The 71,756-nt window shown below is 43.4% G+C and overlaps 5 protein-coding genes across 9 annotated transcripts; all 5 read right to left on the reverse strand.

Annotated features, from left to right (window-relative positions):
• Positions 1-263: 263 nt before the first annotated feature.
• LOC311105916 (vasodilator-stimulated phosphoprotein-like) lies at positions 264-33,840 on the reverse strand. 5 transcript variants are annotated; one of them, XM_084148150.1, is made up of 15 exons: positions 33,351-33,633; positions 33,174-33,229; positions 16,187-16,358; positions 10,375-10,555; positions 10,120-10,186; positions 4,031-4,101; positions 3,666-3,889; positions 3,311-3,468; positions 3,105-3,156; positions 2,959-2,986; positions 2,798-2,843; positions 2,585-2,641; positions 1,981-2,050; positions 1,815-1,872; positions 264-1,644 (listed from the first exon to the last, which is right to left on the reverse strand). In XM_084148150.1, exons 2-15 carry the CDS (start codon positions 33,176-33,178, stop codon positions 1,607-1,609), a joined length of 1,227 nt encoding a protein of 408 aa, XP_084004276.1. In that variant the 5' UTR covers positions 33,179-33,229; positions 33,351-33,633; the 3' UTR covers positions 264-1,606. The 5 variants fall into 5 exon arrangements, with proteins under 5 accessions (XP_084004276.1, XP_084004275.1, XP_084004274.1 ...); XM_084148149.1 differs by having other exon boundaries at positions 2,950-2,986; positions 33,351-33,622; XM_084148148.1 differs by having other exon boundaries at positions 2,950-2,986; positions 33,174-33,840.
• A 4,628-nt stretch (positions 33,841-38,468) lies between these two features.
• LOC311105626 (small nuclear ribonucleoprotein Sm D2-like) lies at positions 38,469-40,164 on the reverse strand. The gene is made up of 3 exons (XM_084147828.1): positions 40,030-40,164; positions 39,070-39,249; positions 38,469-38,888 (listed from the first exon to the last, which is right to left on the reverse strand). Coding segments are annotated over exons 1-3 (357 nt in total). The 5' UTR covers positions 40,032-40,164; the 3' UTR covers positions 38,469-38,713.
• A 10,265-nt stretch (positions 40,165-50,429) lies between these two features.
• Positions 50,430-52,870, reverse strand: LOC311106187 (forkhead box protein G1-like; the record flags this gene model as incomplete). Its single annotated transcript, XM_084148500.1, has 2 exons — positions 50,430-51,728; positions 52,856-52,870. The coding sequence occupies 2 exons, from the start codon at positions 52,868-52,870 to the stop codon at positions 50,430-50,432; spliced, it is 1,314 nt and encodes a 437-aa protein (XP_084004626.1).
• LOC311105672 (peptidoglycan-recognition protein SC2-like) lies at positions 52,390-54,184 on the reverse strand. Its single transcript, XM_084147889.1, has 4 exons — positions 54,076-54,184; positions 53,492-53,687; positions 53,282-53,400; positions 52,390-53,194 (listed from the first exon to the last, which is right to left on the reverse strand). The coding sequence occupies exons 1-4, from the start codon at positions 54,092-54,094 to the stop codon at positions 53,022-53,024; spliced, it is 507 nt and encodes a 168-aa protein (XP_084004015.1). The 5' UTR covers positions 54,095-54,184; the 3' UTR covers positions 52,390-53,021.
• Positions 54,185-54,694: 510 nt separating this feature from the next.
• LOC311105808 (DNA-directed RNA polymerase II subunit RPB9) lies at positions 54,695-58,890 on the reverse strand. Its single transcript, XM_084148008.1, has 6 exons — positions 58,721-58,890; positions 58,450-58,504; positions 58,197-58,270; positions 58,015-58,089; positions 57,785-57,836; positions 54,695-55,181 (listed from the first exon to the last, which is right to left on the reverse strand). Exons 1-6 carry the CDS (start codon positions 58,780-58,782, stop codon positions 55,119-55,121), a joined length of 381 nt encoding a protein of 126 aa, XP_084004134.1. The 5' UTR covers positions 58,783-58,890; the 3' UTR covers positions 54,695-55,118.
• Between the last annotated feature and the right edge of the window lie 12,866 nt (positions 58,891-71,756).

Consider the following 71,756-nt stretch of genomic DNA (forward strand, 5'->3'; position numbering starts at 1 on the left):
ACCAGAGAAACATTCCTAAATCCCCAACCCCTATGCTGATGAGTAATATTGAAATACAGTATCAACATTAATACATACATTCTTTCCTATTCAAAATGTTCATAAATGCATGTGCTATTTTTTTAAAAATTAAATACATGCACATCATCTTAATTCCATTCAATGCCATGAAAGCCAGAATATCCTGAAAAATATTAAAGTCTTGAAAAGGATTGGAATGAGCTTCAATGGAAAGCCCAAAAAAAGGAGACTCAAGAAGCTGATGCATTACAAGAAGCGGCTGTATTTGACTATAAAGGCATCTCTAATCCAGTGTCTCTACGCTGTTTTATTTATATTTCAGTGTAAAAAGCCTATACTCGATTAGAAAAACAAAAAAAACATAACAGTAACTCAAAATAACATCTCTTGAAAAGAAAACAATCAAAACAATTCCCCATTCATCTCAATTAAAAGAGAAACAGCATTTCATTTTTGCTAGCATCCCCCCCCAAAAAATATATTCTCCAAGGCAGTTGGTCATGGCCAAAAAAACAGTACAGTTTAGGACCACTGCACTGGCAAATGATTAGTGTCTCATTTTGAGCAGAAGGTAAAGATGAGTGTGAGTCGATACTTAGTGGCACACAAAAAACACACTTTCTCCGGGCCAAGTGCAGAAAGAACTAGGATTCCCTCCATAGCACAGAACCACAGCACTCTCCTCTCTCATGGCACGCCGGGCGGTCGTCCATCACATTCCCTTTGCATGTCTCCTCTGACTTCTCCTCCAAGTCTGTAGAATTGAAGTTTGTGTAGGGTCTCTTTTTTAGCCATTGACAGAGCAGTCCACTTGGGAGTGGTAGCCCTTGCTTCAAGGCAGTGGGGCAGTATAAGCTCTTGTGCACCAGGCCTGCAGGGAGCAGTGTGTGCTGTGGATGAAAGACCTCCACCATGGGGTCCCTGTACAATCTGGTAGTTTCCTCCCATCACCACACATTCTCAAGATGGGCCAAGATGACATAGGCCTATCTTTCAAGGGTTATCTAAATGTTTTTATTTGAAGGCAGTGTTTTGAGGTTGAAGCTGTGACAGGTTAAAGAGGATTCTTACAAAAGCCAACCAACCACTCTACCATTACAGTAACAATAATTCATGATCTTCCCTGAATACTGAAGACCCCAGTAAAAACACTGGTCTGTCTGACGAAGGGAGTGAATAGGAGCAGGATTTCTATGGGGTAGATACATGGGGGGAGAGATACAATTGTACATGACAAGGAGTAAGAGCAACAGCAGCCGTGATTATGTGTTCTACAGTGGTTCTCATGAAATTAAAGGAAGAGTTGGATACAAGAAGGGATGAGCGAGGAGAGGTTGTGTCATCACAGCTGGGGTGGTAGCAGGTGATCTAGTCCTGTGTTTGGATGTGGTTGTGAATCGGTTCCCTGGGTTAACATGTACGTGTCGTGTGCAAGTATGTAGGTGTGTGTGAATGTGAGAATGTGTGAAGGAGAGAAAGAAAAATCCCTGGGCTACACTGGAGGGGGAGACGGGGGAGAGCTCCACACAGGGCCATAACCTCCATCCATCCAACCCCCCCTGTTCCTCCCACCACTCTAGCAGAACTATGTGGAGCCCCTCTTCTGTAGCTCCTCAATAAAGGCTGTGGAACAGGAGAGAGACAAGAAACAATCAATACAACATCTGACAAAGAAAAGTAGTGCCTTTGTTCTTTCCCCCCCCACTTAATTTGGACTGTTATACAAATGTCATTGGATAGGTCTCTGTGTGAAACATGGTTGTGGCCCAAAACAAATATCTGCATAGTCTCACCTCCGATTATCTCCTCCTTTACTTTTTGTAACTCCTTCCGCATCTCGTCAAGAATCTCCTACAAGAAGAAACCAAAACCTTCTTTCATTTGCAGTCTTAGTATTGCATATGATTATATGTCTTTACTAGTCTTGGCATTAAAGGTGCTTCAGAAAATAATATTTACCTGTTTAATCCTCTCCATATCAGTCTCTTCACCACCTCCAGCATCATTACTACCACCTGCATGCTTCACCCTGGATGAGTTGTGGAGATGGGGGAAAGAAAGAGAGTGGGTAGGGGAGGCAGAGAGAGAAAGGGAGAGACTGATTAAGATCGAACATTGTCCCATCACCGTGACAACCCACGCTGTCAATCCAACCCATCACCATAGCACCCCCAGAGGCCTCCGGAAGCACCACACATACACATTCTGTTGAAAACAGACAACCCAAGGCTAGCTTTCAAAGTTTCAATGACATTTGACCGTTGACCACACCACCAAACGTCCAGAAATTCCAGGCAAAACACACAAAATTCCATTCTATACTACATCAAGGGATATCAATTCACATATTATCAGAACGAAATCCTGCAGATGATAAAGGCTGTCACAGTAGTCATAGCCTTCTGCAGTCCACTAGGTGGTGCTGTTAACAGTACAATGGCCCAGCACCATGATCTGAAGCTGTGCCCCTGTTGACCTGACAGAGAGAAGGGAGGTGGGACAGTATGCTAGGGAGAGCAGGAAAGCATCAGTCCTGTTGTCTTGTCTTGTTAGGACTTTGTACCTGGGACCCTGGGGCAAGGGAGAGGTGGAGTCCATGTTCTTGGAGATTGAGTTATTCCTGTTTGTGAGACACACACACACACTCTGCTCTTAGAATGGGAAGCAACCAATTCATCAACACACACACCCCTCTTTCAATTCTGAGACTGACATCCGTCCACACAGGCTGCTCTTACTTCAGACGCAGAGAGAGTATAGGAAGCTGAAACCTTACCTGGGCATAGTAGCTGATTTCTCCCAAGGTCTTCTTCCAAGAGTGTCTAAAAAGAAGACAGGCATATTTTACAGCAAAACTGTATAAAAGTAAAGTATCAAGCAAATTTGTCTTCCTAGGTACAAACAAAACAGACTGGCACAGACACGCACAGTTCTCACCACTTTGGCCTTGAGACTCTGAGTCATCCTGTAGGGAGAAAGGAAACAGAGTTAGACCAGCCAAACTTGAGTGTTTTCTGACTACATGGAAATTGCTCAATTATGTATTCACGACATAGTTGGCCAATAAATTAACAAATACTTACATTATCTGCTGTCTTAGCAGGTGGCTTAGCCCCACCGTCTGCCATTTTTTTCCTGAACAAGACAGACAAAAGGAGAGTAAGAGTGTGATACAAAACTTAAAGATTCACTAAGCCGGATCAGAGCCATAGAGGGGCATACACAGCGCTCTAGACTGGGGCGTATGGATCTGTTCATTTATAGCAGTGCTCTCTTCAGTGCCACCTACCTCCGTGCCAGGATGGATGCCATCTCACCCATCAGGCCTCCTCCACCACCACCACCACCACCGATGGAGGCACTGGTGCGGCTTTGATCAGGCTTGGCAGCCGGTGCTGCAGCAGCAGAAGAAGCAGCAGCAGCAAAAGCACCACTACCACTATCATCCTACAGAGGGCAGTAGAAGACACAGGAGCAGTTAAGAGTATCGACAGAAAGGCTCGGCATTCAAAATGATTGGCATTGAAGTCCAAATCAGAAATGAATGGTGGTTGCATAAATGTGGAGATAGATACAACAGATACAAAACAACTGCTATGCAAATTCTTATCCTGAGGCCACTATTTCTCCTTTCTCTCTCTCACCTTGGCCACTCTGCGGAGCTTGGCCCCGGCTAAGGCTGTCGCCAGGCCCCCATCTCCTCCCGGGGAGGGCAGCGGTGGGGCGGGCGGGGGTCCTGATCCTGCGGTCGGGGGTCCTGGGGGAGGAGGTCCCGGGGGTGGAGGGGGCCCAGACGGAGGAGGTCCGGGGGGTGGAGGAGGGCCCGGAGGTGCTGGGGGGGCCAACGGTGGGGCTGGAGTAGTGGGCACTAAAAATAAAAACGTAAGAGACTGTCACAGTGTACTACGTTCAGAGAATGGGTAAAAATAATACAATAATTGGCTTTGTTCAAAAAGGCAAACGGTATTGCTGTCAGTGTGGCTGTTTGACCCAAGCTGGTGCCTCTGACCTGCTGCAGCTTGTTGTCTCTCTCTCTCCAGTCTCTCCCACTCCTGGCGCTCTCTCTCCTGCTGCTCCAGCCTACAGGGACAAAACTCATGGGGATTAACACAGAGACAAACAAACAGACACTAATACACCCAAACAGTCAACAAATCATATAACAATGTTGTATCTGGTGAAGGGATGAATGGGAAGGTACCACATCCTCCCTGAAAAGGAGGTATCCAGCCAGAGGTGGCCTGGCAGAGAAATTACATTATTTCGACAATAATAACATGGCAAGTGAACTGAACCAAGTGAACTGTACCAGCAATTATTTCATTAAAGCAACAACCATTTTCAAACAATCCCAGTAGGCACTGTCTAATTGTGACAGCTGGCTCTGGAGCACTGCAAGACTGAAGAGCATATTTGTGATTCAATTGTGCTAACTATGCAGCCATGCTGGGTCTGTGAAGGGGCATTTCACAGCTCCTGATTAGCACTGCAATTAAAGTCCACATCTGGCCAAGAAGCCCTAATCCGGGTCGCTCCAGGTCCCCTACCCCAGTACATCTGTCACCCACTGCACTGTTGGTTGACTGAGGGCTGGTGTAGACTACCGTGAAATGCTTACTTGATGCAGAGTTTAAAAATACAATTTTAACACAATGGAGATATATACAGGGAGTAACAGTACCAAATCAATGTGCAGAGGTACAAGGTATTTGAGTTTGATACACTACATGACCAAAAGTATGTGGACACCTGCTTGTCGAACATCTCATTCCAAAATCATGGGCATTAATATGGAGTTGGTCCCCCCTTTGCTGCTATAACAGCCTCCATTCTTCTGGGAAGGCTTTCCACTAGATGTTGGAACATTGCTGTGGGGACTGGCTTCCATTCAGCCATTAGTGAGGTCGGGCACTGATGTTGGGTGATTAGGCCTGGCTCGCAGTCGGCATTCCAATTCATCCCAAAGGTGTTCAATGGTGTTGAGGTCAGGGCTCTGTGCAGGCCAGTCAAGTTCTTCCACACCGATCCCGAAAAAACCATTTCTGTATGGACCTCGCTTTGTGCATGGGGGTATTGTCATGCTGAAACAGGAAAGGGCCTTCCCCAAACTGTTGCCACAAAGTTGGAAGCACAGAATACTCTAGAATGTCAATGTATGCTGTAGCATTAAGATTTCCCTTCACTGGAACTAAAGGGGCCTAGCCCGAACCATGAAAAACAGCCCCAGACCATTATTCCTCCTCCAGCAAACTTTACAGTTGGCACTATGCATTCAGGCAGGTAGCGTTCTCCTGGCCTCCGCCAAATCCAGATTAGTCCGTCGGATTGTCAGATGGTGAAGTGTGCTTCATCACTCCAGAGAACGCATTTCCACTCACCCAGAGTCCAATGGCGGCGAGCTTAACACCACTCAAGCCGACGCTTGGCATTGTGATCTTAGGCTTGTGTGCGGCTGCTCGGCCATGGAAACCCATTTCATGAAGCTCCCGACGAATAGTTATTGTGCTGACGTTGCTTCCAGAGGCAGTTTGGAACCGAGGACAGACATTTGTTACGTGCTACACGCTTCAGCACTCGGGCAGTCCCATTCTGTGAGCTTGTGTGGCCTACCACTTCACGGCTGAGCAGTTGTTGCTCCTACATGTTTCCACTTCACAATAACAGCACTTACAGTTGATCGGGGCAGCTCTTTTGATGAACTGACTTGTTGGAAAGGTGGCATCCTATGACGGTGCCACGTTGAAAGTCACTGAGTTCTTCAGTACGGCCATTCTACTGCCAATGTTTGTCTATGGAGATTGCATGGCAGTATGCTCGATTTTGGTGGTGGAAGCATGGTGGTGGCAGCATCATGCTGTGGGGATGTTTTTCAGCGGCAGGGATTGGGAGACTAATCAGGATCGAGGGAAAGATGAACGGAGCAAAGTACAGATGAAAACCTGCTCCAGAGCGCTCAGGACCTCAGACTGGGGCGAAGGTTCACCTTCCAACAGGACAACCACCCTAAGCACACAGCCAAGACAATGCAAGAGTGGCTTCGGGACAAGTATCTGAATGTCCTTGAGTGGCCCAGCCAGAGCCTGGACTTGAACCCGATCGAACATCTCTGGAGAGACCTGAAAATAGCTGTGCAGCGATGCTCCCCATCCAACCTGACAGAGTTTGAGAGGATCTGCAGAGAACAATGGGAGAGACTCCCCAAATACAGGTGTGCCAAGCTTGTAGCGTCATACCCAAGAAGACTCGAGGCTGTAATCGCTGCCAAAGGTGCTTCAACAAAGTACTGAGTAAAAGGGTCTGAATACTTATGTAAATGTGATATTTCCGTTCTTAATTTTTTATAAATGTGCAAAAATGTATACAAACCTGTTTTTGCTTTGTCATTATGGGGTATTGTGTGTATATTGATGAGGGAAAAAAACAATTTAATCAATTTTAGAATAATGCTATAACGTAACAAAATGTGGAAAAAGTCAAGGGGTCTGAATACTTTCCGAATTCACTGTATAGTCTAGTGAGTGTGTAGAGTCATTGATTATAGTCAGTGCAGATAGTTTGGGTACCATTAATTGACTATTTAGCAGTCTTATGGCTAGAAACTGCCTCGAAGCCTGTTGGTCCGAGAGCCGATGCTCCGGTACCGTTTGCTGGACGGTAGCAGAGTGAACAGTCTATGGCTTGGGTGGCTGGAGTCTTTTTTTCAGGCCTTCCTCTGACACCTCCTGATCTAGAGTTCCTGGATGGCAGGGAGCTCGGCCTGTGCGGACTATGTTATGTCCTTAGTGATGTAGTGATGTTGACGCTAATGAGCTTGAAGCTCTCGACCCGCTCCACAACAGCCCCGTCGATGTGGATGGGGCTGTGCTTTCCCCGCTTTCTACTGTAGTCCACGATCAGCTCCTTTGTCTTGCTGACGTTCAGGGAGAGGTTGTTGGCCTGGAACCACTCTGCTAAATCTCTGACCTCCTCCCTGTAGGCAGCCTCGTCACTGTTGGTGATCAGGGTTACCGCTGTCGTATCGTCAGCAAACTTGATGATGGTGGACACGCAGTCGTGGGTGAACAGGGAGTACAGGAGGGGACTAAGCACACACCCGAGGGGCCCCTGTGTTAAGGGTCAGCGTGGCGGAGGTGTTGTTGCCTACCCTCACCACCTGGGTCTGGCCAGTCACGAAGTCCAGGATCCAGTTGCAAAGGGAGGGGTTCAGTCCCAGGGTCCCTAGCTTGGTGAGGAGCTTGGAGAGGACTATGGTGTTGAACGCTGTGCTGTATTCTATGAACAGCATTCACATAGTTATTTCTCCTCTTGTCCAGGTGGGAGAGGGCAGTGTGAAGTGCAATTGAGATTGCATCATCTGTGGATCTGTTGGGGCAGTATGCGAATTTGAGTGGGTCTAGGGTGTCTGAAATGATGGTGTTGATGTGTGTCATAACCAGCCTTTCAAAGCACTTCATAATTACAGATGTGAGTGCTACAGGGCAATAGTCATTTAGGCAGGTTACCTTAGAGCTCTTGGGAACAGAGACAATGGTGGTCAGCTTGAAACATGTTGGGATTACAGACTGGGACAAGGAGAGATTGAAAATGTCTGTGAAGACACTTGCCAGCTGGTCTGCGCATTATTTGAGCATGCGCCCTGGTACTCCAACTGGCCCGGTGGCCTTGTGATTGTTAACCTGTTTAAACGTTTTGCTCACATCGGCCACGGAGAGCGAGATCACACAGTCATCTGGAAAACAAGGGCTTTCACGCAAGGACAGTGTGTTATATTCCTCGAAGCGAGCATAAAAGGCATTTAGCTCGTTTGAGAGTTCTGCATCGCTGGGCAACTCATGGCTGAATTTTCTTTTGTAATCCGTTATTGTCTGCAAGCACTGCCACATACGACGAGCGTTGGAGCCGGTGTAATAGGATTCCACCTTCCTTCTATATTGTCCCTTTGCATGTTTGAGGTCTCGGAGGACGTAGTGGGCTTGTCTGTGTCCCGTTCCTTGTAAACAGTAGCTCTAGCCGAGCGTGGATATTGCCTGTAATCCATGGTTTTTGGTATGGATGTGTTCTTATAGTCACTGTGTGGTTGACATCGTCTATATACTTATTGATGAAGCATGTGACTGTTGTGGTAAACTCGTCAATGCTATCGAATGAATCCCGGAACATATCCTAGTCTGTACTAGCAAAACAGTCTTGTAGCCTCGCGTCTACTTCATCCGACTACTTCCGTATTCAGCGCATCACTGCTACTTCCTGTTTGAGTTTTTGTTTGTAAACAGGAAGCAGGAGAATGGAATCATGGTCAGATTTGCCGAAGGGAGGACGAGGGAGGGCCTTGTAAGCGCTTCTGTGGGTAGAATAAAAGTGGTCTAGAGTTTTAGCGCCCCTAGTGGAGCAGCAGACGTGTTGGTAGACGTGAGGTAGGACGGTTTTAAGTCTCCCCGCGTTAAAGTCTCCGCCCACCAGAAACGCTGTCTCTGGGTGAGCGGTTTCTTGTTTGTTTATGGCCCCATACAGTTCGTTGAGTGCCAGAGTGGTGTTGGCTTGTGGAGGGATGTAGACTGCCATGATAATTACAGATGAAAACTCTTGGTAGATAAAATGGTCTGCAATTTACCATGAGGTATTCTATACTGAACAAAAATATAAACGCAGCATGCAACAATTTCAAAGATTTTACTGAGTTACAGGTCATATATTGGACGCACTGCCAAATTCTCTAAAACGACGTTAGAGGCAGCTTATGGTAGAGAAATGAACATTAAATTCTCTTGCAACAGCTCTGGTGGACATTCCTGCAATCAGCATGCCAATTGCACGCTCCTTCAAAACTTGAAACATCTGTGGCATTGTGTTGTGTGACAAAACTGCACATTTTAGAGTGGCCTTTTATTATCCCCAGCACAAGGTGCACCTGTGTAATGATCATGCTGTTTAATCAGCTTCTTGATATGCCACACCTGTCAGGTGGATGGTTATCTTGGCAAAGGAGAAATGCATCCTAACTGGGATGTAAACAAATTTGTGCACAAAATTTGAGAGAAATAAGCTTTTTGTGCGTATGGAAAATGTTTGTTTGTTTTTATTTCAGCTCATGAAACAATGGACCAACACTTTACATGTTGCGTTTATATTTTTGTTCAGTATATATCAGGTGACCAAAAGCTAGTGATTTCCTTCACACTTGAAGCAGCACACCAGTTGTTATTTATGAAAAAACACTCCATTTCCTTTCAACTTCCTCGAAGCCACTGTCCGATCCTGCCACTGCATGGAGAATCAACCGAGTACTACGTGCATAGCGTCATCATCCAGCCATGTTTCAGTAAGACATAACATTGCAGCTTTTCAAGTCTCTCTGATAAGAGTCATCTTATTCTCAAGTGACTGGACATTTGCCAATAGAACAGACTCCAGCTCGTCTCCCGCGTCTACACCTGCAGTGTTTTGGTAGCCCATGTAACAACGGTAATAGGGTCCGGTATGAACAGTGGAACAGCTGAGTCGGGGTTGAAGTCATATTTGAAGTCGATATCGAGGTTAGTAACTGTCAATCTGATTTCCAGAAGTGCTTGGCGATCATATGTGATAATAGTATGAACTTTCTGTACAAGAAAAGTAAAGAAACACGATAAAAGTCACTATATAGCAAAGGAGTTGGAACTTGTAAGATGTTGCCTTTCTCCGTCGGCGCCATCTTGACAATCATATCTGTGACCATTACTACCACCATTTGACGGACAACCTCACCAGCCTATCCCAGAGCCTCCACAGTGTGTCATATTGCCCATTAGACTAAATTAGATTAGGGGTAAAGCTGGGCGTATCCTTGGCGAGTGTGGGGTCCACAGGAAGAGGAGTTGGTAGGAAAGGATGGGATTTCAAAGAGGAGTTGACCTTCTTTAGCTTTTCAACCTCCGACCTCAAGAGGCTGGCTGAGGGCTAAGCGGCATAAGGCTAATGCTGACAAATCCTCTGAGTCAGTGTGCATGTGTGGTTATGTAAAACTGTGTCAGTTGGACCTCTGGTCATATGAAACTGTCTTGTCTTGAACCTTAATTACAACTCAATCTGGAAGTAAAGGTGAAATCCCACACTTGGTACCTCCGCTGCTGTTCCAGCTCCTCTGGGGAGGGTCCATTTGACACTGGGCGGGGGAGGGTAGCGTAACCTGGGGATAGAGAGGGGAAAGAGATTCTTAGTATGACTTACGAAGAAAGCTGTGAGATGCAAGTCATGCTCATGTTTCCACACATGCATTTCTCTCAATTATTTCTCAGACAGTGCTGTGCCTTTAGGTATTGCAAAGCATGTTGTCATGTATGTTGAGGTTGCATGTAAAATCCATTATATTAGTACCTGCGTCTGCCAGGGAGTTGAGCACCTCCAGTGCATGGGCCATTCCGTTGGCGAAGAGGGCGGCATCCTCCTTACTGCTGAAGTTGAGCCCCCACACCTGCCGCGCGTCCCGCCACTGGTGGAAGTTGGGCGTGGCCTCGTTGTACTTCAGGCCCTTCACAATCGGACAGTTAATCACCACCTTAGAGAGAAGGGGGTCGGAGTCAAGACATGAGTCATGAATAATAATAAATAATAATATGCCATTTAGCAGACGCTTTTTATCCAAAGCGACTTACAGTCATGCGTGCATACATTTTTTGTGTATGGGTGGTCCCGGGGATCGAACCCACTACCTTGGCGTTACAAGCGCCGTGCTCTACCAGCTGAGCTACAGAGGACCACAAACCATGACACTCCCAACATTGTCATATCATGGATACCACTTCTTTATCAAGAAAAAGGGTGATGCTCTGTACAGTTGAAATGGACAAACTGCAGATTTTAGGTAAGTGAAAGATCCTCACTCAGGTAGTATGGAAATAACTACATTGGTAATTGCAATATTAGACATTTATACAAACACTCAGTGATAAAAATCCATACCGGTATGTGGATCCATATCAGTATACCGGTATTCATGATACAGTGAGGGAAAAAAGTATTTGATCCCCTGCTGATTTTGTACGTTTGCCCACTGACAAAGACATGATCAGTCTATCATTTTAATGGTAGGTTTATTTGAACAGTGAGAGACAGAATAACAACAACAAAAATCTAGAAGAACGCATGTCAAAAATGTTATAAATTGATTTGCATTTTAAAGAGGGAAATAAGTATTTGACCCCTCTGCAAAACATGACTTAGTACTTGGTGGCAAAACCCTTGTTGGCAATCACAGAGGTCAGACGTTTCTTGTAGTTGGCCACCAGGTTTGCACACATCTCAGGAGGGAATTTGTCCCACTCCTCTTTGCAGATCTTCTCCAAATCATTAAGGTTTCGAGGCTGACGTTTGGCAACTCGAACCTTCAGCTCCCTCCACAGATTTTCTATGGGATTAAGGTCTGGAGACTGGCTAGGCCACTCCAGGACCTTAATGTGCTTCTTCTTGAGCCACTCCTTTGTTGCCTTGGCCGTGTGTTTTGGGTCATTGTCATGCTGGAATACCCATCCACGACCCATTTTCAATGCCCTGGCTGAGGGAAGGAGGTTCTCACCCAAGACTTGACGGTACATGGCCCCGTCCATCGTCCCTTTGATGCAGTGAAGTTGTCCTGTCCCCTTAGCAGAAAAACACCCCCAAAGCATAATGTTTCCACCTCCATGTTTGACGGTGGGGATGGTGTTCTTGGGGTCATAGGCAGCAGTCCTCCTCCTCCAAACACGGCGAGTTGAGTTGATGCCAAAGAGCTCCATTTTGGTCTCATCTGATCACAACACTTTCACCCAGTTCTCCTCTGAATCATTCAGATGTTCATTGGCAAACTTCAGACGGGCCTGTATATTTGCTTTCTTGAGCAGGGGGACCTTGCGGGCGCTGCAGGATTTCAGTCCTTCACGGCGTAGTGTGTTACCAATTTTTTTCTTGGTGAGTATGGTCCCAGCTGCCTTGAGATTATTGACAAGATCCTCCCATGTAGTTCTGGGCTGATTCCTCACCGTTCTCATGATCATTGCAACTCCACGAGGTGAGATCTTGCATGGAGCCCCAGGCCGAGGGAGATTGACAGTTATTTTGTGTTTCTTCCATTTGCCAATAATCGCACCAACTGTTGTCACCTTCTCACCAAGCTGCTTGGCGATGGTCTTGTAGCCCATTCCAGCCTTGTGTAGGTCTACAATCTTGTCCCTGACATCCTTGGAGAGCTCTTTGGTCTTGGCCATGGTGGAGAGTTTGGAATCTGATTGATTGATTGCTTCTGTGGACAGGTGTCTTTTATACAGGTAAGAAGCTGAGATTAGGAGCACTCCCTTTAAGAGTGTGCTCCTAATCTCAGCTCGTTACCTGTATAAAAGACACCTGGGAGCCAGAAATCTTTCTGATTGAGAGGGGGTCAAATACTTATTTCCCTCATTAAAATGCAAATCAATTTATAACATTTTTGACATGCGTTTTTCTGGATTTTTTTGTTTTTATTCTGTCTCTCACTGTTCAAATAAACCTACCATTAAAATTATAGACTGATCATTTCTTTGTCAGTGGGCAAACGTACAAAATCAGTAGGGGATCAAATACTTTTTTTCCCTCACTGTATATCGCCCAGCCCTAAGTGTTAATGTTTAGGGTGCATCACAGTCTAATGTAGCATGGTCTCCTCTCCATCTTCCCTAATTGAAAGCTTTTTCCATATTGCACTCAGCCTGTGCTTTCAGATCAAGGAGAGGAAGCCAGTTTGGACAAGACAAATGCACTCTATGTCTATATCAGCAGTGATGGAAAAAGTACCCAATTGTCATACTTGTGTAAATGTAAATGATACCTTAATAGAAAATTACTCAAGTAAAAGTCACACATTAAAGTACTACTTGAGTAAAAGTCTAAAAGTATTTGGTTTAAAATATACTTAAGTATCAAAAGTAAATGTAATTGCAAAAATATATTTAAGTATCAAAAGTAAAAGTATAATCATTTCATATTGCTTATATTAAGCAAACCAGACGGCACAATTTTCTTGTTGTAAATTGCTTACGGATAGCCAGGCACACACTCCTATACTCAGACATAATTTACAAACGAAGCATTTTCGTTTAGTGAGTCCACCAGATCAGAGGCAGTAGGGATGACCAGGGATGTGAATTGGACCATCTTCCTGTCCTGCTAAGCATTCAAAATGAAACGAGTACTTTGGGTGTCAGGGAAAATGTATTGAGTAAAAAGTACATTATTTTCTTTAGGAATGTAGTGAAGTAGAAGTTGTCAAAAATATAAATAGTAAAGTACAGATACCCCAAAAAACGACTTAAGTAGTACTTTAACCTCTATGGGATCGGTGTCCCGTATACGGGACGGTTGCGCTAACGGACTGTTGTAAGTAACAGCAAACTTTCCAGGACATAGACATGTCTTATATTGGCAGAAAGCTTACATTCTTGTTAATCTAACTGCACTGTCCAATTTACAGTAGCTATTACAGTGAGAAAATACCATGCTATTGTTTGAGGAGAGTGCACAACAACAAAAAACGTATCACGCCAACTAGTTTGATACATTCACCTCTGAAGGTAAATAATGTACTTACATTCAGTAATCTTGCTCTGATTTGTCATCCTAAGGGTCCCAGAGATAAAATGTAGCATAGTTTTGTTTGATAAAATCCATTTTTATATTCAAATGTAGGAACTGGGTTCTACAGTTTGAACCCCGGCCATCTAGATGTGTGGAAGTTAGTGTATAAGCTAATGATCAATCATGTATGACATTCCTGGGAGTGTGTAAACGTACATTTTGTATTACCATATCATTTTTGTATGTTCTCGAAAATGTATCAATTGACCAATTCGGCACATTCGGGCAGACTTGATACAAAATAGTCCAGTATTGCAATGCTTCACTGGATCAATCTGAAACTTTGCACACAACTGCAATATTATATTGTGGACTTTCTCTTGCATTTCAAAGATGAAAAATAAATAAATAGAAAACACATGTTTTTTTGTTTGTATTATCTTTTACCAGATCTAATGTGTTATATTCTTCTACATTAATTTCAAATTTCCACAAACTTCAAAGTGTTTCCTTTCAAATGGTATCAAGAATATGCATATCCTTGCTTCAGGTCCTGAGCTACAGGCAGTTAGATTTGGGTATGTCATTTTAGGCGAAAATTTAAAAATAGGGTCCGATCCTTAAGAGGTTAAAGTATTTTTACTTAAGTACTTTACACCACTGTATATCAGTCCAGCAGGTGGCACCAGCCTGGTGATTCAATACAGGCCACTGTGATCTGGGTTTGAGTGACTCAGTCTGAATGTGCTGATGCATCGTTTCTCTGTTTGTTTTACAACCCCTGAATTCCACAGAGCGGAGGAGTGAGCGAGTGCCTAAACTCACCGCGCCAAAAGAGTCAGGGAGAGAGAGACGCACACACAGAGGGGACAGAGATACTCAGAGAGAGAGGGGGAAGGCTTCCTTAATTGTCAAAGGAAATGGTTGAGCTGGCCAACTACCTCTCAGGAAACATAATCCACTTTAAGATACGTCTATGGGGAACACTCAGGCGACTGGATGTTTAAAGAGAGAATAGTATGGAGAGAGCGGGAAGAGATAGAGGGGGATGGGGTGGTGAGATACTGTATCTATACTGAACAAAAATATAAATGCAACATGCAACAATTAACGATTTTACTGAGTTACAGTTCATATAAGGAAATCAGTCAATTGAAATAAATTCATTAGGGCCTAATCTATGGATTTCACAGGGCAGGGGTGCAGTCATGGATGGGCCTTGGAGGGCATAGGCCCACCCACTGGGTGTGCTTCAATTATTTATATTTTTTACTTATCCATTTTTTACTTAACACTTAATTTTCTAAAAACTGCATTGTTGATTTGATTTGACTGGGGAGCCAGGCCCAGCCAATCAGAATGAGTTTATTACAGACAGGACTACTCCTCAGTTTCATTAGCTGTCCGGGTGACTGGTCTCAGACGATCCCGCAGGTGAAGAAGCCGGATGTGGAGGTCCTGGGCTGGCGTGGTTACACGTGGTCTGCGGTTGTGAGGCCGGTTGGACGTACTGCCAAATTCTCTAAAACCGAGGCAGCTTATGATAGAGAAATTAACATTAAATTATCTTGCAACAGCTCTGGTGGGCATTCCTGCAGTCAGCATGCCAATTGCACCCTCCCTCAAAACTTGAGAAATCTGTGGCATTGTGTTGTGTGACAAAACTACACATTTTAGAGTGGCCTTTTATTGTCCCCAGCACAAGGTGCACCTGTGTAATGATCGTGCTGTTTAATCAGCTTCTTGATATACCACACCTGTCAGGTGGATGGATTATCTTGACAAAGGAGAAATGCTGACTAAACAAATGTGTGCACAAAAGTGGAGCTTTTTGTGCGTATTGAAGATTTCTGGGATCTTATTATTATTATTATTTTTTTTTTTGTCATTTAGCAGATGTTCTTATCCAGAGCGACTTACAGTCAGTGAGTGCATACATTATTTTATTTTTTCATACTGGCCCCCCGTGGGAATCGAACCCACAACCCTGGCGTTGCAAACGCCATGCTCTACCAACTGAGCTACATCCCTGCCGGCCATTCCCTCCCATACCCTGGATGACGCTGGGCCAATTGTGCGCCGCCCCATGGGTCTCCCGGTCACGGCCGGCTACGACAAAGCCTGGATTTATTTCAGCTCATGAAACATGGGACCAACACTTTACATGTTGCGTTTCTATTTTTGTTCAATATATATTGCTGTTTGTCTTGTTCTATTGTTAGAGCTGTGACAGTACAGGAGGTGTAAGTATTGATAGGCCTCATGTGCTCCGTGCCACCCAGGCCCGTACAAGTCTGCTGGCCCTGATGGGGGAACTATAGGAGACACAACACAGCTCTTTGACCCAGCACAGAGAACCTGGGGTAGGGTTTCTGTGCTTGCATCACAGCTGAGGTTAGTGGGTGTTAGTCTGCCTGCGGATGTCCACTGGTGGAGAAAGGGCTGATTCACAGTTCTACAGCTGGCAGGGCTTGTTGGTACTAGAGGTGTGCAGCTGTTGATGATGTACATCATCACACAAGACCAAACACAAACACATACGATCATGCACACAGACTTAAACCCATTGTCAAAGATTCTGTACATATAGATGCACACACACTACCTGTTGATCTGTCTGCATCTTGCGTCCCACCACTCTGAATGCGTTAGTGGAGGGGTTGTGGTAGATCTGGACCCTGCTGAAGGTCTGAGGCCCCGTTCCTGCTGGGAGCCACATCTTATTCGCATCATCATAGATCATCACCGTGGCCCGAGCCTGGCAGATACTGGATTCACTAAAGGGAGAGTCAGAGAAAGATAATTATTGTACAATGTAATGATTTCTTATGCAAAAAAAGCATATGGAGTTGAATAGATAGAGATAGAGAGCTAGAGAGAGAACGGGGGGCCTGGAGAAGGGGAAGAAGGGATGGTGTTGGGAGAGGAAGGAGGGAACCAGGGTCAAGTATGGTGGAGTACAGCAGGGTAAGAAGTGAGGGAGGGGAGAAGAGGGGACTGGGAGGTTAGAGGGGGAGAGAAAGAATCAGAAAAATGAGCTAGGTCACACGCTGCCATAAACAAGACATGCCTGAGAGTTGAGCCAGTCCATACAGGCCATCGTCCAGTTGCTCTGTTCAAACTCACCCAGCCACTGTCACACTATGGCTGTCAATGGACCCCCGAGCACTGATGCAAGCCAACTCAATACACTCTTAATGAAGGGGGGGAGCAACAGGTAATACACCATATTGAATGGTGTCTCTTCAGCACAACCAACAGGCCATTTATACACCTGTGAGTGTATAGTCTAAGTTTAGGTCCTCCCTTGACATGCATATTATGAGAATATGCACCGATGCTTTTACCAGATGTTCGTGCATGTATGAAAGAGTGAGACATCGTGAGGGAAGAGATGGAAGAAGAGTAGAAGAGACAGACCAGACAGACAAGGATAGAGAAAGAGAGAGAGGGGGAGAAAAAGAGAGCAGGAATGCAGTAGGGTCCTTCCACCAAGTCGGTGCCTTTTGATAAGTGTAACTTGGTCAAAAAATGTATGTTTTAGATAGATTTCACCTAATTTCAACTTCATAGAAAACATGTTTTTCCATCTCAAGAGGTTGAATAATAAATGACTATAGTAAGTGCCTATTAAGTGCCAAATAAAGTAACAGGGTTGACGATTTCATCTTAAATCAGCCATGAATCTTCTTGTGACAGAGGGAATAGAAACTTGCGTGCAACAGGGAGTGGCAATTGAATGCAAGCGTCACAAAAATGTATAAATTGCTGAAACATTTCTAGCCCGTCTATCTATGGGTAATAGGGTTGACGTGTTATACTCGACCCACTTAGTTTTCCACCACAAAACACCAGAAAATGACCAAAAATAATAGAACCAGCGCACCTGCTTTTACACTATGATTTGATCAATAGATGTTCAATGTTTCTTTTGAAAATAATATTTTTAAAAGGAATATTGAACAAGAGTTCAGTTCACGTAACAGGGTTGACCTTAAAATGAGGGACAGACCTAAATGAATCACTAATAACATTCAATAAATAATAATCTTCAGAAATTACTTTGTCAAAACAACAAATTATCTAGGGCTTTACAATGATGGTGAAAACGTTGGGGTTAAGTGGGTTAAAATCTTCCTAGAAGTCACAGAGGATGCATAGTGGGACATGTCAAAATGAAGGATTTTGGCACTTTAGCAAGTCTTTATTCATATTTAAGATCAGATGTATTGAATTCTCCATGTGGTCTATAATAAAATGCACTTCATTTAATATAACAGGCTTTTAAATTCAATATTGGTCCACAATTTCTGCTTAAAATATCAAAAGGGACGCAAAAGGCACTCTTTTCGTGGAACGACCCAATAAATGGCTAATTTAAGGAGAGATTGGTTTGATCCAAAATAAGATGGTTTGGGAACAACAACGGCGGCTGACAAAGACAGGAAGCTCTGCCGTGTTCCGGCTCTGAGAGGAGGCTCTGGAACCTTCCACCTGCACTACATCTCCTCCACACACACACACACACACACACCCTAGAGATATCCGACTGCCATGTGGGCTCCTGGGGCAGCTTTGCATTAACTCCCACAGAAGAACAACTCAGATAGCAAAATAACACTGGAAATGCAACCTGTTCTTAGGGAATTTTACCAGCTAATAGAAACCTTGGCATTTCGCAGGCCCTGGTCTATAAGAGAAAGTAAACAAACTTTAGAGACTACTAGAAATACAAACCGATCTATAGGAGAGGACTGCAGTGTTATGCAAGTTGGCTTATGTGCAGTGGCACTGACAGACAAGTGTTACTGACTAGAGCCAGGCAGGGTGACACTGGCAGACACAGATGGTGAGGGCCTCCCCGATGCCCTGGCTCATATCAAGGCTCACATTCAGGAGAAGTCCCTGATCTTCAGATAAGGCTGAGTGAGTGAGTGAAAGTGACAGAGTCCCTATTCCCACTATGAGAGATGAGTCTGAGAAGCAGAGTGGATAAATACAGTATATTTATCCTTTTCAAATCACATTATATCCTTGCCTTAACTTTCATTGCGGCAGCCAACGCAATAGTCTTATTCCGCAGCTCAATTTGACTGTAAATATAACAGCCACTAAGCATATCTACTTAGCAATCTGAGGAACTTTTCTTCTAAAGCACATTACAATATTAAATAATGCAACCAAACCATATTACACACTCTTGAATAATGCAACAATCCACAAGCATGTGCAGACAATTAAAGGGTTTATTTTCTCCTCCATAGACATTAAATTAGCTGACAATACACAGCTAAATTTGTATTGTCACGTGCACTAGTACAGTGAAATGCCTTTCTTGCTCTTTCCCAACAATGCAGTAGTACTATAAAAAAATGTAAACTATACACACAGGGTCAGTGCCTATACCATATTTACAATGTGCAGGGATACTGGAGTGGTAGGGTTAGATATGTATTGGGGTAAGGTGACTACGCATCAGGATATATGATAAACAGAGTAGCAGCAGTGTGTATGATGATTGTATGTGAGTGTGTTTGCGCGTGTGTGAGCAAATCAAGTGTGTGCATGTGTGTGTGTGTGTTGGTCATGGTGAGTGTGTGAGTGAGTTTGTAGAATGTGCATAGAGACAGTTAAAAAATAAAATAGAAGGGTCAATGCAGATAGTCTGTGTAGCCATTTTATTAGCTATCTAGCGGTCTTATGGCTTGGGGACAGAAGCTGTTCAGGAGACTGATGGTGTCAGGCTTGATTCTCCGGTACCGCTTGCCGTGCGAAGGAGAGAGAACAGTCTAAGGCTAACAACATGCTTCATGATCAAGTAATGTTAGCATATCAGTAATGAATGTTTACCCCTCCCATACGAATATAAAAAAGTACAGTAATGTTATCATACGATGTCATTCATATTACAATATAGGCTAGGTAAACAAAACACACTGAACAAAAATATAACGCAACAAAAGATAAGCACAAAAAGCTTATTTCTCTCAAATGTTGTGAATACATTTGTTTACATCCCTGTTAGCATTTCTCCATTGCCAAGATAATCAATCCATCCACCTGACAGGTGTGGCATATCAAGAAGCTGATCAAACAGCATGATCATTACACAGGTGCACCTGGTGCTGGGTACAATAAAAGGCCACTCTAAAATGTGCAGTTGTCACACAACACAATGCCACAGATGTCTCAAGTTGAGGGAGTGTGCAATTAGCATGCTGACTGCAGGAATGTCCACCAGAGCTGTTGCCAGATAATTCTGTTTATTTCTCTACCATAAGCCGTCTCCAACATCGTTTTAGAGAATTTGGCAGTACGTCCAACCGGCCTTACAACCGCAGACCAAGGTATCTGTGACCAACAGATGCATATCTGTATTCCCAGTCATGTGAAATCCATAGATTAGAGCCTAATTTATTTATTTCAATTGACTTATTTCCTTATATGAACTGTAACTCAGTCAAATCTTTTAAAATTGTTGCGTTTATATTTTTGTTCAGTGTAATTTCTGCATCCTCACATAAACGTGCTGGCTGTAGCTGAATGCGGACGTTTAGCTGAACAATAGCTATATAGGAGCTCTTAGGCTTACACTAATTACCGTATTAAAAGTTACCTTAGAACAAACCAGGCTTCATTTTATCAATATCACGGAAGTCACTATATGAGGTAAAAGCAAATTGCGAATGAAAACGTGGATAATTCCCTGGTGAGTTGCTTCTTGCCTGGACCTCAGTGGTTCATTGCAGTCAAGCAAATGAAAATGAATTTCAGGTAAAAACTCAATAGAAATAAGTAAAATGTCCGTACATTTCAGCTGTTTCAAAAACATTGCTATGCTATAACAATTTGTACTGTAAGAGTGTTGGCTCAAGGAGCCAATTGTGTTTACACTGCCCTGCTTAGAGAGACGCAACTGTCAGGTAAGTGTCGTGGCTACCTCCGGAGGTAGCGGTCGAGACGTGACAAGTTCACATTGCAGTATATGTCTAGTCACTGAAAACCAGGAAGAGCAAAGGAGAGGGAGCAGACTCTCCTTTTCCTTCTCAATCTCTTTTCCCACTCCTCCTCTCCCTCCATCCATCCCGTGATACAATCTCCCACTTCCTGTGACACAGCTCTGTAGCCACAGCCCACTTCTTGCTCCCAGCAATGCCTAATAAGGGTTGACTCAGTCTGACTAGTGAACACACACACACTCATAGAAACAAACACACACCCTTTCAAGTTTACCCACTCATGTGCTAACTGTTGACCCAAATGTTGTTAGGTAAGGTAGGTGAAGAAAGAAGGAAGTTAATAGAAAGACAAATAAAATAACTAACTGGGGTGGTAAAGAGAAAAGGACTGGGAAACGGATGTATTTTAATATGAGCGAAAGCAGGGGCTCAGGAGGAGTGAATTATTGATAGATCTACAGATAGAGACTCCATGTTATAGCAGGCCGCACACACACACAACACGTGTGTGCAGCATGCTACATGGACGCACGTTTTTCACACGTTAGCATCTGAATGAACCATGGAAAAAAATGCCATAAACAACCTATTCCTGTGACAGTGTCCAAGCAACACATAACGCAGTCCTTGAAGGTTAGCTAAGAGTCTAGACTAGTAGTTAAGCGAAGTGTTAACTAGCTGACCAGTTCATTTAAGAGGTGTTGTACTGTGAGAGCCAATAGGTCACTGGCTGAGCATTAAAATAACTCAACCAGGGAATGGTCATTTTCAGTCTTAATCTGAGGAATTTTCACACACCCTTGAAACATTAGCTGTGTTGGACATGGCTACTGCACTTCAAAATCATAACCAAGTGCTCTTGCAAAGGTTATGAAAATATCCTGTCTGTCAAGATGAATTATAGGCTTCTAGCAACCTAACTGATAACTTTAGGATAATACATTATGATAAGTTTACGGCCTGAATACAGACAGACAACGCCTACAGGAGAACCAACAAACTAAACTCAAAGACCAAGTTTAGCTGAGAATAAAAAATAAAAAGACAGAAACTCCAAGTTAGCCAACACTGACATTTGGAGCCAGAATGGGAGCCTATAGTTTCTCAGTCAGTGAGGGGTTAACAGGAAACTGCAGTGCATGACTGGGGCACACGCTCTAAGAAATGTCTGTATAAGGCTTTGCTCAGAGCTTGTACTGACAAGTACAGTCAGGTCCAGTGGCCCTCCCACCATGCTTTTCTCCACCCTCCTCATTTTCTTCCTCCCCCTCTCTGTCTCCACATCTGGCCCCCATCGGCCCTCTTAATCCCTCAATCCTCTTCTTCATCTCTGCGTTCATACTTAGGCTACCAGTTAATCAGTCTACCATTTCTTTGGCTCAAGTCCTCTGCCAAACAATTTTAGCAATTTGGCCTTTCCCTCCACTGTTCCACTTTGGCCTTCTATCCCTCTGTTCATCTGGCAGAACATGTTGGACACTCATACACTACATGGCCAAAAGTATGTGGACCCCTGCTCGTCGAACATCTCATTCCAAAAACATGGGCATTAATATGGAGTTGGTCTCCCCTTTGCTGCTATAATAGCCTCCACTCTTCTGGGAAGGCTTTCCAATAGATCTTGGAACATTGCTGCAGGGACTTGCTTCCATTCAGCCACAAGAGCATTAGTGAGGTCGGGCACTGATGTTGGGCGATTAGGCCTGGCTCGCAGTCGGCATTCCAATTAATCCCAAAGGTGTTCGTGGGGTTGAGGTCAGGGCTCTGTGCAGGCCAGTCAAGTTCGTCCACACCAACTCGACAAACCATTTCTGCATGGACCTCTCTTTGCGTACGGGGGCATTGTCACGCTGAAACAGGAAAGGACCTTCCCCAAACTGTTGCCACAAAGTTGGAAGCACAGAATCGTCTAGAATGTCATTGTATGCTGTAGTGTTAAGATTTCCCTTCACTGGAACTAAGGGGCCTAGCACGAACCATGAAAATCAGCCCCAGACCATTATTCCTCCTCCAACAAACTTTACAGTTGGCACTATGCATTCAGGCATGTAGCGTTCTCCTGTCAATGTGCGGGGGTACAGGAAACCCATGGCAGAACTCAGTAGTGAGTGTTGCAACCGAGGACAGACGATATTTACACGCTGTGCTTCAGCACTTGGCGATCCCGTTCTGTGAGCTTTTGTGGCCTACCATTTGTCGGCTGAGCCGTTGTTGCTCCTAGACGTTTCCATTTCACAATTGACTGGGGCAGCTCTAGCAGGGCAAAAATGTACAAACTGACTTGTTGGAAAGGTGGCATCCTATGACAGTGCCACGTTGAAAGTCACTGAGCTCTTCAGTAAGGCCATTCTACTGCCAGTGTTTGTCTATGGAGATTGCATGGCTGTGTGCTCGATTTTATACATCTGTCAGCAACGGGTGTGGCTGAAATAGCCGAATCCACTCATTTGAAGGGGTGTCCACATACACTATCTATACAAAAGTATGTTGAGTGCTTGCTATGTCCTGTCAGTGTGCTCCGATGCCTTGGGGGTCATTCATGCCAGACAAACTGTCCTGTCTAGCACATCACATCAACACATCAATACAACATCTGTACTGCGCTCCAATTTGGTCACAGATACAGTCATGTACAAATCAATAATGGTGCTTGAACTCCAAAAGCTTTTTATTTTTTTGAGTCATATATCATGAGTCATATTCAACATGACTAAAGGGAACGAATAAGAGGCATCACAGTTCAGTTTATTCAGATCTCAGGAGGACTTCATGCCTAGTGGAAATGTGAACAAATGTTATTCCACTCATAGTTCCTCTTTCTTCTCAGCCCACTCTAAAGCGCTTTCCAAATGTCTACTTTGAAATGAGAGCTAAAACAATGAAAAGTAAAGCAACGCTAACTCCCCCTCTCAGCCTTGATAAAAATAGAGACCCCAGTTCAATGTCGTGGATGATGATGCAGATACCGATATCACACATTCTTAAAAAGGCAGAGTAAAAATAACCTGGTCCTGTCTCTCCAGGATACAGCACACAACCTGGGTCTCGCTCTCTAGCACCACAAGGTGAGTACACACACAAACGACAGGGACATAGGTGACCAACCGTGTGTGACATCTTATCCAGTTTATGTACAAAAACATCAAAACAATTGAATTTGTTTTGTCTCAAAAATTACACTGGACAGTTGAAGTAACCAGTATCATCTGACAGTATTGTCCTCAATGAATGTACCCTCCAGTCAAGTACAGGGCTGTCACAGTGACGTCACAGACTCAGTGATACCTCTGGCCCAAGTGACACGGGCACACAGTGGGACACAGGCTGTAACTGCACTGAATAACAAGTAGTGTTAATCTGTCAAACACAAAAACACATAGCATCCTCTTCAGTGTACAGCCTAAGTAATTGAATGCTGTCCAAATAAACAGTTGTGAAGATGGACAGCATTCCTCAGACCCTTGAAGTACAGGTATTTGTAAGAGGCAAACCATATGGACCGACTGGCTGACTACTGAAGCCCCAGACTAAAGATTGAGGAGGACCAGGGCCTCTGCGGTAATCCTTGGCCTACTGCTGGTAACTTTCCTTCCTCTTTCCTTCTCTCCGTCTCCCTCCCTTCCGCGTGCCTGCCCCTCCTCACACAGGTCCTAGCATGCTGCTTCACAGACTTTAGGCTACTGCTTTTAGTCTCACCCCTGTCAGCCACACAGCATTAGGCACACACGAAGGTTATCTTTCTTTCTGTCTCTCAAAAGGTGTCGGACTCTCATTCTCTGTCTCTAATGTTCTGTCTCAAACTCTTTCATGCACCAACTCTCTCTCTTGTTCTCTTTCTCAGTCAGGTCCAAACCACTCAGCATTTTTTGTGTGCTGACTCATCGGTGCCTGAGTTTCTCTGGAATAGGTCTCTCCAACGTTGTGGAAACGTTTTCTGGCTGTCTGGGCCAGGCCTCTGACACTTGAAAGAGGCCAAGGAGCAAAAGCAGCTCCTGAAGCGCTCTGGGGGGGCCGTGACTGGCACTCACTATGCCCTTATTTGGACCATCGAATCATCTCTCTCCTCTCTGCGTTCTCTTAATTCCTTTTACATGTCGAAGCGTATTCTGAGGAGGAGGCAAACCCTCTTGGAGAAGATCCCCCTCATGGAGAGAAACTCCCCACTCTCTTCCTCGCTGTTGTCCAGACATGTAACTCTGTCCACATTGAGAGAATATGTTATGGGTATGAAACTGTGCCCACAGTGCACAAAAGAGGGAGCGAGGAAGGATAGAATCTAAATTGAGTTGATACCTCACTTTTATGGAGGTCTGTGAGTGCTGTATGCCTGTGGCTTGACACTTAGCTATATATATATATATATATAAATAACAAAAATATAAAACACAGCATGTAAAGTGTTGGTACCATGTTTCATGAGCTGAAATAAAATATCCCAGAAATGTTCCATGCGCACAAAAAGCGTATTTCTCTCAAATTTTGTGCACAAATTTGTTTATGTCCCTGTTAGCGAGCATTTCTCATTTGTCAAGGTAATCTATCCACCTGACAGGTGTGGCATATCAAGAAGCTGATTAAACAGCATGATCATTACACAGTTGCACCTTGTGCTGGGGACAATAAAAGGCCACTCTAAAATGTGCAGTTTTGTCACACAACACAATGCCACAGATGTCTCAAGTTGAGGGAGCTTGCAATTGGCATGCTGACTGCAGGAATGTCCACCAGAGCTGTTGCAAGATAATTTAATGTTAATTTCTCTATAATAAGCCGCCTCCAACGTCGTTTTAGAGAATTTGGCAGTACGTCCAACCGGCCTCACAACCGCAGACCACGTGTAACCACTCCAGCCCATGACCTCCACATTCGGCTTCTTCATTTGCGGGATCGTCTGAGACCATCCAACCGGACAGCTGATGAAACTGAGGAGAATGTGTCTGTAATAAAGCCCTTTTGTGGGGTAAAACTTATTCTGATTGGCTGGGCCTGGCGCCCCCAAGTGGATTGGGCTGTTCCCTCCCAGGCCCACCCATGGCTACACCCCTGCCCAGTCATGTGAAATCCATAGATTAGGGCCTAATGAATTTATTTCAATTGACGGATTTCCTTATATGAACTGTAACTCAGTAAAATCGATGCATGTGGCGTTAATATTTTTGTTCAGTATAGATGCTGAGTAGTAGTAGTAGTAGAATTTCCTTCATCATTATCCTCAAAAAGGGTCAAATTTTATTTAACCAGGTAAGCCAGTTGAGAACAAGTTCTCATTTACAACTGCGACCTGGCCAAGATAAAGCAAAGCAGTGCGATAAAAACAACAACACAGAGTTACATATGGGGTAAAACAAAACAAAGTAAAAAATACAACAGAAAATATATATACAGTGTGTGCAAATGTAGCAAGTTATGGAGGTAAGGCAATAAATAGGCCATAGTGCAAAATAGTTACAATTTTGTATTAACACTGGAATGATAGATGTGCAAAAGATGATGTGCAAATAGAGATACTGGGGTGCAAATTAGCAAAATAAATAACAATATGGGGATGAGGTAGTTGGGTGGGCTAATTTCAGAATGGCTGTGTACAGGTGCAGTGATCGGTAAGCTGCTCTGACAACTGACGCTTAAAGTTAGTGAGGGAGATAAGAGTCTCCAGCTTCAGAGATTTTTGCAGTTCGTTCCAGTCATTGGCAGCAGAGAACTGGAAGGAATGGCGGCCAAAGGAGGTGTTGGCTTTGGGGATGACCAGTGAGATATACCTGCTGGAGCGCAGACTACGGGTGGGTGTTGCTATGGTGACCAATGAGCTAAGATAAGGCGGGGATTTGCCTAGCAGTGATTTATAGATGACCTGGAGCCAGTGGGTTTGGCGACCAATATGTAGTGAGGGCCAACCAACAAGAGCGTACAGGTCACAATGGTGGGTAGTATATGGGGCTTTGGTGACAAAACAGATGGCACTGTGATAGACTACATCCAATTTGCTGAGTAGAGTGTAGGAGGCTATTTTGTAAATCGCCCAAGTCAAGGATCGGTAGGATAGTCAGTTTTACGAGGGCATGTTTGGCAGCATGAGTGAAGGAGGCTTTGTCTGCGAAATAGGAAGCCGATTCTAGATCTAACTTTTGATTGGAGATGCTTAATGTGAGTCTGGAAGGAGAGTTTACAGTCTAACCAGACACCTAGGTATTTGTAGTTGTCCACATACTCTAGGTCAGACCCGCCGAGAGTAGTGATTCTAGTCGGGTGGGCGGGTGCAAGCAGCGTTCGGTTGAAGAGCAATAAATCAATGCTGGTCAAGACACAGGAAGTCTCATTTTCAGCTTAAGTACACAATCAAATAATGGATCTATCAAATATTTCTGTCCTACTCTTTGTTGGTATGCACAGTGTCTTTAAAATGGTTAAACGTGCCTTGTGGTCACTAAGGTTCATGCATGAACATGCTTGTTACTTGAGACTGAAGCAATGGAATGAGGATCAGTAAATCTACCTTTTTAACAAGAAGGTACTTTTTACAGTTATAGCCCATTGTGAACATTCAATGGAGACGATTGATGAATTTACTACCCCATTGAAAATGTATCCAAATTACTAAACCTAGAATTATTCAACACAGATATTATCAGACGGAGAGATCCAACTGGGAGATCTGAAGAGGCAACCAGACCCGCGATAGCACAAAAGCTGATAGTTTCTGTAAACAAGATTACAGTCGCTTCGCTAATCATTCACAAAAATGTCACCCATGCAGGAAATAGTTTGATGCCCAAACAAAAAAACATCCCTATTTAACCCACAGTGGCATCGCTTGAGCCTCGATGTAAATCTTCCAACCAAAATATAGCTTTTATCCAGTCATTGCACTGTCTCAGCATCCTCATATGGCTGAAGGGGAAAGTCAGTAGACATGACAGAGTGTGTTTGCGATGGCTGACACTATAAAGCAGTTTTCCACAGACGCCCATTATGCCCCATTATGGAGTGGCACTCTCCTGAACCTACTCTGTGTGTGTGTGCCCATTAGCAATCTGATTCAGAACAACAGTGAATCACTAGACATTAATCTTTGCCTAGGGAGGAAGAGAGAGTTATGAATGGAGAGAGACAAAGAGGAAGGAGAAATAGCAGTGAAATGGCAGCCATTGCTGACCATGCATTAAATCATTACAGCATGGCTACTGCAACAAGCTCTGGTTTCACCCGCTCAGACCCAGCATGGCAAGCAACCACTCCAGTGACCACTGTTAGAGTATTCAACATAGAGATCCTATTAAATGACTATTCTAGGTCCTAATTCTATGGTATCTAATGCCTAGTGTTTAGTCTCTCACCTACAGCGCCACAGTGACGGTGCAATTTTACACTGTGTAGCTATGCTGAGGCCCTGGGCTTGTTGGGACAAAGCCAACCAAGAACTGGAGCTGTCCAGGGAACCAGAAGGAGAATATGATGACAGTTGCTCCAGACACACAACAGTGGCTCTGTGAAACCACTGTTTCCTCCTGACCTACAGCATCTATATGGATCAGCTACAGCACTCCATTTCTCACTGATGGGATATAAAGGAGAAACTGGGAGCGTTGGGAATGAGGGATATGAGTGTGTGGAAGGATACTAGCTAGGGTGGAGGGAAGGTACTGAATGGTGTATATGGGAGTGTCAGGCTGAATCCCAAATCACCCCTTCCCCTCGACCATCCATTTGCGCGCGCCTCCGCTATATGCACAAGTGTCCCAAAGCTGAGGGAGTGAAAATGATTGAGGGTGTAGCGGCTAATTAGACCCTCCGATAGCCACTTCGACCGAGCCAGCAAGGCTGCAGGCTCCAGAGCGAAGTGCTACCCCAACACGCACTGCGATGTTTGGCATTTGTGCAATTTCATAGAAAGAATTGAGAGGTGTACCTAATTATATGACACGTGCCTTTGATTCACCGTCAGTGTACCATGGTATAGGAGGGTGGAGAGGATTCTTTTGTCAGTGAACAAAGCCCTACTGTTGCTTCCTGTTTACCATGCCCTACCCACCATTCTGCACCCGCCTAGACTGTATACATTTGAGTGACACCTCTGAACAAGAAGGGGGGATATTGTAATCTAGATGCTTAGTAATAGAAGAAAACCCACAACAACCACCAAGGAAACTGTATTTGTCACTATTGAGACAATAGGAGGTTTTGTACATTGTGCACTGCTTCTAATCCCAAGGCAGGCCCCCACATAAAGGCCTATTTATGTGCCCTAGAACAGGGAGCACCAATGGGGGTAAATCATTATGGGGTAGTGGTGATCAGGTGTTGACATAAAAACTCTGTCATAAGGCCAGTCGCTTTAAATGGGAGAGCTTGTGATGAAGCAAGCCACAGATTGCTCGGCCACAGTGTCATTCAGTGTTAATGTATAAATTATGATGCGCAAAGTATTTTTAGTGAGTACTACCACACACGCAACCACACGGTCTCTCATTGTGGTGCCGGGAGAGTCCCATTGATTTTTGTAAAGGGAACCCACCTGAATGTACTTTAATGAACAAAGGAATTAAGGAAATAGTCTACTTATGGAGACATGAAAATCACCATACCAACATAGACTAAATTATTAGTGATGACAAATTCACAATGATGTTGTGCCATAAAAGTCTTAGCTACAGGATTACAACAATGAATTTTACTAATGACTGTGTCATCAAACAGAGACAAAGTTAGACAAACACCTAAACATCAGCCATAATAGGTCCTGACTCCTCAGCCAGGGGTCATAAGATCACTGATGATGGTAGAGGGGGAGGAGAGGGTAGCAAGTGGAATACCCTCACTGGGAGTCTACACAAGCCACTGGCTTCCAGTCTGGCCTCCATAGCCCATTTCAATATGGACAGGCAGGCAGACAGACAAAGAATGATGTGAGAGAAATAAAAGGAGACTGTAGGTGAGTCAGAGTCTGTGTTCCTGCTTTTAAGTAGATCAATACTATATGTGCTCAGCATGGAGAGAGTGAAAGGGGAACATTTTAAAAAGTGTTGAGAGCAGCCTTTTATCACTCTAAACACACAAGGCAGCAGGTAGCCTAGCGGTTAAGAGCGTTGGGCCAGTAATCGAGCAAGGCACTTAACCCTAATTGCTCCTGTAAGTCGCTCTGGATAAGAGTGTGTGCTAAATGAATCAAATGTAAAAATAATAAAAAATAATAAAAAATAATAATAATAACATGCTCAGCATGGAGAGAGTGAAAGGGGAAGATTTTAAACTGGCGAGAGCAGCCGTTTATCACCCCAAACACAGTTGCTTGCTAGACACAGTATATCCTGATGCCTAGACACTTAACCCCTGCCTACATGTACATATCTACCTCAATTACCACGTATCCCTGCACATTGATATTGTAATGGTACTCCTTGTATATAGCCTTGTTCTTGTGTTTTCTATTCTTCTTTAACTCTGCATCATTGGGAAAGAGCTTGTACCCTACATGACCAAAAGGTATGTGGACACCCTTTGCTTGCTATAACAGTCTCCACTCTTCTGGGAAGGCTTTCCACTAGATGTTGGAACATTGCTGCGGGGACTTCCATTTAGCCACAAGAGCATTCATTAGTGAGGTCGGGCACTGATGTTGGGTGGCTCGCAGACGGCGTTCCAATTCATCCCAAAGGAGTTCGATGGGGTTGAGGTCAGGGCTCTGTGCAGACCAGTCAAGTTCTTCCACACGGATCTCGACAAACCATTTCTGTATGGACCTCGCTTTGTGCACGGGGACATTGTCATGCTGAAACAGGAAAGGGCCTTCCCCAAACTGTTGCCACAAAGTTGGAAGCACAGAATTGTCTAGAATGTCAGTGTATGCTGTAGCGTTAAGATTTCCCTTCACTGGAACTAAGGGGCCTAGCCCAAACCATGAAAAACAGCCACATTATTTCTCCTCCTCCAAACTTTACAGTTGGCACTATGCATTGGGGCATGTAGCGTTCTCCGGGCATCCACCAAACCCAGATTTGTCCGTCGGACTGCCAGATGGTGAAGCGTGATTCATCACTCCAGAGAACGCGTTTCCACTGCTCCAGAGTCCAATGGTGGCGAGCTTTACACCACTCCAGCAGACGCTTGGCATTGTGCATGGCGATCTTAGGCTTTGTGTGCAGCTGCTCAGCCATGGAAACCTATTTTACGAAGCTCCAGATTAACAGTTATTGTGCTGACATTGCTTCGAGAGGCAGTTTGGAACTCGGTACTGAGTGTTGCAACCGAGGACAGACAATTTTTTACGAGCTTTGTGCTTCAGCACTCGGCGGTCCCGTTCTGTGAGCTTGTGTGGCCTACTACTTCGTGGCTGAGCTGTTGTTGCTCCTAGACGTTTCCACTTCACAATAACAGCACTTACAGTTAACCGGTGGTGCTCTAGCAGGCAAGAACGTTGACGAACTGACTTGTTGGAAAGGTGGCATCCTATGACGGTGCCACGTTGAACGTCACTGAGCTCTTCAGTAAGGCCATTCTACTGTCAATGTTTTCTATGGAGATTGCATGGCTGTGCGCTCAATTTTATACACCTGTCAGCAACGGGTGTGGCTGAAATAGCCGAATTCACTAATTTGAAGAGGTGTCCACATACTTTTGTATATATGGTGTAAGTAACCGGGTTGGGCTCAACTCAAATTGAAGGCAATCAATTCAGGAAGTGATTTGAATTTAAAATTCAGACATTTTTAAACTTTTGAAATAAACAGCTTCTCCTTTTCAGTTTATTGAGAAGTCATTGAAAAGGAAATCCCTTTTTTTGATTATTGAATTGTAATTTTAGTTTACTTCCAGAATTGACTGCCTTCAATTTGAATTGACCCCAACTATGCATGGGAAGTAAGCATTTCACTGTAAGGTCTACCTACACCTGTTGTATTTGGCACATGTGACATAACATTTGATTTCAACACAGCGTATGGAATGACTTGTTAGATCAAATGTGGCATGTTTCACAACCACCTTACACCTGAAGGGTGTCCTGTGTAGGCCTACTATATGCTAGCCCAGCCCAGGGGGTAGTCATTTCGTACCAGACACCGGGAGCGAGTCACAGCAGGCGTCGGTTTGATAACAATGAATCCTCCAGCAGCCATTAAGACTGATGCATTTCCTGTGTGACAGTGTACATACAGTCTGAGATAGAGACACATGGGGGAAACTGGCCAGAAAGGCTCAACTGATTATGACTATAGGGAGTTATAGGGAGAATGTATGCACAGCCAGGGTGGACAGAGAAGATGGTTATCTTTGTGTAACAAACTGCCTTGGATGTATTGACTGAGGTTTGTATTTATTAGATTTGGGTCAGCTCAGGATCTAGGCCTACCTGTATTGGGAGAAACCATGGAACATTTAACCAGTTGGCTGCACTTCTGTGTCAACATTCACATACGGTAGATTATGCTGGAGAACAATGAACTTGATGATGTGACAGACAACATTACATTCCTCACCCATTATGTAAGCAAGGTAAATGACATGACCTCTTTAGGTGGGGCAGGAGCCCATTCATTTAGTAGGCCTAGAGGTCAGTGTTGGCTTTAACAAAGTAATCCAAAGTGACCAGCAACAGGTTAAAAACAATATAAGGCCTTACTTACCCAACTAGGTTTTACAAAAGCAGTGTGAGAGATTCAAGATTGGTTAAATATAAATAACTTGTTGCACAGGTTATGGAAACACTAAAAATATACCTTGTGGATAGAGTCAGAGTATACAAATGTCCATATGCGAGGGGCCATTGTGTTTGAATCAGGGAAAAAAATAACATTCCAGAGAAGGCCTAACCAGCGTCGGCTTCAAAGCTTGTAATTGCCAACTGCACAGGCTTCAACAGGATGTGGAATTTGTCGACTGGAGTGTTCCATGCTCGGCGCAATTTGGTTCCGTGTACAGCCCTGGTTGGCCAACTACCAGAGGGGAAAAATAGGGTCCTTGCATGGATACGTGGTGTTATACCGCAGGCCAGACAGCTCCATGCCTAGCCTACACAACAGCGTTCTCAACCATAGGACACCATTGTAGCCATAGCTATAGCAGTCCCATTTCCCAAATAGGCCACAATATATCTTGATTCCATGATTAACCTAAATCACCATGGGACACAAATTGTCATTCAAGTAAAGTACAAATTACCTGCTCTAATGCCCTCTAGGCCTAATGTGCTGGAATTAGGCCACTTCACAATATGTTCAACTATGACAGAGCAACAGGCTACTACGGTATGACAAGGGGACAGACAGTCATATACATTTTTGACTGACACAGCGCTCGAGCTGGCACTTCTCTGATTCATCTCTCACTCAATCGCTTTCCAAAATTCCACAGGACTACAAAGTGATACATTGTTTCAGGTGCTCTACATTGAAACAAGTTGGTCTAGTCTGGTGGTCACTTTGATAATGACATGTTTAGTCTATCTCGAGTCCAAACTAGACTACCGAAATAGTTCGATATCCATCGGTGTTACAATATGATAAATCATGTGATAGACTCCAAACAAAAACTTGCACCGTCCATGCTCGAGCACTACAAGCGCACAAAAACTATGTTGTATTGTAGTTCCAAAACAAAATGAACACAATGAACAGACCGATCAGATTTGACCCGCTTTACCTCATTGTTAGGCGTGAGTGAAGATCCTGTCCGATGCAGTTTTTTCGGCTTCAGATCTGAGCCCGGGGTTCAAAAGCAAAATAATTAAATAAAAAACGACGATATCTGCGAGATACACATGTATCTACCCGCAAAGGGGTAGCCTACGATCCACAAACAGGATAAAGATAAGCACACCTCGACGATTTCCTGGTTTCGGAGAGAGGGGTTGAAAGACTGGATACAGTAGTGGAGCGCGCTTGTCAACTCCAATCAGGATCCGAGACTCATCTCTCCTTTCTAAACAGGCTACCATAAACGAGCGAAGGGGTCACCACAAACCGTGTCAGGACAAACTAAAGCCTCTTTCTTATTTTTTGTCACAGTGGCCACTACTCTTGATCGGTAATGCTGTGAATCTTCTCCAGACCTTCGTCCCGGTCTGCGTAATTTCATTGGTGTTTAAGCTCAACCCGCCGCCAGTTTTTAACTCGAAGTAGGCTTTCATTCATGTTCACCCGCCCCTCCTCTCTGTAGTTAGAAAAAATGTAATTGCTATCTGGGATCCTTGGGACGGGATCCCCGGTTGAAGTGGACATTTTAAAACGGTTTGGGTTTTGGGTAGTGATGTCCATGTCCCAAGTATACCGGATAGCACTAACCTTGGGGAAAATATCCACACCACTCTGCCTTTCCCTAGTGGTTGAAAGGCATAACTCCAATTCGGGTGTTCAATGCAGTTGATGGAAAGTTGGGAACAAACAATTTATAATTATTTAAGAAACATAGGCCTGTTGGACTAAACAAGCCTGCCCTATAATCAACGTTGTGCACATAACGTGAATAGTGGTGAGACAACAAATAGTTTAAGAAACTAGTTGTAGACTCTATGTAGGCATATATATATATATATATATATATATATATATATATATATATATATATATATATATATATATATATATATCTATATCGCCACGGTGAACTGTGTTGTTTTACAAGGTCAGCCATAGTAGTACAGCTCTCCTGGAGCAAATTACGGTTATGTGGCTTGCTCGAGGGCACGTTAACAGATTTTTCACCCTGCCAGCTCAGGTATTCAAACCAGCAACCGTTCGTTTACTGGCCAAACGCTCTAACTGCTAGGCTACCTGCCACCGCTATAGGCCTACTAACTTCATACAAAATGAAGGAGGAAGATAATGGGAAAGACTATAGCGATTTATACAGTGCTGTCACCACCATAAAATATTGCACTGCATTCCTAAAACTTCTTGAGCGATACTGTTGCCTGTTTTCTCCTTATGGGGGAGAGGGAACTGGAGCAGAAGAGGAAGGAATGCATTATGTCTCCATGGCATGTGTAAACATCTGAAGCACTGATAAACCTTAATACACACACACACGACAGCTGACCATTCTACAATCTACTGAGCAACTGTCTGCCTGTCACACAATTTGAGCTCCCCCCATTCAATCTGCTGTCTGCTGGCCACTACTAAAACTGCACCCAAAAAGAGAGTACACATTTTCAAGCAATTATATAAACTCATGTTAATTATATAATCCGATTTTCCACATCCAAGCATGTAATTTTGTGGAAAACTGGGGAGAAAATGAAAATGTGTGTGTGTGTGTGTGTCAAAGACAGTCCCTCTACTCCCAGAAAGGGGTTCACCCAGAAGTAGACTGTGCTGTAATGTTAGGAATCTCCCCTCCTGTCCTCTGTACCACAGTGTGACGTCAGCTCTTTCCATAGTTGGCACAGTTTCACATGGGACCTGTTGGACTTGGACACCAGTGATTAGATAATATGAGAGTCAGATTAAGGTGGAGACCAAGGTTATGTTAGAGCGGCTGGACAGTGAGAGATAAGTGGAAGACCCGAGTACATTAGGTGTGTTAGTGTGAGAGTTTTTTTGCCCTCTTTTTAGAGAGGGCATTATGTAAACAGGGAGGGGGGTAAAGAGATCTGGGCTGGTCGCCAGGCCGAGGGAAGCTAAAGAAATGTAGCCCAAATGAGCTGACTAGGTCTCTGACCTCTACTAGGGGAAATTGGGAGGATGACCTAAGGCACGAATATGTAAGTCACAGCACAGTGGAAGAAGATAGGTCTACGTTAAGGAGGATATACAGCTGAAACTCTTCATTTTTTCTTCATGAGGACAATGCTTTATCAAACCTGAGAGGTTTATCCCTCTTCAACTGTTTGCTAGGTCTGTAGACTGGTGGTGTTTGACAGGCATTGAGTGTTGCTCAGCATTTTGCGCTCATGCAGCCTGCAGTAGTTAAAAAGTTTAAGCACGCCCTCTACTGGGCGGCCAAACAACATACACTACTAATATCCACCGCTAGATGGCGGAAGATACTACCTGTTTTTATTAAGAGGATAATTATTTTATGTGTTCATATTGATAATGAAGTGTAGGCCTACTATTTTGTTTGAGAAAAAAACATTCCAGTCAGGTTGTATGCAGAAAATACATTTATCGCTATGTAGTCTATAATTGCACCGCTATCTGATTGTTAACAGGAAAAAGAACAACACATAGCAGCTCAACACAGCTGGCCTGACCATGTAGCAGTACACACTATCTCCACATTTCCCTTTAGTCTGCCAGTAACATATGTGATGTGTATGTATTAATACTCCTATATGTAGGCCTAATTAAATGAACTAAAAATGATTCAATAATGTTTGTGTATGTCACAGGAGGTTGGTGGCACCTTCATTGGGGAGGACTGGCTTGTGGTAATGGCTGGAGAGGAATGTGTGGTATCAAATATTCCATTCGCTCCGTTCCAGCCATTATTATGAGCCGTCCTCCCTCAACAGCCTCCACTACTGTGTTTACAGAGTTTATACTTTCTATCACTCTCCTCCACATGCCTCGTGGCACTGATACCCTGACCATGGCTCTGCTTGGAAACAAACTGCGGCGGCTCGGGTTACCTGGCACGATCGATGGCGAGTGTGAGCCGCACGCTGGGCGAGGGTGTCGCGTTGCACGGAGGGGAGAGTATCGATGCATGGCCGATCGCTATCATAATCACACTTCCCCTCTTATCGCGCCTTCTGCCACAGCTGCCTACTGAATAAAACATCCCCCTTCCTGCTGAAGAGCCTCACCCCAAAATCTGGAGGGAAATGGACTCAAGAAGTCTCACTCATGCATAAAGACACATGGCACCCTTTTCTATAACTCATTAGGAATTAATGAATAGGTGTGCATGCTTGTAACTAAACAGAACACTCAAGAGATTGAGTATACTGTATTATTGGTGATAACATGAACTATTGCAGACAGAGACTGAAAAAAGAGAAATAGGAATGTTTCTCCCATCTCTGATCAGGAAAATAATGAGTTGGCCTACAGATTACAAAGAGAGTTAGTTTGAGTTTATCCAAGTTCGTTTAAAGTTTCTTCTCCCTCTCTCTCTCTCTCTCTGACACACACATCCCAGAAGGCTTCACCTGAGGGCTGTAAATCAAAGACAGAGCAGGTTCATCCTGTTTCCATTGATCATCCTTGAGATGTTTCTATAACTTGATTAGGCTCCACCTGTGGTAAAATTCAATTGATTGGACATGATTTGGAAAGGCACACACCGGTCTATAAAAGGTCCCACAGTTGACAGTGCATGTCAGAGCAAAAACCAAGCCATGAGGTCGAAGGAATTGTCCATAGAGCTCCGAGACAGGATTGTGTCGAGGCACAGATCTGGGAAAGGGTACTAAACATTTCTGCAGCATTTAAGGTCCCCAAGAACACAGTGGCCTCCATCATTCTTAAAATGGAAGAAGTTTGGAACCACCAAGACTCTTCCTAGAGCTGGCCGCCCAGCGAAACTGAGCAATCGGGGGAGAAGGGCCTTGGTCAGGGAGGTGACCAAGAACCCGATGGTCACTCTGACAGAGCTCCAGAGTTCCTCTGTGGAGATGGGAGAACCTTCCAGAAGGACAACCATCTCTGCAGCACTCCACCAATCAGGCCTTTATGGTAGAGTGGCCAGCCGGAAGCCACTCCTCAGTAAAAGGCACATGACAGCCCGCTTGGAGTTTGCCAAAAGGCACCTAAATGACTCTCAGACCATGAGAAACAAGATTCTCTGGTCTGATGAAACCAAGATTGAACTCTTTGGCCTGAATGGCAAGCGTCACGTCTGGAGGAAACCTGGCACCATCCCTACGGTGAAGCATGGTGGTGGCAGCATCATGCTGTGGGGATGTTTTTGAGCGGCAGGGACTGGGAGACTAGTCAGGATCGAGGGAAAGATTAACGGAGCAAAGTACGGAGAGATTGATGAAAACCTGCTCCAGAGCACTCAGGACCTCAGACTGGGATGAAGGTTCACCTTCCAAGAGCACAACGACCCTTAGCACACAGCCAAGACAATACAGGAGTGGCTTCGGGACAAGTATCTGAATGTCCTTGAGTGGCCCAGCCAGAGCCCGGACTTGAACCCGATCGAACATCTCTGGAGAGGCCTGAACATAGCTATGCAGCGACGCTCCCCATCCAACCTGACAGAGCTTTAGAGGATCTGCAGAGAAGAATGGGAAAAACTCTCCAAATACAGGTGTACCAAGCTTGTATTGTCATACCCAAGACTGTAATCGCTGCCAAAGGTGCTTCAACAAAGTACTGAGTAAAGGGTCTGAATACTTTATTTTTTAATAAACATCCAAAAATTTCTAAACCTGTTTTTGCTTTGTCATTATGGAGTGTTGTGTGTAGATTGACAGATTAAAAAAATAAATAGAATAAGGCTGTAACGTAAGAAAATGTGGAAAAAGTCAAGGGGTCTGAATACTTTCCGAATGCTCTGTACAGTATGCCACTTAAAGGCAAATAACCTTGGGACGGGCACTCAAGCCCCAAGTCAACCACACTGGTTTAAGTGCCAACTGTTTGAGAATAAATAAATATATGCTATTGAGACAATTAGCTAACAAAGTGGTCAGGAGGGGGGGAGCCGCAGCAAGGGACAAGATGATACAGAGAACGCAGAGCGGGGTGTGAAGTGACGGTCTGCACATCTGGTCTCATCTATAATGTATGGGTCTTTAAACGGCAGTTTGTCACATATTGAGCGCTGCCACCTGAAATCAACACTGACACCCAAGCTTCTGCCAGGGGAAACAGGCTAGAGGAGAGTGAGAGGATGGAGAGGAAGAAGGAGAAAGAGAAGTCAAGAGTCAGTTCTGTTCATCCCAACATATCCCTTGCTTTCGAGCCTGAAACTATTTGAGATAGAACATACAGTAAAGAATCCATCTGGCTAAGAGTGTGTAGACATATTCACAACACTGAACACTTTTAGTCTTTTATTATTAAAATGAAAAACTAAATGAGCGCCCTAAACAAAATAGAACGCCAGGAATGATCCTAATCAGCAATCCAAAGTGTGAAGGTATCATTTTCTCACACTAAATTCTAAAACACACAGCTCAGCGACCTCTCTGATCCAAAACAAAACCATTTTCACATAATGACAGCCCACCCACTGCCTGTCATCATCTCTTTGACAAAGAAAGGTGAAGTGGGCAAATGAACAGTCTATTTCCCTGTGATGAGGGGGTTTCTCAGCACTACAATCACAGAGTCTCCTCTCAGGAACATCTTGGAGATGTAACGGTCCTTGTTTACTGGTTTGGACTTCTTCTTGCCCTTGCCACTCTTGGGAACTTCTGTCCACATCTCCTTCACATTCTCCAGGACCATGTTGCAGTGTCTGCATTGAGAGGGGAATACAAATGTATGCAGTTAACTAAAAAAGCATTATGAATCAAGTCTTTGGGGGGGATATGGGTAACATGTGATGACAAAATGTGTCTATTTGTTGGACATTTGTGATTAACCATTTAACTTCAATGGATGACTTCCCAACTACAGTGGCCTAGCTACATAAATACCTGTCAAATGCCTTGACACGGCCAAGCAGCTTCTTGTTGTTTCGGCAGTTGACGAGGACCTGTGTGTTGTTTTTGACAGACTGGGTGAGCACAGACAGGGGACCAGTATTAAACTCCTCCTCCTCGCGTTTCTGGAGCTCCTCAGCAGTCATCTCCGACTTGGGTTTATTTAACAGGCTCCTTGAAGGATTATTGAGGATATTCATTGTTAACAGAGTTGATCGACATGATGATTGAGACTTGACACAACTAACGTTAATTCAGACCAACAGTTAGCTGCTAACAAAGTGGAAATAATAATATAATAATAATATCCCATTTAGCAGACGCTTTTATCCAAAGCGATTTACAGTCATCTGTGCATACATTTTTACGTATGGGTGGTCCCGGGGATCGAACCCACTACCCTGGCGTTACAGGCGCCATTTACATTTACATTTTAGTCATTTAGCAGACGCTCTTATCCAGAGCGACTTACAGTTAGTGCATACATTACATTATATTATTATTTTTACTTATATATATTTTTTTTCATATCCCCCGTGGGAATCGAACCCACAACCCTGGCGTTGCAAACGCCATGCTCTACAAACTGAGCTACATCCCCTGCCGGCCATTCCCTCCCCTACCCTAGACGACGCTGGGCCAATTGTGCGCCGCCCCATGGGTCTACCAATTGAGCTACAGAGGACCAGTGTTTCACATGAAGTGGCCAAAGACAATATGTATTAGCTTGCTGGCTGATAACTTCCTATTTTTATTATGATCACCATGGGTCACCTACAATACATGTTAGTTAGCTAGCTACAGTAGTTACTATTGCTAGTAACGTTAGGTCATCATGACTGGCTATCGTTAGCCAACCAGCTAGCCAAATTTAGCTACACATCTTTCCATAGTGATAAGGCTCTGTTTTACTGTATCTAAACAATGCACACACTGGTAATTTAAAGTACTTACATATTTTCTTCAACGAATGGCGATTTTAGCAGGAAAATGAGCTAGTAAATATGTAAGATTTTTGCCAGTTTCTTTAATCTCTCCAACGCCAAACTCGTGTGTTGTCTGCACAGCTCCTACTTATTCTTCTTCGATGAGGTTTAACGGCGGTTGGCATCCAATTAATGTTACATTACCGCCACCTACTAGACTGGAGGACAACTCCCTTATACTTTGCTTGAAAAAAATATATATATATACCCTACCATCTAAAACTACACTCACAAAAATAAAATAAATAAATAAATAAATAACACCACCCTACTCCACTATTTACATATATTTAGTCCTACCTCAGGCCAACAACCTGAAAGGATGGGACACCATCATTTAACACACCCTGTAACTCTGATGTCAAGTCTCGCACACCCAAATACACTACTCTAACCCTGGAAACCTCAACCTGCCTCTCTCGCACCGGACATTTCTGATCCCCAAGCGTTTCGCTACACCCGCAATAACATCTGCCAAATATGTTTATGACCAATACAATTTGATTTGATGGGCACCCCTACAATTAAGGAGGTGCAATAGTGATACAAAATGCTGCAGACTATGAAAAGGAAATTCTGATACAACTTACTGATGATGAAATTTACAAAAGACTCCCTAAGGACCCTACTAATCAATTCAAGTCTCTGACCCATTATTAATTGTCAACATTTTTGAATGAAGGGGAAATTACAAAGACAGAATATGAGTATATGAAAATTAACTACCCAACCACACCTGTCATATACGCTCTACCCAAAATTCACAAGAGCATGACACCACCTATACCAGGCAGGCCCATTGAGAGTAGTAACGGATCTCTGACAGAGAATATCTCTACCTTTGTAGACTATGTTGTGAAACCCTGGGCGATCTCTCTCCCCACGTTTACCAGAGACTCAAATCATTTGGAATCTGTGGATCATATACCTGAAAATTCTATTCTGTGTACTTTTGATGTTACCAGTCTATATACTAACATCCCCCATCAGGGTGGCCTAGAGGCCCTCAAGTTCTACCTCAATGAACGTCCCTCTAATGCTCTTCCCAGCACCAATTGTATTGTGGACTTGGCTGAACTGGTACTAAACTCCAACTATTTTCTCTTCAGAGGATACTTTTTCTTCCAGACCAAAGGGACAGCGATGGGGAGCACTCTGGCTCCTAATTATACTAACCTATATCTAGGAATGTCTGAAAAACAGGTGGTGCTAAATCCAGACCTTAACCCCTTTCTCTCCAATATTCTCCTAATTCTGAGATATTTGGATGACATTTTCATGATCTATACAGGGACCCAGGAAGAACTCCATTCCTATCTATTGTCCCGCTCGTTGAGAGACGGATTAGACCAAGGCGCAGCGTGGAATGCATACATGTTTATTAAAACAATAAACACTGACAAAACAACAAAACGTGACGTCGGAAGGCTATACACAAACAAGCCAAACACACCAAAAACACAAACAAGATCCCACAACAAGGACTGCAACCAGGCTACTTAAGTATGATCCCCAATCAGAGACAACGAGCGACAGCTGCATCTGATTGGGAATCACACCCGGCCAAACATAAAAGTATAACAACTAGAATCTAAACATAGAACTAGAACTAAACATGCACACCCTGACCAAACTAACTAGAGTTCTATAGGTCAGGGCGTGACATCTATACTCTATGAATGAGCACCTTCATTTCACCATTAACTATGACCTATGGCAAATCAGTTTTCTTGATGTGATGGTTATTAAGGACAAAACCTCCCTCTCTACAGATCTCTATAGGAAACCTACGGACAGGAACACACTCCTTAGACGTGACAGCTTTCATCCACGTCCACTTATTAAAAGACTCCCTATAAGTCAATTCAGCCGCATCAGAAAAAGATGCAGCTCTAATGCTTCTTACCAGAAACAGACCACGGACCTCACACAAAGGTTTAAGGAAAGGGGGTACAAAGACAATTGGGTGAAACATGCCAATGATCATTTTGAAGGGCTAACACAGTTGGAAAGCCTTCAAACGAAAGTTAAAGAAAAAGCAGAACATGTCCCCTCATGCTTCACCCAATACTCACCATTGGGGAAGGCATTTAAGGACATTATCAGGAAGCACTGGTACAATTGAAACCCATCTTTAAATATTCCCCACGTATGGTCTTTAAACGACCCCCAAACGGGAGAGACATTGTGGTCAAATCTGATTATCCACCAGAGAAAAGGGAAACTTTCTTGGACAAGGTTCCGGAGGGTGATTACAAATGTGGCCAATGTGCTCAATGCAGTTTCACCTACAAATGTGACTCATTTACCCACTCCCGAACAGGACAAAGATTTAAGATCAAAGGCCTGATTACCTGCATGTCCACCAATGTTGTTTACATGTTGAAATGTCCTTGTGGTCTGTCTTACATAGGGAAAACCCGTAGAAGCCTTAAGACCCGGATCAGTGAGCACCACAGCAATATATGGACAGGTGAGACAATATTACTGTAAATATTGATCACATTCCTTGTGTATGATCATATATGTTGATACATTGAATGTTAATATTGTGAACCTATGTTATATATTTTTACCTCCTGTTTCAGGAAGTGATGTCACTGAATACTGCCCCTATATACAGTATATAAGACCTTCCACCCCCACATGGGATACGGATGCCTGATGAAGACCTAAGGGCCGAAACGTTGTTATAAATAAAATCACCTGGGAGCATGAGCAGCAGTGTGTGGCGTTTTCCTTTCTGTTTTCCTGGGTTTGCCTAGAACTCCAGCACCTGCGGAAAGTTCCTGGATGTGCATATATTCTTCAGCTTTTGTACATGACCCCTACAATTAACACACACAACTACTTTCCCCAATGCTACACATTCCTTTGTCTCATGCCCTTCTGCACACTTCTCACACCTAGGAACCTCCCTCCTACACACAGCTGCCACATTCCCATAAGCTTGACACCTGGAACAACATAATGTATTCGGCACAAAAGCTCGTACAGGATAACTTACATATCCTAACATCACTTTGTCGGGAAAAGACTCAACATCAAAACTCAAAAGAACAGACAACGACTCTTCTGTTTCACAACTCACACCACCCTGTCTGCGTTGCGCCTAACGGCGAGTATCACAAACACCGGGAATCTTCCCCTTCAGTTGGTCAACTTTCACATTTACCGTTACCCCAGTTATCACTCCTTTTAATGACACACTTTTCTTGAGAGCAAAACAATTCACATCTCTTGTCCCCATTAGTTTATCATGGAGCGCCTGCTCCCTCTGACCAGAAGAAACACAAACAATTATCACTAGACCACTTCTGGTTACCTTCACCGATTCCACAGCACCCAACTCTGTTTTCACCCACCCTGAAATCAGAAATGGATCAGCCAAAAGGCAAGGGTCCACTTTTTCCAAAAATGTCACTCTTACCGTCTCAGACTCATCTTCATCCTGACCCTCGGTGCGAGCCTCAGGCTCCAAGAATGTTGTCTGTACAACGGCTTCCGGGTCCGGAAAAATATTGCAGTAGCTTCCATTATGCAATTATGTACATTTTCCATAATGCTGTCTCAGTTGTAGAACGCAATAGAGTAAATTAACTATAATTTAGAGCTTATTCAATGTATCAATCTCAAGATGATTTTAGAAGAAAATTATTATTTGAGAGAGAAAGAACATTACATTTTCATAGCAGGTTAGGAGAATTTGGTTAAGGTTAGGAAAAGGGTTAGCGAAAATGCTCTCCTAACCTGCCATGAAAAGTCATTTCCAGTCGTAGCTGTATCAAAGTGGCATGTTTTTAAGTCCCGGACACACAGAGCTTTAGGCTACACATCAGCGACCACTGCAAATATTGGCAGACACAGACCCACAGGTAACTCCACACAGACACAGGTAACTCTGAACAACGACATGGATAACATACAGCTGGCGGGATATACGCTACATCGGCAGGATAGAACGGCTAACTCCGGTAAGACAAGGGGTGGTGGTCTGTGTATATTTGTAAACAACAGCTGGTGCACAAAATCTAATACTAAGGAAGTCTCGAGATTTTGCTCGCCTGAGGTAGAGTATCTCATGATAAGCTGTAGACCACACTATTTAGCAAGAGAGTTTTCATCTATATTTTTCGTAGCTGTCTATTTACCACCACAAACCGATGCTGGCACTAAGATTGCACTTAATGAGCTGTATAAGGCCATAAGTAAAAAGGAAAACGCTCATCCAGAGGCAGCGCTCCTAGTGGCCGGGGACTTTAATGCAGGGAAACTTAAATCTGTTCTACCTAATTTCTACCAGCATGTTAAATGTGCAACCAGAGGAAAATAAACTCTAGACCACCTTTACTCCACACACAGAGACACGTACAAAGCTCTCCCTTGGCAAATCTGACCATAACTCTATCCTCCTGATTTCTGCTTATAAGCAAAAACTAATGCAAGATGCAAGATGCTAAGCTACAGAACTGTTTTGCTAGCACAGACTGGAATAAGTTCTGGGATTCTTCCTATAGTATTGAGGAGTACACCACATCAGTCACTGGCTTCATCAATAAGTGCATCTATGACGTCGTCCCCACAGTGACCGTATGTACATACCCCAACCAGAAGCCATGGATTACAGGCAACATCCACACTGAGCTAAAAGGTAGAGCTGCCGCTTTCAAGGAGCGGGACTCTAACCCGGACGCTTATAAGAAATCCCCCTATGCCCTCCGACAAACCATCAAACAGGTAAAGAGTCAATACAGGACTAAGATTGAATCGTACTACACCGGCTCCGACTCTCGTTGGATGTGGTAGGGCTTGAAAACTATTACAGACTACAAAGGGAAGCACAGACGTGAGCTGCCCAGTGACACAAGCCTACCAGATGAGCTAAATCACTTCTACGCTCGCTTCGAGGCAAGCAACAGTGAAGCGTGCATGAGAGCACCAGCTGTTCCAAATGACTATGTGATCACGCTCTCGATGTGAGTAAGACTTTTAAGCAGGTCAACATTCACAAGGCCGCAGGGCCAGACGGATTACCAGGACGTGTACTCCGAGCATGCGCTGACCAACTGGCAAGTGTCTTCACTGACATTTTCAACATGTCCCTGACTGAGTCTGTAATACCAACATGTTTCAAGCAGACAACCATAGTCCCTGTTCCCAAGAACACTAAGATAACCTGCATAAATGATTACCGACCCGTAGCACTCACGTCTGTAGCCATCAAGTGCTGGTCATGGCTCACATCAACACCATTATCCCAGAAACCCTAGACCCACTCCAATTTGCATACCGCCCCAGCAGATCCACAGATGATGCTATCTCTATTGCACTCCACACTGCCCTTTCCCACGTGGACAAGAGGAACACCTACTTGAGAATGCTATTCATTGACTACAGCTCAGCGTTCAACACCATAGTGCCCTCAAAGCTCATCACTAAGCTAAGGACCCTGGGACTAAACACCTCCCTCTGCAACTGGATCCTGGACTTCCTGACGGGCCGCCCCCAGGTGATAAGGGTAGGTAACAACAAATCTGCCATGCTGATCCTCAACACGGGGGCCCTTCAGGGGTGCGTGCTCAGTCCCCTCCTGTACTCCCTGTTCACCCATGACTGCATGGCCAGGCACGACTCCAACACCATCATTAAGAAAAGATTTGGCATGGGTCCTCAGATCCTCAAAAAGTTATACAGCTGCGCCATCGAGAGCATCCTTACTGGTTGCATCACCGCCTGGTATGGCAACTGCTCAGCCTCCGACCTTAAGGCACTACAGAGGGTAGTGCATACGGCCCAGTACATCACTGGGGCCAAGCTTACTGCCATCCAGGACCTCTATACCAGGCGGTGTCAGAGGAAGGCCCTAGAAATTGTCAGACTCCAGCCACTCTAGTCATAGACTATTCTCTCTGCTACCGCACAGCAAGCGGTACCGGAGAACCAAGTCTAGGTCCAAAAGGCTTCTTAACAGCTTCTACCCCGAAGCCATAAGACTCTTGAACAGCTAATCATGGCTACCTGGACTATTTGCATTGCCCCCCCCCCCCCCCCCCCCCTCTACGCTGCTGCTACTCTGTTTATTATCTATGCATAGTCACTTTAACTCTACCCACATGTACATATTACCTCAATTACCTCGACTAACCGGTGCCCCCGCACTACTGTTATTTTATTTTACTGCTGCTCTTGAATTATTAGCTATTTTTATTTTTTACTTATCTATTTTTTACTTAACACTTTTTTTTATATTCTTAAAACTGCATTGTTAGTTAAGGGTTTATAAGTAAGCATTTCACTGTAAGGTCTACCTACACCTGTTGTATTCGGCGCATGTGGATACAATTTGATTTGATTTGATTTGTAGACCTCTTGGTGACAGAGACGAGAGTGAATGCGTGTGAGAGACAGAGATGTACATTATCTGCACAGTACAGAGACGTTGGGAGATTGGCTTACTGGCAAGAGACAGGCAGGCGCCTGGGGGGGAGAAACACCCACCAACCGTATTTCACAGGGTGGCGGCTCTACCTTGGGAGGGCACATGCTAGGGGATAATCACACCCACAGTGTGCTGATTTGGGAGGCCCAAGTTTGGGATTGATTTACAAAGCTTGACTATCATTGTGAAACATACACCCTATACCTGCCTCAGCCAAACAGCTTACACTTGCCCCTCTTCACTCACTCTCTTCCTTAATGGGGTAGCCTGTCCTAAGCCCCAGATGAATTCTTCCAGAGGGGCTGGGATCATTGACTGTTTCTTGTAAAGTGGGCTTTTCAGACTGTTAGCTGTCCATACACCCATGTCAACGTGTGTGTGGTGTGTGTGTGTGTGTGTGTGTGTGTGTGTGTGTGTGTGTGTGTGTGTCGTCCAGCTACAGGGTCTGGGTGAGCACAAGCTGCTCCTGAGTGCACAGAGACATCTTGAGGCCTGCCTCAGTCCCTCTCCCCGGGTTGATTTACTCTCTGTCGTGTGGTACTGTGAGTCTGCTGGCTGGGTAATTTAGAGGTGTGGGGTTATTATCAACGCCTGTCAGAGGATGGCTGTTATTTATTACTGAGTTAACAACAAACAGGATCATATTACAGTTGCCCCAGGACAGACAAAGCCCCATTCTGTACTAGCTTACCTGTTGATTCACTCTCTATCTTATACCACAATTACTCATGTGAGTAATGAAAATGTTATTATAATCTTTGTATCTAGACCCTAAGTTTGTCAACAGTGTTGGTGTAAGGTTACATGATCCATCCTAAGAGCAATATCCTGGTCTAACCGCAGCCGACAGTGTTTGAGACTGGGCTGTCTAGGAAAGGTGGCTACAGTCCCCATAAAGCCTCTTTTGTTTGATAGAGGCACACTTCCAGAAATCTGTCCTTATCTGTATCTTCACACATCTATTTCTATTAACTTATATCTCGAATGAGCCCCAAGAAAGGTGAGGGAAAGTTCATCAGACTGTGATGTCATGTGCAGGCGAAACAGTAGAAGTAGATCAATGAGATCAGCCAGACTGTGATGTCTATCTATCTCTCTCCCTATACATCTCAGTCAAGGCTGGCTCTGCATGCCCTTTATCAAACTGACACCTCTGTAGTTTCAGGTTTGAACTTTTGATGATCTTAAAGGCCCAGTGCAGTCAAAAACGTGATTTTCCTGTGTTTTATATACATTTCCACAATATGAGGTTGGAATAATACTGTGAAATTGTGAAAATGAAGATAATCCTCTTTTACTGTAAGAGCTGTTTGAAAAGACCGCCTGAAATTTCAGCCTGTTTTGGTGGGGTGGAGTTTTGGCCTGCCTGGTGGCCAGTGGTGTAAAGTACTTAAGTACAAATACTTGAAAGTACTACTTAAGTAGTTTTTTGGGAGATCTGTACTTTACTTTACTATTTATATTTTTTACAACTTTTAATTTTCTAAAGGAATGTAGTGAAATAAAAGTATGTACTTTTTACTCAATACATTTTCTCTGACACCCAAAAGTACTTGTTACATTTAGAATGCTTAGCAGGACAGAAAATTGTCTAATTCACACACTTATCAAGAGAAAATCCCTGGTCATCCCTACTGCGTCTGATCTGACACTCAGTAAACACATGCTTCATTTGTAAATGATGTCTGAGTGTTGGAGCGTGCCCCTGGCTATCCGTCAATAAAAAAATAAAAAAATAATTGGTGCCGCCTGGTTTGCTTAATATAAGGAAATTGAAAGGATTTATACTTTAACTTTAACTTTTGATACTTAAGTATGTTTTAGCAATTAGATTTACTTTTGATACTTAAGTATATTTAAAACTAAATACTTTTAGACTTTTACTCAAGTAGGATTTTACTGGGTGACTTTCACTTTTACTTGAGTCATTTTCTGTTAAGTTATCTTTACTTTTACCACCACTGCTGGTGACATCACCATGCGATACATTAGTTAATAGAACAATAAGAAAGAGAGTTCCAAACCTCTCTGCCAATAACAGCTAGTTTCAGTTTTCCCCTCCCCACTCCCAGACAGTCCTCCCAAAATTATTGCTTGAGAAATTGCTCTTTGGTAAGAAGCTATTTTTGATCCTTTTTGGCCATTTTAATTGAAAACAATCACAGTAAGGTACTTATTTGTTACCCGCAAAAGACCCGATATTGAGATAAAAACGGCTGCATTGGACCTTTAATACTTACAGATACAGCAGCAAGGCTATTTGTGGAGGTAACAGTGGGTTTCATCAGCAGGTGCTAATGAAGTTTTTGTCTAAATATGACCATGAATCTGACACAGAAGAGTGTTGAGCTCAGCTATTGAATGGGCTGGGAGAATGTGTGTGTGTCGTGCGTTCATGTGTGAGTGTTATTTGGACGCAGCTGGATTCCTTCTGGACTCATTGACACTCTCTTCCTGTACCTCAAGTATCACATAACCAACTTATGTTTTGAATGTATATGTCATACAACTCATCACTTTTATATCACTATTTTTGTTTTTATTGCACACACATTGTAAAATGGATCAAATGAATTACACAACCTTTTCAGACTTTAAAGGGAAAAAGATAACAAAAATAGCTAGTGCAGATACAGTACAAACCATGCAAGACCTACAGTCACCACCTCTGGGATGAATCATTTCTCAAAGCATATTTAGTGTAGTTCTATTCTAAAATGTAGGAAGTGCATAACACAGCATTGTGTTCATATTGAGTATCGAGACAATTGAGATACAATTACAAATACAAATGGAGACAATCACTACAGTTTTGATTTTGAGGTAATAGGCTAGTGCAGATGGAGAGAAAAATCTTAGCCTAAATATTTTTAAAAGGAACTTTTACTTATAATCCAGGAGCATCAAAATAATTATTGATTTTTGTCTGTAATGTATACATTAATTTAATAGCATCAGAGTAAATACTATATTTCCAATACCTTTTCAGACATGACCAAAGATTTGGTTTTTAAAGGGCAAACCATTAATTACACACAGCCTTCCTCAAGCAATACGATTGATATATTTAAGAAGACAATTGTTCTTTCATGTTTAAGTTAATAACAGTGAATTGTTAAAGCACATCCAGTTGTCAGAAGATATGTTATATTAATATAAATAGACTATATCACCACTTTTCTACAGATATCTGGAGAGCACCCATTGAACACTGCTGGACAAGATACTTTCATTATTTTATTTTTTTAAATAGTTAATGTTTCATATAGCCTACATCCCTAAGAACTAGGCCTAACAATCGCAAAACGTTATAACACCAAGAACGAAAAAATACGAATACAAACTTCAGAGAGAGAGTTTAGCCTGTGTGTAAAAGTAGCCTAAAAGGTGATGCAAAATCTCGCAATAACAACCTAGACCCTGTTAATTAGTTTAACAGATACCAAATAGTTTGTTATTTTAACGACATTATTCATCCTTATGAAACTATCTTACTGCAATAATTAAAATACAGCATCATTTTCTCAATCTCTCTCTCATCTTGTGATGTATTAAAATACAAAATAAAATACTAAGAAATGTTATCAAAGGAATATAGATTTTTTTTAATGATCTGAATGCACCAGAAATATTGACCATTAATTTGTCGTGAAATAATACAACATTATTATAGGTTATTGCACTGAAGAAGAAAAAATGGTGAGTGGCGTTTTTAGTGATACGTTTAGATGAAATTGGACAATAAAGCGTGATTGGCAATTATTTAAAAACGGATGATTAAATTAAAAAATATATTTCCAAAGACAGATAGGCCTATTTGGGAAATAGCAAACTCACATACATTATTTGAATCAATTTCGCAGCATTAGTAGACAGATATAATCCATAAAGAGAAACAGGTTTTTAATTTAATAGAGAATTAAAGGTGGTCATTTCCCTGCATCCCAAGAAAGATTGGTGTTGAGGGAGCTCGTGGGGCTGCTTGGAGGAAAATAATTAGGGAACTCCGCGCACAAACTCCCCAAGCAATCCGATGGTCCATTTTTTCTGGAGTAAATGTGTCCGGCTGGAGATGCCGTGGATGAGGGGTACTCCTCCTGGCACCATGTATTGAATGTCGCCGGGTGGGGTACCTGGTGATGCGAATAAAAAGAACTCGCTTGTCCAGAGAGCAGGTTAAAGCAACAAGGGTTTGGAGGAGACAAAGTGCATGGCAACGACGAAGAGGTGAATATTGTGGCTGCGCTCATTTGGTGATGGCGACGGTATTGCGCGCCTGCACCCATGTCAAAATAAGACGACTCTTGGTTTGTTTGGAGGAGTCGGTCTGCTCCAGCATTTATGGCACTCATGTGGTGTGACCGTTGAGAAAAGATCGAGGTGGCATAGTTGGAGTGATGGGGCCCTACATATGACCCTGTGCCCGGGTGTGAGTGCGCAGGAGGTTGAAGGTTTAGAAACGATGGCACCGGCCAATAAAAGGACCCAGTGAACGCCAGCCCGGCGGCAGTGGTGGAGGTCAAACGGGCACTCCGTTTTATTGCCAGCTTTGCCCGGGTGCCCGCCGTGGAACGGCGCCGGAGTTTACCTGTTGTGCCCCCTATGAACACGTCCTCGCTTGAAGGGTCAAGCATCCAGTAGTTGCCTTTGCCTGGGTCATCATAATGGCGAGGTACTTTGAGAAAGCACTTGTTCAAACTCAGGTTATGTCGGATTGAATTCTGCCATCCTTGCCTATTTTCTCGATAGTAAGGGAAGTTATTCATGATGAACTCGTAAATGCCGTTGAGGGTAAGTCTTCGCTCCGGGCTCTGGCGAATAGCCATCATTATCAGTGCGTTATAGCTGAAAGGAGGTTTATCCGGTTTACCTTTTCCCTCTACTACTACACATGTCTTCACCTCTCCCACTCCCTCTGTATCTGCTCCGTCTTCCCTTTCTCCATTTCTGGAGACTCGTTCGTCCTCTTTCGCTGAGTACTCTTTATTATCACAGTTTTTGTCTCTATGTAGATCATATTTTCCATCTTGAGCACAAACTTCTTTAGGCCTAGTAGATGGCCCAGAATAAATGTGTTTTCTGGAAAGGGTCCCATCCAGCGCGGTGCCGTCATCACTCATCACTCCCTCTCGTCGAAACAGCAGGCTGCTGATGTTGAATGAAGACTTGTGGAAAAATCTGACGGGGGCTTTCAAATCCATGTTCAACTTCCCACGGTGTCTGGCAGTCTGAAGAGAAGGAATGTCTAAATCCACCAAATAATACGCACGTCTTCTTGGGGTGCCAAAGACAAAACGCGCCACTCGTGCATAAACTCCTGCTCAACAATCCTGATGCAAACACGCATAGTCACACAAGCCGTATACTACAAACTTTGCGATTAGATTAGTGCGATGAACTCCCAGGTTCAATTATAACACTTCCGAGGAGCGTGAAACTCAACTCTCTCAGCTGCGTCTCGCACTCTGGGACCGCCTCTCTCCACCCCCTTCCGTCAGTTTACACAATAACCTGGCAAACAGCCCATCAAATACGAATTAGGAGAATGTGTGTAAGTAATTCAGGAGTAGGTAAACTCGTAAAGTAAGTACACAAACTGAGAACTTAAAAGATAAATAGTTGCGGTGCCGCTTGTGTAGCCTAGACGTCTGCCTGGAGAGCATACGGCTTCTTGCACAACAGTTGACAGGTAAGATGCGTTGCAACATCAAGGCGCACAATATGAAGAAGCATTTTATGTTTAACCTTTTCCTCTCTTTTCTCAATTTGATATGGGGTCCCCCTTAATTCTCCATTATGCAATACAAGTGCACACTTGTTGGGAATGTTGCGCCTTTACGCATGGCTTACAATGTTGAAATGCTTACAGGTAGGCCTATACGGTTTTCTCCCTTTGACAAATTATGTTTTATTTGATTGTTTTGTGATTTGAGAAGCCATTTCAATTAATCCCAAAAGCTTCAACTCATCCAGAACAACACAGCAAGTCAGGACAAGATAATATTTTGGCCACCCAAAATTGAAATCCCATCCAGTTTTCTGTCAATAGTTTGTACTTGTTCAGCAGCATATGTTTTGAATGTACTCTCTTAATGTAAGGTACACTTACACCCTTCTCAGTTCTTATTTCCTAGAACACCTTATAGCAGCACACTCATAGAAAAAGGAACATAATGGTATGTGGACAATTTTATGTGAATACCAAAATAAATAACGTTTAGTCTAATCTCAACTACACAGCTGATTCAAATAATCAAAGCTCGATGATTAGTTGGTTATTTGAATCAGCTGTGTAGTGCTAGGGCAAAAACCAAAACGTGCACCCAGGGGGGCCCCAGGACAGAGTTTGGGAAACCCTGTTATAGGCCATGGCTTCGATAAAGTGTCTTTGCCCCATCTAGTGGTTTAAAAACACACAAGGAAGTACCAAAATTTTCAGTGTGCTGTTCAGGGTAATCTCTTCCGCTAGCCGACTCTCTCTGTCGAACCAGTAGCAATTGAGCCTATGGACAAGGTTATGTTCAGGGAAATTTGAGATGTTTTAGTGCAGTATATAGTCTCTCCCCAGGACATTCGGTGTCCCCCAAGTCTCTATGCCCAAGCAGGGTAAATCCAGGGTGCAAATTCCCCTGGGAAACCCCACACTGCAGAAGCTGTTTAACAGATGACAGGGCTGCTAGACTGGGGCTCTGATCTGAAACAGAGAAGCGGAACCCATTGGTACCAATGCCTTACACACTGTAATGACTTGGAGATGGAAAGTCCAAATTGTGTTTCTTACTGTTGAAGTTGCCCATGAAGGCAATGCCCAAAGAGTCACAGTTATTGCCCTTGGTATGTGCGCCCACAACACCCCAGCCACGGCCCTTATACACTGTGCCATCTCCCCCAATAAGAAAGCTGCAAATGCAAGAAAACACAGTTATTTGCATATAGTATTGTCCTGACACAATGAATGATAGAAAACACTAGGAAAGGAGAGGTCACTCACTTGTATCCAATGTCATCAAAGTTCCTATCCTGCATATGCATTGTCTGTATGTGGATGAGCTGGTCCATACATTCTCGGATACCCCCGCAATGCAACAGTGCCGTGTGGTGTATGACAACTCTTTCAGCCGGACACTTGAGGGTCTCCCGGCATCGAGGGGCTGCTGCTCCCCACTGTTCCCGAGTAACCACCTCTACTGAAATGCATGCATATGGGTAACAAACCACAGTAAATCTGTGGTGTACCATATCCAAACTGTAGACGTAACAATTCACTTTCGTTTACCCATTCATAACACAGTATAATACCTAGATCTCAAAGCATTATCAGACAGCTTCATCATTACCGTTCGACAGAACTCATAGGTACTTCCTTACCAGTGACTCTTTCATCCATGTATTATACTATCCAGACTTGCTTTTGATTTCGTCGCTAGTAAATCTGTGGTGTACCATATCCAAACTGTAGACCTAACAATTCACCTTCATGTACCCATTCATAACACAGTATAATACCTAGATCTCAAAGCATTATCAGAAAGCTTCATCATTACCGTTCGACAGAACTCATAGGTACTTCCTTACCAGTGACTCTTTCATCCATTTATTATACTATCCGGACTTGCTTTTGATTTCTTCGCTAGAGGCCACTGAAAAGAGGCAGTTTCCTTGATGTTCTTCAGAATAAGTGACTTGTTAACAACATATTGTTAAAGGGGATATGGACTGTGTTTCTCCAGCGGGTTAGTACATGTTCCGCATACTTTCCTTTCACGTGCACGCCAATCATATTAGTCATGCTTTTCTCAATGACACCGCAACTCTCAGTGGGTCTAAAACTAATTGAAAAATACACACATTGGGAAATACACTGCTGTGGCCAAACAGATAGGCCTAGACAAAAAAAAAGGGAAGTCGAAGCTACACCACTAAAGAGGAACATCTCACATTCCCAGTTATAAAACACAATACTTTTTTTTAACCTTCTCTATTTCAGTTCTTTTTTGGGGGTGGCAAGTATTGCAACAGAGATCGGTTCACACGAGTGTAACCATGGTAATTTAGGAAATATTTTAATCTATACAACAGTGGCATTCAAAGTTTTAGAGAAGTCTTTCAATCAAGTTTTTGAAAGAAATCTGAAGCATTTCAGAAAAGTTTGTCTTTTTTAATTTTTCAGTTCTAAAAAAACAAACAAGGCAAATACCTGTAAAAAGTACTAGATTTAATACATTATTAACACAATTGTCCCAACAGTTAGGTGTTCCTCCACAACAAGGTAATAAATGGGATTTAAGTGGTCCATACAAATCTTAGCAGTTCCTCAACCTACACTCCAACAAGATGATGAAGAACGAACACAAAAAGTTAGTATTCCTGTTAAATAAAGTTTTCGATTTGGCAGGGTATTTTAGACCCACATAAGGAAAAGGGGGATACGTATTCAATTGTACAACTGAATGCATTCAACTGAAATGTGTCTTCCGCATTTAACCCAACCCCTCTGAATCAGCCATCAGTCATTCTGATTTAAGCCACAGTGAACCCCAGTGAGACATTGTGGCCTGTTGGGTGACAGCAGAGACTGTGGATGCATACATCAGACCTCCTCTTCCTTCTCCTCCTCCTCACTCCGTCCAGCGGTGTCCACAGTGAGGGGCCGTGCAGACATAGTACAGCCTCATGGCATCCTACATAGAAAATCTTTAGAACTCTAGTATTTCTAAATTCAGCAACTCTTTTTTATTTATTTATTTATTTCACCTTTATTTAACCAGGTAAGCCAGTTGAGAACAAGTTCTCATTTACAACTGCGACCTGGCCAAGATAAAGCAAAGCAGTGCGATAAAAACAACACAGAGTTACATATGGGGTAAAAAACATAAAGTCAAAAATACAACAGAAAATATATATACAGTGTGTGCAAATGTAGCAAGTTATGGAGGTAAGGCAATAAATAGGCTATAGTGCAAAATAATTACAATAGTATTAACACTGGAATGCTAGATGTGCAAGAGATTATGTGCAAATAGAGATACTGGGGTGCAAAAGAGCAAAATAAATAACAATATAGGGATGAGGTAGTTGGGTGGGCTAATTTCAGATGGGCTGTGTACAGGTGCAGTGATCGGTAAGGTGCTCTGACAACTGATGCTTAAAGTTAGTGAGGGAGATAAGAGTCTCCAGCTTCAGAGATTTTTGCAATTCGTTCCAGTCATTGGCAGCAGAGAACTGGAAGGAATGGCGGCCAAAGGAGGTGTTGGCTTTGGGAATGACCAGTGAGATATACCTGCTGGAGCGCAGACTACGGGTGGGTGCTGCTATGGTGATCAATGAGCTAAGATAAGGCGGGGATTTGCCTAGCAGTGATTTATAGATGGCCTGGAGCCAGTGGGTTTGACGACGAACATGTAGTGCGGACCAGCCAACAAGAGCGTACAGGTCACAGTGGTGGGTAGCGTATGGGGCTTTGGAGACAAAACGGATGGCACTGTGATAGACTACATCCAATTTGTTGAGTAGAGTGTTGGAGGCTATTTTGTAAATGACATCGCCGAAGTCAAGGATCGGTAGGATAGTCAGTTTTACGAGGGCATGTTTGGCAGCATGAGTGAAGGAGGCTTTGTTGCGAAATAGGAAGCCGATTCTAGATTTAACTTTGGATTGGAGATTCTTTATGTGAGTCTGGAAGGAGAGTTTACAGTCTAACCAGACACCTAGGTATTTGTAGTTGTCCACATACTCTAGGTCAGACCCGTCAAGAGTGGTGATTCTAGTCGGGTGGGCGGGTGCCAGCAGCGTTCGATTGAAAAGCATGCATTTAGTTTTACTAGTGTTTAAGAGCAGTTGGAGGCTACTGAAGGAGTGTTGTATGGCATTGAAGCTCGTTTGGAGGTTTGTTAACACAGTGTCCAATGAAGGGCCAGATGTATACAAAATGGTGTCGTCTGCGTAGAGGTGGATCTGAGAGTCACCAGCAGCAAGAGCGACATCATTGATATACACGGAGAAAAGTGTCGGCCCAAGAATTGAACCCTGTGGCACCCCCATAGAGACTTCCATAGGTCCAGACAACAGGCCCTCCGATTTGACACACTGAACTCTATCTGAGAAGTAGTTGGTGAACCAGGCGAGGCAGTCATTTGAGAAACCAAGGCTATTTAGTCTGCCAATAAGAATGCGGTGGTTGACAGAGTCGAAAGCCTTGGCCAGGTCGATGAAGACGGCTGCACAGTACTGTCTATTATCAATCACGGTTATAATATCGTTTAGGACCTTGAGCGTGGCTGAAGTGCACCCATGACCAGCTCGGAAACCGGATTGCATAGCGGAGAAGGTACGGTGGTATTCGAAATGGTCGGTGATCTGTTTGTTAACTTGGCTTTCAAATACTTTCGAAAGGCAGGGCAGGATGGATATAGGTCTGTAGCAGTTTGGATCTAGAGTGTCACCCCCTTTGAAGAGGGGGATGACCGCGGCAGCTTTCCAATCTCTGGGGATCTCAGACGTTATGAAAGAGAGGTTGAACAGACTAGTAATAGGGGTTGCGACAATTTCGGCGGCTAGTTTTAGAAAGAAAGGGTCCAGATTGTCTAGCCCAGCTGATTTGTAGGGGTCCAGATTTTGCAGCTCTTTCAAAACGTCTGCTGTCTGAATTTGTGTGAAGGAGAAGCGGGGGGGGCATGGGCAAGTTTCAGCGGAGGGTGCAGAGTTGGTGGCCGGGGTAGTGGTAGCCAGATGGAAAGCATGGCCAGCTGTAGCAAAATGCTTGTTGAAATTCTCGATTATTGTAGATTTATCGGTGGTGATAGTGTTTCCTAGCCTCAGTGCAGTGGGCAACTGGGAGGAAGTACTCTTATTCTCCATGGACTTTACAGTGTCCCAAAACTTTTTGGAGTTAGTGCTACAGGATGCAAATTTCTGTTTGAAAAAGTTTGCCTTTGCTTTCCTGACTGCTTGTGTATATTGGTTCCTAACTTCCCTGAAAAGTTGCATATCGCGGGGGCTATTTGATGCTAATGCAGTACGCCACAGGATGTTTTTGTGCTGGTCAAGGGCAGTCAAGTCTGAGGAGAACCAGGGGCTATATCGGTTCTTAGTTCTGTATTTTTTGAATGGGGCATGTTTATTTAAGATTGAGAGGAAATTACTTTTAAGGAACAACCAGGCATCCTCTACTGACGGAATGAGATCTATATCCATCCAGGATACCTGGGCCAGGTCAATTAGGAAGGCCTGCTCGCTAAACTCTTTGGGGACAGTGGATGTTCTATAATGAAAAATAGTAATGCACCTCAGCCTTCATACTGTGGGACTGGAAAAACACTGCTTCCTTGTGGCCGCACCTGAAAAGAGAGGGAAGAGATCAATGTTAGATTTATCTGGAAGTTTATTTTGAATTGATAGAGATGTTTGTGAATCGAAATAGTGTGGAGAAATTGCCTGATTTCAGAGAGCTAAAGGAGGAAGATAGAGAAAGAGGGTTTGTTTGTGTGTGTTTGTGTGAGTGTTGGCCACTCTCACTTTGGGCAGGGGTGATCCTCTGTCCGGGGTAGCGTTGGATCCTGGGACACATCTGCAATGATCTGTGTCAGCTCACTGAGGAGAGAAGAGACAGAGAGATGAGACAGAGATTACCTAATTGCCCATGACAGAGGTATATTTCTGTGTCTGAGCATAAGTGGTGGAAAATAGGGACCACTTACTCAACTTCGTGGGTGATCTTGTTGACATAGATGCAGCTGTTGTCTGCTTCTTGTTGATAGTCACAGTTCCTGCACTGTTGAGATACACACAGCCGAGTCAAAAATGGCTACTACATTCATGTATCATGCATTTACTTGTTTCAACAATTGATCGCTCAAACACTTCCAAACCAATAACGGTAGTGCATGAAACTAGCTAACTACTGTAAACCATTTGGAATGGGTATGAATGAACATCAGTCATCACACTTACTGCATAGAGCAGGATGCGATTCTCCTTGTCTTCTTTGGGATACAACATGTTGTTGCTAAAACAGAATGGAACAATTTTGTTATTTTGTATAACATTATAGCTAGGTAGGCTATCCTAGTCCTGTCAGAGAAGAATGATTGCGACTCAATTTCATAGCTACTAGTCTTTAGGTAGCAGCTAAATTAGCTGGCATAACGTTATCTAACGTTAGCTAGCTACAGTAACGTTTTGCATCTTCTAAATTAACTTATTTATAGCCATGCGCTCATACCATTCTTGACAAAATCGGATCCCAACGAATCCTGGTTCATATGTACCACCCTCGATATCCATTTGAAATAGTTTACAAATAAAAATCTACGAAATAATAGAATAATATAAAAACTTCAGGCTATCTAGATTGTTAGCTACGTTGCTGCCTCCCGCTTCCACGATGAAAACAAGACAGACGACGCACGCGCACAAAATATCATATAATTCGACTGCAGTTTATTAGTTGCAGCGCCCCCTGCTGTGGACGACTAAATAACACCCAACATTCATTTTTGTCATCCCGTGTTTATTATTCTCAGAAAAAAAAAAAATGTGTTATTGATGTTAACCGATACAATACATTGGCAATTTAATTACACCACTGATGAGTTGAAACCAAGTAAATGGGCACTGCATACATACATACCAGGACACCTTCTTAATATGCAATGAAGTTATTATGCCAAAAGAAACCCAACAAACACAGTGTCATTATCTTCAGTAGCAAAAATGTCATGTCTTGTAGGTCCCCACAGATTAACCCAAACCTGGTCTCTTTCAGTGAGCTCAATCACACTACCAATGCTGACTACCTGGCAACACTTGTCTGGCAGGCTGGTGTGGTATGCTGAGACAACCCGCTGGCCATTCTTTAAGATACTACACTGGGCGCGTCCGTAGGTGGACATATGCAGTGTGAAGTGGTACAAGCCAGCTAGCGGGCAGGTGAATTTTCCTGTGTGAGTACTATAGCCATCTCCCTCATTGACCAGGACGTTGGCAAACTTCAGGATACTGCTGTGAGTTGGGTAGCTGTCACAGATGTTTAGTTTGGCTGTGAAGGCTACAATCTTTCCTAGAATGGAAGAATGAACAGAGAGAGAAGGATAGAGAGTGAGCGAGACGGAGAGAGAGAGATCAGTCCAGGCCTAGGGCATTTGATACATACTCAAAGATTTGCTAATAAGATACGTACAAATTCTTCCATTTCACAGCAATTATGATGTTTAAATAAAGTAAAATGCAGATGCCATAAGATATACATGAAATACACTTATCATGTCAACTTTACAACAGTATACAAAAGAGTTAGAATGCCTACTTGGTTTGGGACTCTCTGGGCCACCACTGCCACCCTCGGTTGAATCAGGATTGGTGGGTTTGGGTTCTGTGTTCCAGAATACAATAGAGTTGTTTAGCTCTGTTTCACTGTAAAGATTTGTTAGTTACATTCATCATATGCCATATATAAATGCATTGGACTATTGCATACATACAGAGATCTAGGATCTATTGTATAAAAAGAAATATATGTACATTTCACATTTATTTTATTTTATTTAACCTTTATTTAACTAGGCAAGTCAGTTAAGAAGAAATTCTTATTTACAATGACGACCTGCCAAAAGGCAAAAGGCCTCCTGCGGGGACTGGGTCTGGGATTACAAAAATAAATAAATATAAATATTGGACCAAACACACATCACAACAAGAGAGACAACACAACACCACATAAAGAGAGACCTAAGACAACAACATAGCATGGCAGCAACACATGACAACACAGTAAGGTAGCAACCCAACATGAAAACAACATGGTAGCAACACAACATGGCAGTAGCACAACATGGTAGCAGCACAAGACATGGTACACACATTATTGGGCACAGTCAACAGCACATCATAGGCCTCTGAAAATATAACTATGTAGGTGAACAAAGGATACATGACATTCATTTACAAAGATAACTTGCCCAACCAACCCGTGTTTCATTAGAAATGTAGTTAGGTATTTAGGTCACTATTGTGTGAAGGTTATTACCAGGCTTAAGGTTTCCATTGTTGTCTCCATGGCCAGGTTCAAAATCCATGACTATGTGCAACTACAGCTGATGATAAGTTTACTTCTGTAGAAAAGATAAATGCCTTGAAATGGAGTATAGGAAAATTAATTGTTGTTGTGTTAGAGAGTCATATGTCATTTTATTCACATGCATTAATTAACTAGCTGTTGTAATAAAAGGTGTCTGCATTATGAATGTTAAATTGGAAAGAAATCTCATCACATCAAATCTATTTTTTATGTATAGAACAGTAGTTCATTTTACCTGTGAACGTCTTGCAGAGGGGGGAAGTTCTAAATATTCGGACTGGTTTTACTACTTGGCTGCTTGCAGACAGACATGTAAAGGCGGGGCTAGTTTTCAAGGTGTGCAAGCTGTAACCAGAATGAAAGCTAGAATAAAACTATAAAGCTTTGAGATGATTCGCCTAAATTCCAAATAGATAATTAAGAGAAGAGGAGAATGTGGTGTGTTTGAAAAAAGGACAGTTGTAACAACTATATGCAATCACAACATGCACTGCATTTGCAAAGTGTGAGTGAAATAAACAGGAGTTGAACCTTTGGAAAAAGGTCAAGCAGGCGGAGCACAATGTACTCTGTCATCACCAACATTCTTGAGGTTATTTTCAGCAGTCAGCACTCCAATAACAATAACAGAGTTGTTGTTAGTGAGGGGGTTAAGTGTTGTTGATATTCAGAAAATGTGTTATGTCATTTGATGCAGGGACGATAAGGAGATTTTGGAGTTCCCAATCTATTTCATTGTACATTTTTATCAGAAATATATTGTCAAATTTCAACTTAAAGTAGTAGAACTCTGTCCCAAGTAAGTTAAAGGGAAGTGGACAAAAAAATGACTCAGACAGGAAGCATGAGACACTAAAACCCGCGACGCAGTTGACATCAGTTGCTTGGACTGCTAGTGCTACTCTGTCCAGTGATCCTGCCAACCAAGGCCTGGTATGAGCCAACTCAGTCTCTCATTAATTATGTACAAATGAGCACAATGTTTTTATGTACTATTAGCACAAACTCCATCAATGCCACGCCGCTTCTGAATCCCTTAACTCGATGCTTTGTCACGCCCTGGCTCTGGGGACACTGTTATGTTGAGCCAGGGTGTGTAATTCTATGTTTGTATTTCTATGTTGGCCTGAGTGACTCCCAATCAGAGGCAACGAGTGTCAGCTGGTTGTCTCTGATTGGGAGCCATATTTAACTGTCTGTCTTTCACTTTGTGTTTGTGGTTTCTTGTTCTTGTTTGGTTTGTTTATGTAACCAGAGACATCACGTTTTCGTCTGTTATTTTGATCGTGTGATCATACCCTAATAAATAGAAATATGTTCACCTTCAACGCTGCGCATTGGTCCTCCTCCTTAGACGAGCGTGACAGAAGAAACCACCAGAACTGGACCAAGCAGCCTAGTGAGGAGTAGAGTGGGTGGACTTGGCAACAGTGGAGGAAGAGCTTCGACTGGGTCAAGCCGAATGAGGAGCTGAATGGCGGAGATTGGAAGCAGAAGAGCGAGAGTTGGGCGAGAATTATCGAGGCCTGGCCCACGGGGAAGAGAGACTCCCAGACATTTTTTAGGGGGGGGCTCACGACGTCGGACAAGCAGGAGGCCGCGATAGAGCGGCCCAGCGGGTTGCCAGAGGAGGCCGCCAGGTTACGGGGGCCACTGGTCGAAGAGGGGATGGAGGATGTAGAGGCACGGCGAGAGGTACTGGCGTGTGTTGCCAGTCCGGTCCGGCCCGTTCCAGATCCCGGTGTAGGGCCAGTGGTGTGTGTCCCCAGTACGGTCCGGTCTGTTCCTGCTCCCCGCACCAAGTCTGTGGTGCGTTTCGTCAGCCCTGTCCGGCCCGTTCCTGCTCTCCGCACCAAGCCGGTGGTGTGCGTCGTCAGCCCAGTCCGGCCCATTCCTGCTCCCCGCACCAAGCCAGTGGTGTGCGTCGTCGGTCCGGCACGGCCCGTGCCTGTTCCACTGGTGCCTGGTCCGGCACCGGTCAGATGCGTTACGCCGGAGCTAGAGCAATCCGCCCTATCAGTGTGCAGTCCAGCTCCGGCCAGCGGGGCCAGACCGGACCAGGGGTACTTTGGGGGGTTGGAGAGGGAGTGGGGATCAGGCCCGGAGCCGGATCCGCCGCCAAGGCGGAGTGCCCACCCGGTCCCTCCCCTGTGGTATTTAGTTGGCGCGGTCGGAGGCCTTTAGGGGGGGGTACTGTCACGCCCTGGCTCTGGGGACACTGTTATGTTGAGCCAGGGTGTGTAATTCTATGTTTGTATTTCTATGTTGGCCTGAGTGACTCCCAATCAGAGGCAACGAGTGTCAGCTGGTTGTCTCTGATTGGGAGCCATATTTAACTGTCTGTCTTTCACTTTGTGTTTGTGGTTTCTTGTTCTTATTTGGTTTGTTTATGTAACCAGAGACATCACGTTTTCGTCTGTTATTTTGATCGTGTGATCATACCCTAATAAATAGAAATATGTTCACCTTCAACGCTGCGCATTGGTCCTCCTCCTTAGACGAGCGTGACATGCTTATTTGCTAATTTGGACGTAGCTAGCTATTTTAAAGTGAAAGCGAGGTAAATTATCAGATAAGAAATGATAGATAATCTAGTAGTTTCTGTATTTCGGCCCGCATAATTATAGACTTATTTTAATTAGATATGTGTAGTGCATTATAATCTTGTACACTGGAAGTGATCTTTATTCACTTTGGCCAACATTGACAAAATGTAAAGTTAGCTTGCTGCTTCCCGGGAGTGTGTAGGCCTTTTAGCGAGCTGTTTAAAAATATACTCGCTGTTGTCATCATACTGTAAGCACATGGAAATACCTTTTAGTGAATTATTTTTTTATTTCAGACTCATGATTTAAGTGGCGGGCTGTGAGTCTTCAAGCAACAGTGAAGCATGCATGAGAGCATCAGCTGTTCCGGATAACTATATGATCACGCTCTCCGTAGCCGATGTGAGTAAGACTTTTAAGCAGGTCAACATTCACAAGGCCGCAGGGCCAGACGGATTACCAGGACATGTACTCTGAGCATGCGCTGACCAACTGGCAAGTGTCTTCACTGACATTTTCAACATGTCCCTGACTGAGTCTGTAATACCAACATGTTTCAAGCAGACCACCATAGTGCCTGTGCCCAAGAACAATATGATAACCTGCCTAAATGACTACCAACCCGTAGCACTCACGTCTGTAGCCTTGAAGTGCTTTGAAAGGCTGGTCATGGCTCACATCAACACCATTATCTCAGAAACCCTAGACCCACTCCAATTTGCATACCGCCTCAACAGATCCACAGATGATGCAATCTCTATTGCACTCCACCCTGCCCTTTCCCACCTGGACAAGAGGAACACCTACGTGAGAATGCTATTCATTGACTACAGCTCAGCGTTCAACACCATAGTGCCCTCAAAGCTCATCACTAAGCTAAGGACCCTGGGACTAAACACCTCCCTCTGCAACTGGATCCTGGACTTCCTGATGGGCCGCCCCCAGGTGGTAAGGGTAGGTAACAACACATCTGCCACGCTGATCCTCAACACAGGGGCCCCTCAGGGGTGCGTGCTCAGTCCCCTCCTGTACTCCCTGTTCACCCATGACTGCATGGCCAGGCACGACTCCAACACCATCATTAAGTTTGTTGACGACACAACAGTCGAAGGTCTGATCACCGACAACGATGAGACAGCCTATAGAGACGAGGTCAGAGACCTGGCCGTGTGGTGTCAGGATAACAACCTCTCCCTCAACGTAATCAAGACAAAGGAGATGATTGTGGACTACAGGAAAAAAAGAGGACTGAGCACGCCCCCATTCTCATCGATGGGGCTGTAGTGGAACAGGTTGAGAGCTTCAAGTTCCTTGGTGTCCACATCACCAACAAACTATCATGGTCCAAACACAGCAAGACAGTTGTGAAGAGGGCACGACAAAGCCTATTCCCCCTGAGGAGACTGAAAAGATTTAGCATGGGTCCTCAGATCCTCAAAAAGTTCTACAGCTGCACCATCGAGAGCATCCTGACTGGTTGCATCACCGCCTGGTATGGCAACTGCTTGGCCTCCGATCGCAAGGCACTACAGAAGGTAGTGCGTACGGCCCAGTACATCACTGGGGCCAAGCTTCCTGCCATCCAGGACCTCTATATCAGGCGGTGTCAGAGGAAATCCCCCAAAATTGTCAATACTCCAGCCACCTTAGTCATAGACTGTTCTCTCTGCTACCGCACGGCAAGCGGTACCGGAGCACCAAGTCTAGGTCCAAAAGGCTTCTTAACAGCTTCTACCCTCAAGCCATAAGACTCCTGAACAGCTAATCATGGCTACCCGGACTACTTGCATCTATTTTTTGCTAACAATTGTCTTAAAAACTGCATTGTTGGTTAAGAGCTTGTAAGTAAGCATTTCATTGTATGGTCTACACCTGTTGTATTCGGCGCATGTGGCAAATACAATTTGATTTGATTTGATTGTAATGGTTTCAGAATATATCATCGATTTTCAGAAATTGATGTCAGATTTAACAGTACAAATTTAGTCGTTCCTGCGTTTTGCATTTGTAGGTCAGAAGTGGGAGTCTAATAATCATATATTACTATCAATACTGTATATAGCAACTATACAATAAAATATAGGCCTACAAGATTGTACAATCATGGAGGAACCCAGTCTAAGTAGGCTACCCCTCAAGTATGGTAATATAAATAAATAAGATAACTATTGCATTAGGTAAAACGGACCTCCTAAATCTTTCTATTGAGCACTTTGGCATTATAAGCCCGTTGTTAAAAGTACTCCTAGGGTCATTGGAAGTACTATACAGATATCCATTTTCTGTCTGGTTCTCTGCTCTGTCATGACCTCCAGAGAGTCTGGAGTCAGGCCAATAACTAACTCCAATAACTGAATCAGCCTTCTTAATCAGTTTATTGACCTTGTTCCTGATGTGGACAATTTAATATCCAAAATAACCCTCTACTACCTTATTCTGGAATTATGATTCACATAATATGACATGATGGTATGAGTATGATATTAAACAAGCCCAGGTCCTCACCACCTCTAGGGACCTGTCAGAGGAGGAGACGGTGGCTCACACTGCCCTTAGATTTGTGTTTGAGAAGTTACTCTACTGTAAGTATACTTGATTAATATGCTTGTTTCATGACATAGACTGACCAGGCGAATCCAGGTGAAAGCTATGATCCCTTATTGATGTCACCTGTTAAATTCACTTCAATCAGTGTAGATGAAGGGGAGGAGACAGGTTAAAGAAGGATTTTTAAGCCTTGAGACAATTGAGACATGGATTGTGTATGTGTTCCATTCAGAGGGTGAATGGGCAAGACAAAACATTTAAGTGCCTTTGAACGGGGTATGGTAGTAGGTGCCAGGCACACCGGTTTGAGTGTGTCAAGAACCTTTCACGCTCAACAGTTTCCCGTGTGTATCAAGAATGGTCCACCACCCAAAGGACATCCAGCCAACTTGACCCAACTGTGGGAAGCATTGGAGTCAACATGGGCCAGCATCCCTGTGGAACGCTTTCAACACCTTGTAGAGTCCATGGCCCGATGAATTGAGGCTGTTCTGAGGGCAAAAGGGGGGGTGCAAGTGCAACTCAATATTAGGAAGGTGTTCTTAATATGTTGTACACTCAGTGTACATGCTACATAATGTCATATTGCATTGAGAACATAGCATTTTACAAACAACATCAAATGACTCTATAAAGGAATACCCAATAAAGTGCCATAAGGGATGGATGCAGATTAACACAAATTGTATTTACTTAGTTTATAACCAATGCTGCTACACTAGCCGAATAAGCAGCGCATGAGTGGTCTTTTTATGCACTCAAACTCAAAATGTTGGTGTGTTAAACCAATACACAACAAAATGAAGGGCGGTTTGCAAACAAAATATACTTCCCAACACAAACATTTGGGTGTCCACCTTCTTCAGCGTATATCTGGTTTCAGGCATCAGTTATCTAGAGTGAAACACAGAAATGAATGATAGTAATCAACAGGACCAAGTTTTTCAAAACTTTTCTAATCAGATTTTGGCAATCGGATAGGATTAAATGTTAGAATTGGGTATTTCAAAACTGAAAATTAGATTCTGATCCTTGACACAGGTGTAAGTGATAGTAAACAACAGTTGATTAACAGTTGGTTGGCATTCTCACATGTTTTTGGAATGGGATCATGTACTCACCTTTAACAAAGACACTTAAAATATATAAAATCTGTAGGGAGCAAAAATTGGCTGAAGATGTATCTATTTTTTGGTGTGAACCACCCTGAAATGTGTTCAGTTACCATTCAAATGAATGAACAATTGATTCTCAAATGACATCTTTGTTGTAATACCGTAAGCACCAGGAGAGTGCCAGAATCTCCGTCTACAGTTATGGACCTGTGTTTGTCATTTTAGTCTTTTTTATTTTTCCCCCACAGTGGCATCACTAGTAATTCAAATTTGTTTGATATATGTAGATTTTCTATGATGTAGGCATATAGCTAGTCGCATTTCAACCACATTATGTTCCTGTACCTGGTCATACACAGACTTTTGTGGTCATACATGTTAGTAGTCTAAAAAGTTTCTACATGGCCCCAGTCACATTTGCAACCAAATTATTTGAACCATTGCAAATACTGTTGTATATGTCATTTGTAATTTTGTAATTTTTTTATATTTGTAATTGTATAGTAATTAAATATGACATTTGTTTCCACCCAAAAAGTGTATTACTTAATAGTATGCATTGTTTTCAGTATCGGCTTGTGAGCCAGCCAACCAGGAGGAGGCAGCTGAGGAAGGGCCGTGGTGATGGAGGAGGCAGAAAAGGAGAAAAGGTGACCATGGTCACCATAGAGGAGGCAGTTGAGGAGGGGCCCATGGTGATGGATGCAGAGCAGGTGACCGTGGTCACCATGGAGGAGGGAACTGATCCCAATCAGGGCAGGTAAGCGAGAAATCTGAATCTTAAGCAGAAATAACACTGGGGACTCCGTTAACCACGTGCGACAGCAGTATGCAGTAATTCACATAGACAGGGTAGTGTATGCCAGCGTGTAATTGTCAGGAAAAGCCATTATAAAGAGTTGTATTCTCTTTTCAAATCGAAGTTACCTCATTCCTCGAGTTTTCCAGATGTATCCTAGGCTACATGCCCATGATCTAAATAAACAGTAGCAGTAACAGAGTAGCTGGTGCATTTTTTTTCAAATAGGTAGCTAGCCTATTTGTCAGATAAACCATAGCCTACAGCTCAAAATATATTCTTAAACCATACAACTTTACTTAGCAAAATAGTGAAGATCATAACAATTCCTTGAATTCTCTTTCTACAAACAACCCACTCCCACTCCCCCGATCCTGCGCTCGATGTCGCCGGTCTACTAACCACTGGTCCTGGCAATCATCATTACGGACACCTGCTTCCCATCATTACGCACACCTGGACCTCATCATCACCTTGACTACTCTCCCTTTATTTAGCCCTCAGTAGCCTTAGTCATCAGGCAGTATTGGTTTTGTTCACATTTAGTACACTTCTCCTGTTTTGTTTATCTGCCTTTTCTTATCATTAAACGTACCTTCTGCACTTGCTTCCTGACTCCAAGCGTATACGTTACACCACTCAATCTCTAAACCAGATTTGATTAATTTGAACCACTTCGTTTGAACTGTACAATCAAATCGGCTGTAAGTAACAACGGTGATAAGTCGAAGAAAATGACATTGACAATGTGATATATCATTCCGAAACACAATCCAGTTTATAAATGTAGAATAACGTTGCATTCATACATTGCTTCATAAGCACTAGTCTATACATAATATTGGCTTGCAGTTAAACTTATTTACACCAAATTGACACTTTTTAACTGAACTTCACAAGCATGTTGACATTTATTGTCATCAGTCTTGTCCTGGAGGCAGAACTGAGCAATTTCCCCTTAGATAGGCCAGCTGGCTATATTGTAAAAATTAATGACAACAAACATTTGCTTTTTGGTCTTAATTTAAGGTTAGGGTTAGGCATTAGGGTTAGCAGTGTGGTTAGGGTTAGGTTTAAAATCAAATTCAATGACTTTGTGGCTGTGCCAGCTAGTGACCATTCTGCAGAGCTGCCTCCAGAACAAGAACGAAAAACGCTAACCTGAACTTCACAATTAGAAAAATAGATTTCTAATTTGACTTTCTATATACTTGTGATGCCGTTGACGCTCACAGCCTGTTTTCTCTCATTGACTCCCATGCATTCTGTTTCCAGCGTAAACATGCTTGTTCACGCACGTATAAAAAAGGCTCCCCGTGTGATTTAGGCTTTACCCATAGTGAATCAGCCGGTCCCAGTTCACTCCTTAACTCTTTCCCTTGGCCCTAAACCTTAGATGTTTGTATATGTGTAAGGTGTAAGCAATATGGTGTAAGCTCCACCACTTTCCTGATTATACCTATCCAGACCCTTAAGAAAAATCTAAGGGTTAGGTCAGGGCCAAGGAGGAAGGGTATGGAGTGAATTTGGACCAGCAAATAATGTGTATGTGCCACCTAAGAGTTTCAATACCAATCATGTCTGTGGGTGTTCATTCAGGTTGAAGTTCACAGTGGAAGAGATGTAGGGGTCACAATGGACCCCTACATCTCTTCCACTGTGAACTTCAACCTGAATGAACACCCACAGACATGATTGGTATTGAAACTCTCTGCAGTGCCAGTGTCGTCCTCCAATGGTCACAATGGACCATTGGAGGAGGACACTGGCACTGCAGAGAGCCAGAAAAGACAGAAACCGAATAAGTGCAAAGGTACCAGGACCTATCTTTAATTTGTCTCTGACTATTTTCTTTGTCTCCACTGTCCACAATGCCAGTCTGGGCTGTCATCTCTATAGTACAGTACATTATCTTAGTTGTTTATTAGTGTACCAGCAATGACAGTGAAAGTCGACTAAGTTATCAACAGCATGTATTGCTATGTTTGAGGCAAAGACTAAAATGCATGACCATTCTATCAGGTGTAAGAATAAAATGAATGATGACTGAAATTAAGTAAAAAAAAAAAAAAAGTATATATTTCAGAATCAAGGATAATAACTCTGTAAGAAGAGTGGAGACAGTGGTGAAGTCCAGAGTTATGGAGGTTAGTTAGAACAGAATCTAAGGGAAGAACAGGGAAGGGAAGAACAGTTATGACATTGATGTTATTATGCAATAAACAGGTAAAACAGGTGAATTGTTCAATTTTCTGTAAACAGTAACAATATATGTCACCTCTATTTGACTTGCGCCTAGTTATTTTCAAGGAAGTACAGTCAGTATAGTCAATTCCATCATAAATTGAGTAAATTTGTGAATTTAGTAAAATGTGTTGTAAATTACACAAAACCACAAAGCAAGCGATTGCAAATACTATATATATATATATATATATATATATATATATATATATATATATATATATATATATATACAGTGGGGAGAACAAGTATTTGATACACTGTCGATTTTGCAGGTTTTCCTACTTACAAAGCATGTAGAGGTCTGTAATATTTATCATAGGTACACTTCAACTGTGATAGACAGAATCTAAAACAAAAATCCAGAAAATCACAATGTATGATTTTTAAGTAATTCATTTGCATTTTATTGCATGACATAAGTATTTGATCACCTACCAACCAGTAAGAATTCCGGCTCTCACAGACCTGTTAGTTTTTCTTTAAGAAGCCCTCCTGTTCTCCACTCATTACCTGTATTAACTGCACCTGTTTGAACTCTTTACCTGTATAAAAGACACCTGTCCACACACTCAATCAAACAGACTCCAACCTCTCCACAATGGCCAAGACCAGAGAGCTGTGTAAGGATATCAGGGATAAAATTGTAGACCTGCACAAGGCTGGGATGGGCTACAGGACAATAGGCAAGCAGCTTGGTGAGAAGGCAACAACTGTTGGCGCAATTATTAGAAAATAGAAGAAGTTCAAGATGATGGTCAATCACCCTCGGTCTGGGGCTCCATGCAAGATCTCACCTCGTGGGGCATCAATGATCATGAGGAAGGTGAAGGATCAGCCCAGAACTACACGGCAGGACCTGGTCAATGACCTGAAGAGAGCTGGGACCACAGTCTCAAAGAAAACCATTAGTAACACACTACGCCGTCATAGATTAAAATCCTGCAGTTCACGCAAGGTCCCCCTGCTCAAGCCAGCGCATGTCCAGGCCCGTCTGAAGTTTGCCAATGACCATCTGGATGATCCAGATGAGGAATGGGAGAAGGTCATGTGGTCTGATGAGACAAAAATAGAGCTTTTTGGTCTAAACTCCACTCGCCGTGTTTGGAGGAAGAAGAAGGATGAGTACAACCCCAAAAACACCATCCCAACCATGAAGCATGGAGGTGGAAACATCATTCTTTGGGGATGCTTTTCTGCAAAGGGGACAGGACGACTGCACCGTATTGAGGGGAGGATGGATGGGGCCATGTATCGCGAGATCTTGGCCAACAACCTCCTTCCCTCAGTAAGAGCATTGAAGATGGGTCGTGGCTGGGTCTTCCAGCATGACAACGACCTGAAACACACAGCCAGGGCAACTAAGGAGTGGCTCCGTAAGAAGCATCTCAAGGTCCTGGAGTGGCCTAGCCAGTCTCCAGACCTGAACCCAATAGAAAATCTTTGGAGGGAGCTGAAAGTCCGTATTGCCCAGCGACAGCCCCGAAACCTGAAGGATCTGGAGAAGGTCTGTACGGAGGAGTGGGCCAAAATCCCTGCTGCAGTGTGTGCAAACCTGGTCAAGACCTACAGGAAACGTATGATCTCTGTAATTGCAAACAAAGGTTTCTGTCACAAATATTAAGTTCTGCTTTTCTGATGTATCAAATACTTATGTCATGCAATAAAATGCAAATTAATTACTTAAAAATCATACAATGTGATTTATTGGATTTTTGTTTTAGATTCCGTATCTCACAGTTGAAGTGTACCTATGATAAAAATTACAGACCTCTACATGCTTTGTAAGTAGGAAAACCTGCAAATCGGCAGTGTATTAAATACTTGTTCTCCCCACTGTATATAAATATCTGTTCATAAAGGGGCAGAGAGCATTAATCAGCTGGAAGCCATGGTCCAATAAGATGGCTGCTATGCCACAGTTCTGTAAC

Source organism: Coregonus lavaretus (genome assembly GCF_964263955.1).
Source record: "Coregonus lavaretus genome assembly, chromosome: 30".
NCBI lineage: Eukaryota > Metazoa > Chordata > Actinopteri > Salmoniformes > Salmonidae > Coregonus > Coregonus lavaretus.

Bases quoted from the DNA above. Each gene is read 5' to 3' on its own strand.
- LOC311105916 (XM_084148148.1), bottom strand. The intron at 3,890-4,030 runs GTCAGAGGCACC...TTTTATTTTTAG, and splicing joins GAGACAACAAGCTGCAGCAG to TGCCCACTACTCCAGCCCCA. The intron at 3,469-3,665 runs GTGAGAGAGAGA...TGCCCTCTGTAG, and splicing joins AGCTCCGCAGAGTGGCCAAG to GATGATAGTGGTAGTGGTGC.
- LOC311105672 (XM_084147889.1), bottom strand. The intron at 53,401-53,491 runs GTGAGTGACCTC...TTGCATTTGCAG, and splicing joins TTTGATGACATTGGATACAA to CTTTCTTATTGGGGGAGATG. The intron at 53,195-53,281 runs GTAAGAAACACA...TCTCTGTTTCAG, and splicing joins CTTCATGGGCAACTTCAACA to ATCAGAGCCCCAGTCTAGCA.
- LOC311105626 (XM_084147828.1), bottom strand. The intron at 38,889-39,069 runs GTATTTATGTAG...CTCTCAATGCAG, and splicing joins CGTGTCAAGGCATTTGACAG to ACACTGCAACATGGTCCTGG.
- LOC311105808 (XM_084148008.1), bottom strand. From the start codon at position 58,782: ATGGATATCGAGGGTGGTACATATGAACCAGGATTCGTTGGGATCCGA. The intron at 58,505-58,720 runs GTATGAGCGCAT...ATTCTGTTTTAG, and splicing joins ATCCGATTTTGTCAAGAATG to CAACAACATGTTGTATCCCA. The intron at 55,182-57,784 runs GTGCATTACTAT...TTTTCTATGTAG, and splicing joins CCCACAGTATGAAGGCTGAG to GATGCCATGAGGCTGTACTA.